At 40.4% G+C, this 72,089-nt stretch overlaps 1 long non-coding RNA gene and 3 pseudogenes across 1 annotated transcript; all 4 read right to left on the bottom strand.

The window, feature by feature from the left end:
- Positions 1 to 36,570: 36,570 nt before the first annotated feature.
- LOC149139132 (uncharacterized) lies at positions 36,571 to 63,573 on the bottom strand. The gene is made up of 2 exons (XR_016264952.1): positions 63,257 to 63,573; positions 36,571 to 36,653 (listed from the first exon to the last, which is right to left on the bottom strand). It is a non-coding gene; the product is annotated as an uncharacterized LOC149139132 (long non-coding RNA).
- LOC149139135 (coatomer subunit alpha-1 pseudogene) lies at positions 50,560 to 52,739 on the bottom strand (annotated as a pseudogene).
- Positions 52,744 to 54,469, bottom strand: LOC149139134 (coatomer subunit alpha-2 pseudogene; annotated as a pseudogene).
- On the bottom strand, positions 54,627 to 58,529 carry LOC149139133 (coatomer subunit alpha-1-like; annotated as a pseudogene).
- Positions 63,574 to 72,089: the final 8,516 nt, after the last annotated feature.

Below are 72,089 nucleotides of genomic sequence, written 5' to 3'. Positions count from 1 at the left end.
CGATAGACAGGAAGGGGGGGGGCCACCTAACATAGCCACCTAACATACACAGAGAGGGGGGGCTGCCTATATCCACCCGACATAGCCCCACCCTACCAGCCAGACATAGATATCTACCCTATAAACTATATCTAAAACTTTCACTCTTCACAACCATGGCCCTACACCTCCTCGAACTTACTTAACGCTACCGGAACATTCAAATGATCCTACCTGGGTGGGATGGACTGCCCCTACATCAAGTGGTTGTGTCACAACCTTTTGAGAAGTGGGAACTTTACTTTATTGGACCCATCTACCCTCCTGCTCGAAACTGTAGCACCCGATATATTATCACAACAACCCCAAGCGAATATGGGAATTGAAGTACATAAAGTGGGCGTTCAAATGCTTAAATGGCCCAAGCAAATAGGGGAAATGAAGTAATAAAAAGTGGGCGTTCAAATGCTTAAGCGGAAAAGAATATAGGAAATTTTCTAGTGATAGGGTGGCCTATAAAGTTCTCCTTCCTACGTTCACCTGGCCCTTAGAAGGTGGAAAATTGACTAACAAAAGTGGGCGTCTATTGCCAGATATAAAAAACCTTATTAATTGATCAATTGGATTACTGCACCGCTCATTTACAAGTAGCCGATGGTAAAAACATTCCCCTTGTGAGTGCTTCTAACTCCCACATGACGAGCGTGGGGGCAGGCATGTGAAAAGACTCCATTAATGGGGACTTTTCAGTTGCCTCCACCGTTATGTTATGTCTCATCGTCTTCCATACATACGATCTCATCTATTCCCATGGGAGCATCGTCACCTATCATGTCTACTCCTCATTCAATTTAGATTGTCGATCCAGATCTGGAGGATGTCCTTCCATCTAGGGAAGATAGGATTAGTTGTGAGTTTATGCCTTTGACTGCTGTAGAAATAACCTATAAAACTATCCAAATGGCTTCAGCAGAAGATCCTCCCACTCCTTCTATTCGTGAAGAATATGACCCTTTTACATCTCCCATTTGGTCCGCTGCACTTGATCCTTGTACGGATGCTATGGACATCGTATTGGCATCTGATGAAGCCATTCGTGAAGTTTTATCAGGGCCGGATCGTCTTTAGGATGATTTCCATCATAGGTCGTCGTTTCTTCCCGAACTTCCTCATTTGGATCTTGTGCCATCTTGCTTGGTGGCTTCTCATAGTGGCCCAAATCTGGTTTATATTGAAGACGTGGTTACGGAGGGTAATTTGGCTACTATTTCCTGTACAATCCCAATTGACATATCCACCACCCCTGGAGTGGTTGAACATGTGTTTATTAGGGCTGATTGTTCGCTCGAAGAGATTGAATACAAAGAAAGGGAAAAGCTTGCTAGAAGTTTCTTAGCTTATTGTGTGTGGGATATTCACGTCGATAATGCAATCTTTATGCTGTTAGTGGGTGAACGGGGCTTCTGTGAATTGTTTATGTTAACGACGGACGGATTCGTGCACTAAATGAAAGAAACGGAGGGGGCTAGCTAGTGCATGCAGTGATTGGCTTCTTTGTGGGAATGGCTTCCTCTTTCTCTACTCTCTACCCTACCTCCATCCTCATCCTCATCCTCATCCCTCTTTACCTCTTTCCCTAGCTATACCTCTATCTCTTCTCTTACTCTAGCTAGCTATACCGATACTCTATAGATCTCTAAATCGATGATATAGATACATTTTCTTTCCACGATCTAGGTCAGAGATAAATGGATGCTCGTTATTCAGGTGCTCTCAGTCAGCCAGCCGTTGAAAGCCATCCAGTCAAGTTACTACTTAGCGGGTAAGGCTACGGGGCAGGAAGGATAAAGAGTGAAAGCGGGCAGTTCGAAGGTGCTTGCTCCCACACCGCCTTGGGACCTGGTCATTTTGAAAGCGCGAAAGCTTTCAACTCTGGTATAACCTTTCATATGCATTACCTTGGCCTACCCAAGACCTTAGATCGGGGAATAAATCATCGACTGATCGACTAGCGGGAAAGCACCTTTTCAATAACGGACTATCATTCCATGCCATATTGTATACGTCATTCCCATCCACCACGATTCACTTCCCTGCAACTGAAAAAACCAACCTTCCTCTCAATTTACTTATTGGGTGGGGGGGCTTATGGTCGAGCACCTAAAGGTCCTCTCCTTAACAGTCGAGCCTGCTTACGCATCCTTATCAGTCGAGCCCCCTGTCGGGTCCTTGCACTAGGAAGCGCAAGCCCCTCCGGGACCTTTATTTCAGTTATCTAACCCGCTTTCAATAATGGCTGATAGGCCATTTGCGTGCGATCTATGGCTAGTTCAAGCCTTAAAAGGTAGGGAAGTATCGGTAGGCTCACAAACCTTAACTTTTATATTGCACGGGCTGGCTTCCCATAGAGCTTTTGGACGACGAGCTTCCAGACAACATTCACTGGACACTTGCTTGCTGCTTACAGATCTTGGTACCATTAGGATTATTCCGGCCGAGCCTTGCTCAGGAATTGATTTTTATCTTGTTCTGGATAACACTACTTCCGGGTATCACTAGAAACTTATTAGTAACAGTATCACTATGGAAAACCTCAACCCTTTTACCCTACCTCGGGTGGGGGTACACCACTTGGGAACTCATCGTACTTCTTAGGTCGGGTCAGTTATTTCATTACTTATTTACCATCCATCATTGTGGTTCCACTAAGCTATTTTAGCTAGTTCCCTAATGCAAAAGACATTTAGATCACCCGGTGGACCATATGCCTCAAACCCATGCCAACAACAGGGCCGGGGTCACTCACTATTCATATGGTGAGGGTTTATATATAAAAAAATTGCATTTAGGCGAGTTTCATCCTTTTTTCACTTTCAATGCCACAAAGCTCTTTTTTTGTTACTTCATCTTTCATATTTCGGATTCTCCCGAACATCTCAAATATGCTGATTGCTCAGCCTGTTTACTACCTGTTTACTCTTCTGAGTTATCCATGATCGATTGCTGGATGGCACGGATTAGAATCTAATTCCCCCATCTTGCAGTTAGACAGGTTGGATCGGATCATTGGAACTGCTTGGATTTAGTTATAGCCTTACTACTAAATTGGAAGAGCTTGGGCACGAAGACCATTGGTATTACCTTTTTAAGCCTACTTGCTTTAGAGACCGCTCAGTTGGTTGGTGGGTGGGATTCATTTTACTTATTGGGTGGGGGGGCTTATGGTCGAGCCTGCTTACGCATCCTTGGAACTGCCCGATTGCTTCGATCTAGAACCGATGAGATCTTATCGATTTAGACCTGTTTCTATCTTGATACCTGGATCTCTCTCTAGCCCGTATCTCTCTTGCTGACCGTCTATCGATCTTGCTCTACCCGATCTACGAAGAGCTTGCCAGAACGCTTCGCTCCACTAAATCGACCATCGATCCTGAATGCGAAGAAATTCTTTTTGGTTTTTTTACCTGCCTGAGATCTATTGCTGCCGCCTTCGACCTGCTGAGAACTTGCTGCATGCCTGAGATCGACCTTGTCTCCATACATTCGTTCTGCAATAAGACCTGCTGCTTCCAGCCATGCCCTCAAGCAAGAAGGAAGATGACCAGCCATCCCATTCAGCAAGCAATCATCCCAGCAGCAAGACTAGCGAGGCGAGCCATTCCCAACCCCACCCCTTTATGGATATATAGAGACATAGATACATATAGATAAGGGATATCTAGATATAAACCGGAAGGAAGTCTTACCTGCTTTGTGTCGGGTTAGTTTTTGGATAGCATGCCCACTTCGTGTTTAGCAGACTGACTGTGCCAGTGAGTTTCGGGTTTTGACTTTTTCTTCATTTAGGTAGGGGCTTGCCATCACAGAAATAGAGGAGGCAAGCATCTTAATTTGACTTTTCATAGGCGTTACAATATAAAAACCTTGAAACAACGAAGGTCTAACCTACGAAACACCAAACGCTTGCTAACTCGGCTACCCCCAATGCGCAGGCAAGGTAAGCATTCTCCACCCAGTAAGGTTATATAAATCACGAAAAGCGCGTTATTACATATATAATGAATTACCAGCAGCCCCCACTAAGTAATAAAAGGGCCCCAGGGACGTCCTAAGAGGGTTTGAACGCGAAACTATGAATATGGTTTTGGCATTTGAGGGCGTGAAACCCAATAGTGGATACGTGACTTCTTCTGGGGTGGGCTCCCACTTATTCTAAGGCATGTATCGCTTCTTCCGGGACAGGTTCCACTTATTCTAAGGCGTGTATCGCTTCTTCTGGGGTAGGTCCCACTTCGTATTAGGCGTAGTACGTATATGATTCTGGGTTAGACGTGGTACGTATATCCTTCTGGGGCGGATTCCACTTCCTCTGAGGCATGTTCCATATCTTTTGGCACGGGTTCTACTTCCTCTGAGGCATGTCCCATATCTTTTGGGGCGGGGGACTTTGATCCCGATAAGAAGGCATGGTTCGCTTCTCCTGATGAGGAGGCGTGGATGTTCTGATCCTGGCTCTGGTAACTCAGATTCCGAGGGTTCTGGTGGTTACCTTTTCCAAGCTGGGGTAGTTGTTCTAGGGGATCCGCTATAAAGGTAGCCCTCCCATCAACTTGACTGGGTTATAAGGAAGGAAGGATATGACATAGCATAATATCTTAAGTAATGAAGAATATCCAATCTTGTTTCGATCCATCCAACATGATTCGTGAAGAAGCGATCGTGATTCGTCTCTCCGCTAGAGTTGTAGTTGTGCACTTTCAAAGTCGAAATCATTCGTCCCGTTTCAAGGCTCATAAGGCGTATTTATTATATATGAGTATATGCAATTCTCTCACGTACATTTTAAGTAATTGACTGATCACCAGCCCATGACCTAAAGACTGCAGGTTCGAATCCTGCCCCCGCCTCCCTTAAAAGGAGAAGGTTTCTAGACAGCATACTGGTAAAAGGATTCTAGTTAAGATGATGGCTTGGCCCTCCAGCGGAATAAAGAGAATATATGCAAATTAGATATAAAAGGGTAAGCAGCAGCAGGGCCCTCCAATGTCCATTGTTCCTTATGCGAGACCCTAATTGGCAACGGTATTTCATAAGAAAGAGCTAAAGAACCTCCCCAACTCTTTACTTATATAAGAAATCTACGCCTCATATCTTATTCATCAGCTCACTCCTAAGCTCATATGAAACATACTCATCCACATACCAAGGACTGTCATCGATCTTCACTGTTTGCCCCAGATGTCATGACATATGTAGCAGATTGCATCGCCAAATTGACTGGGTATGGATAAGTAGGGTAACTGGCTACTCCTTGTCATTAGTCATGGTAATCCTGTACCATAGAGAGTGTGTTTGTGGTTTTCTATCCTGCTCAACCTGTTATATATATAGATAAGTGAGAGAGCTAATGTGGGGTAGAATTGCGTATGATCCCGATTCCTAGGTATTGGGGTATACCCGATATTGGGCTCTTTCGTTGGGCTGCGAGGACCTATGCATACCCATTGAATGTATAAACTACTACTACTATAGAGCTCCTACCTATTCCTTCCTGAATAGCTTCTACTTCCTAATCCCTACTTTCTAGTCCCCTATGATGTACACTTCTCTATTGATTATATAGATATGTTAGATTCTTCCCTCCACTTTCATGTGTGGTTTTGATCTAGCCTTGAGTAGATTGAATTAGACCTAGAAAGTCATTGAAATGCCAGGTCTTATGAGGGAAACTACTTTTTACCGGGTGTGCGCAAACCGATGGCAGGGTGGAGGCGAACCATTCGGGGTTAGGGCCGTGGGATTGAACGAGAAAGAAAGACATAAACTCCCACGGCGGGGGTTCGATTCGGTTTGCGCAATAACCCTAATATCTTAGATTGACTGTACCCTTCATTCGGCCTACTATACTCTAATCTACATGACTGATGTGCCATCCCCGCCTACCATGAGGTATGGGGCTCCAGTAGGACCGGTAGTAATCTTCTTGTTCATCCCTCCATCCGCTTCTCCATCCCCCACTTCTAAGAAAGAATAGCTAGAATTACGTATATAATATCTAGAGATCTTCCCCCTCTCCTTTACGCCATGCTTCTCTCCCCTCTTCGTCATGCTTCTTCCCCTCCGTCAAGCATCTCCGCTCCTCCGTCAAGCATATTCTGATTATCCGTCGTAGGTCGATCTAACCAGATTGCAGTCAATCGTTCGTGTTCAATCCTGGTTAGTGGCTTGTTTCCTTCTTAGCTTGTCTTTTTTGCTGGCATCTCTTATTGGTCAGTCAATATCTATATGGTCGGTGAATCTAGACGGTCAGTTCAGGGGGCTAGGGCTATAGATTGGGGCAAGGACCCCCGCACCGCACCGCACTACACCGAATAAATATTCAAAAAAGATAGGCCCGGTAGGGACTCGGCCGAGGTTACGAGGTCGAGGCCCGGTAGGGACTCACTATTCATATGGTGAGGAATTTCTTGCTTGCCCGCATCGGGAAAGGTGCCGTAAGGCCGCTCTATTGTGAAATAGAGGATGCGCAAGCAAGCTCGACCAACGGGCCGCCATCAAGGATGAAGGATGGCTCACCTGACAAAGGAAGGTGAGGAAGGCTCAGGCCTTCTATTTTGACTGACTGCTGTCTGGGGCCGGGCCAAAGGTGATTCGTTTCTCCCCCCGGCTGGTCCCTTTCATCGCTATTCCTACTGGACCAATTCGGGAACAGATTGAATCTTTAAACGACGGCGGGGAAACACTAACTCTCTGCCTTGGTGCCTCGCTCTCGCTCGGCCTTCGGTTCACATGGCAGATGTATATCGATTCACTCAAGACCAGGTAGGTCTCAGGTGGGTATTTTTCACTCTGGTCAGGTGCGACGAATCACTCCATTCTTTTTTTGCTAGACCAAACCATTGAAAACGAAGATAAAGTGGGTGGTACGCAAAAATGAAATAAGGAGTAGGGGCACCCCCTAAGCTTGTCGGGCATCTTACAAACGGCGTTCCCGGCAGCAGTGCACTAACATATCTCTCGGCGAACCAACTATTCTTCTTTGGCTTTGGCCATTGATACGAGATCGAAATGAATGCTCCCCAACTATTTGACAGGCCTCCACTGCGATTTCCAGATAAGCTCCTTAACCTTATATATGAAACTGCGATTAACTATGATCGAGTGAGATGGGAGTGGGAACACTGGAGACCAACCTGACCTTAGTAACGCTAGCCACCGCTTCTATTCAGGGAGCCAGCCATCTATCTAAAGAAACCTATCTTATTCCTTATTCTTGGTTACGCCTTGTCGATCTATAGCAAGCAGTACATTCAGAGCTACTTAAACACTTTCCTCTCCCCTTGGTCGAGCACTTCGTTCCTGGGTGATCCATTTCCGTGTCGTTTATGGTATGTTGAACGACGTTTACGATATTACAATAATGCAAAAAGTCTTATTATTATATTTCATAAACTAATATGATAATATTAATAATACTCACTAATAAACTAAGAACACATCGCAGCATTTCATAATTTATTGTAACAGATACAGACATGCAGATGCTTATGTGATTGCCGCATGAAGCTACAGACAGGTGACAGGAAAGGAGCTAAAAAAAGTATTGGCAGGTAAAGTTACAGCAGTACAGAGACAGAGTACAGATACAGCCACAGCAAGCAGATCTCAGAAGCAGGATGGAGGAAGAGTTGGGCTATCACAGTAAAGAGGGGGAAATCAGAGAAGAGCACTTCAGGCCTGGTAATCTAGATAAAGGGACTAATGGGCACAAAGGCAGTGTGGAGCATGCAGATTTGGAGGAGACTATGATAAGTCTCAGGAGGGAAGTCCTGAGTGTAAGAGCTTATAATGAAAGAATCTTGAAGGTCCCAGCAGAACCAGATAAATGAGCATATAGTGGAGAGCCTTAAGCAGATTCAGAGAGAGCAGAGATCAGCTTCCAGACATGATAGAGATGACAGATGGCATTCACACAGGGAGCAGCCGGAGCATTCCTTTATATTCTTTTACTTACTTGCTTTCTCTCTCTTTTACTGAGCTGATCAAAAGTCTAGGTGAAGCATAATCACTAGCATTATTGCTATTCGAAGGTAAGCCGTTAAGCCGTGTGGTAGCCATCACCAGCAGGGTGAGCCTGTCGAACTCTCGACAATAGGAGAGGTAAGATGCAAGAAGCGGTCATTCCAGATATGGGCATATGTCATTTCTGAACCAGAGAGATGCTCCTGAGAGAAGGTCCGGAGGGTCTTGCGCTTCCTAGTGCAAGGAGAGAGATTTATGACTGATCATTATATATGTCATTTCATACATGACCAGAGAGATGTGAGTGAGAGAAGGTCCGGATGGAAGAAGTTCACAATTCGATCTCTCAAAATAGCATAATGACATATATAATATATGCATGATCTGCTAAAGCGTAATTACCTATCTCATTCAGGCAGGGAGATCGTCATGAATTCGATCATGACCGTAATGACATATATAATATATGAATATTAAGGCTGCCGGCATTCGAAAGGCCCTATATTATTTAGGGGCGGAGCCACTCACTATTCCGATGGTGAGGACCGGAGGGCCCTATATTATTTAGGGGTCACTCACTATTCATATGGTGAGGGATTTCTCTCAGACTTACCCCCTACCCTGCCTTACCTGTTATCTACTCCTTACCCGCAACTGCCTAGATTCAGTTATATGCAACAGCCGAGTTATTCAGTGCAACAGCCCTCCTCTATAACCCTAACAGACTGGACTCCTATAGAACTGTTAAGGTGAAGCCCGGTCATAACTCCTTCCTCTGAGCAACTGCTGTATTCATTCACACAAGACACAAGACAAAAGATTCTTTCTTTATTTACACAATACAAGACAAAAGATTACTGTTGTGTTCTCGAGGGCTCAGCCAAAGGAAGAGGTGTTCTTTCTAACTCCTATAACCCGAATGATAGGGATGTCGGTCACTATAAAGAAAACATCCAACTGCTTTAATACGTTATTGTGTTACTAGCAATTATCGGTAGGAGGTAATTACAGGGCAGACCCAAACCTTCCTATTCTCATTTCACAACGTTTAGAACTATTGCTGTGGGGGCATGGAAAAGCTAGGATTGCTGCGATTTCTTTTACCCTAGACCCACCCGTGAGGCGAGAACGTAACCCTAGACCGTGTGGCGAGACGACACGTGATGCTAGTGAGGCGAGACCCACCCGAGATTATGCTTTGCTTGACAAGAGCAACGAACCAGAGACCTTAGATCTTCTCTCTTGATACCTGGTTGTCTCTCGATTGATACCCGGATCTTGATTGAGACACGGATCTCTCTTCTTGCGACCTGACGACGATGAAAGAACTTGACGGATTGCCTTTGACGCTAGACCGTGATGCTAGAACGTTTGGCTGGTCGAACTAAACCGAGGCTGGTTTCACCCGTTTGGCTAGAACGTGAGGTGGGAACGTGTGGATAGACGATATAACCCGAGGTGGCACCCATCACACCCATTTCCCACATCACACGATACGAGATATTGAGTTTCCCCCATCACATAATACGGGAGATATTTAGTTCCCCATGTTGTTGCCACGATATGAGATATTGAAGTCAAGTTGCACCATACGGGACGGGACCATATCGATCCAACACGGCATGGATTGGGCACGGAGCAATGGAAGAACTGGTCCAAACCAACGACTATGCTTCGCGCTACAAGAGCACCGACAACTATACACGGGACGCTTCGCTTATGTAACGTTATATGCGCCCTAGGAAGGCGAGCGAGGTAGGTAGGAGACTGAAGGAGGAAACCGATACACCCGATCTATTATCGATTGATCAATGCCTGATCGAGAAGATCTAGACCTGATCGAGAAGATCTAGACCTCCTAGCCCTTGCGACCCCACACGATCCACTAAGAACGTGGCTTAACGCTGAGATCAACAATAAGAGCAGCACCGATTGATTGAAATCGATCCTTCCACCCGATGATTGATTCTCAATTGAGAACTGCCCGATTGCTGCTGATCTCTATACCCGATCGATTCTCGACCTCCTCGACCTGGAGACCTACAAGAGCCAGAACACCAAGACCTAGGGACGTGAACCGAAAGACCGCAGTGGAAAAAACTATCTGCTGTGATCGATCTATCTTCCCGCCTGCCTGAGATCTTCGATATTGATACCTGCCTTCCTGATCTCTCGATTGATGATACCCGTCGATCTCTTCTTGCGAACTGGAGATGGATGATGAACTTGACACGGCTTGCTTTTAGGCTTGACGAACATGGATGGCTGCTTGCTGGTCGAATTCACCCCGGCCAGCTAGGAGTAGGAGAAGAAAACGAACCGGCAGAATGCAATTACTTACGTACGTGATTCCTGCTTGCCTGAGATCGAACTTTCCCCCCTCGACCTTGGCACCTCACGAATCAGCCCACCGTCCCATCGTTAATAAGTTCACCCGTCACCACCACAGCCAGCACACTGAATGAACACGGGGCGCTTCGCTTAGTGTAACGTTATAACCCCCCCCTTGGTGGGGGAGCGAGGTGGGAGGCTGAATGAAACCGATCCTTCGAACTGATCGATCGAACTTGCTACCTGTCCGTCTCGATTTTGCTGATCGTATCTCTAGCTATCTCTCCTGATCTCTGATCTATCTATCCCCGATCTATGATCTCTCTACCTCCTGATATATTCTCTCTTTACCATCCCACCAAAAACGACGGACCCACATGAGACCACCACCAAGACCTAGGGACGTGAACCTCAAGCCCTCAGTTCACCTCAAGTCCACAGTGAAACCTCGCTTACCCGAATGGCTTATCGATACCTTGCTTTCAAAGCACCTTACACAAACTCGTAGACCCAGGGACATACGCATTAGATACGTTAATATACAATTTTAGTTACATAGTGCCAATTATGATTACCAATTTGAGTAGAATCTGTCAAATCCGGTCTAAAGAAAAGAACAGGCGCGCTACTACTTAGTGCTTCCTGCCTAGATGTGTCTGTGTGGAGGCGTGCGTGAGCCACCGGACGAAGGAAGAATCTGTGTTGCGGGGTTGGTTCGATGGGTGGAAAGAAAGGTCCGATGGAGTTAGGGCGGGTGTCAAGGGTTGTATTATTTGAGCAAAGCAGTAAAGGTCAAAGCAGGAAGGAAGCAGCTCAAGGTCTTCGTCGGAAGGTGTTCAATAAGCAGTACTATCACACAAGCAGTACTCTAACGCTGAGCAAGCAGTTAAGGGATCGGAAGGTTGAAGCAGAAGTCGAAGTCAAAGGTAAAGAAAGGGCAGGTGGTGGGCTTAGATCGCTTGCTTTGGTGCTGGATCAAAGTAATCGACAGAATCTGCTACTGAACCACACGAACCACCTGCTTCTCTTGCTACCTTTGCTTCTCCTACGACTTAAGCTGGACAAGAGAGTGGGTTCATTAAGGGGTGGGAAATGCTGCAAATATGGATTCGGATGGGTCATATCATGCCATATACTTAGTTAGATATGGAGATGGGTATCCTACCTATACACGGACGGATATCTCTATATAAATCTATCTATATCTATTCTCAGCGACACGAAGGTTCGCCGCTTGTGCCCTCTGCTGCATCTCAGCATCACCGAATTGACATGGCGAATCGACCCGTACCGTGTTGGGCAGGGCGTGATTAAAAAACTTCTGGCTATTGGGACTGGACTGTTGTTGGTGAGCTGGTTGGTCTAGGTCCCTAGGTCTGGTTATCTCGTAAGTGAGCAAGAGACCTACCTTCGGCAAGCGGCACGTGGGGTCAATCATCAGGGAGTTTTCCTTAGAGCGTGTAAACCATACCTACCGTATCATGAGGGGTATGTCCTCTCTTCTCAGTCGGGTATGTCAGTCTGTCTCTGACTGTATGGCTACGACTGGCAATGAACTGGCTGCTATTGACAAGGACCCTCTGGCTGTGGCTCACTCACTCGCTCGGCTTCATACCGTACCGTGTTGGGTGATGTTGCATGTTGTGATGTTGACTCGGCGGGTATGTGGTGAACGGGTATCCATTGATGGTATCCTTCTCCTATCAGCCATTGATGATGGGGGACATCTTCTCGTGTCGTCTGTTGGCAACTGTAGTGCTGTAGGGGATATGCATCATATGTAACCAACATGTTCAATGTCTTTTGGTGGGAAATGGGAACATAATCAATCTGTTCATTGACTCGATGGGTGAACTAACTCCTTCCTCTTGGGTACCTCCTGTGATGTGTGTCCTTATCCTATCGGCCAGTGTTGCTGTGCTATCTCTATCTAATTAGTGGAAATATGGAATGAATCATATCATATATAATAGGAGATGCACTTGAGTTAGGGGAATCAATAAAGATAAGGATTACCTAATCACGTAGGTAAAGGAATCAGGGGGAAAAAGGAATTGAAAGAGACGAAAGAGAACGACCAGAAGAGAAGTGTGAAAATGGAGTGACGCACGAATGTGTGGGATCACGAAGTTGACTTATTGACCTGGCCTAACGACTAGGGCTGAGCATAATATGGGTTTAGAGGGACCTGGGGAAGGCACTGTGTGGGAAGGATCCAGAGGTAGGTGCTCCTTAGCACCCCTTACTCCATGGAAATCACTCTAGTGAAACAGGGTCCTCCTTTCCTTTCTTAATAAGGGCAGGCTCCGACAACAACCAATTTGATTCATACATATGGGAGCATTAGCCAATAGTCATTGTATCACTGCAGACTTCAAAAGTCCCATTCCTTAATCCAACTCATAGTAGTTTTTACATTCAATAGTTCAACTTCAGTCCAATGATAGAGGAGACTCCGCTGCTAATTGGGAAGAATCATATAGTTCTAATTAGCTGTTGTCAGAATCAATTAGATTTAGGTAATTGCTCAGAGAACCCCATATTACATACCTGGCCTTCAACACAGACCCGAGAAACTAGGAGGCCTACCTGTGAGCAGTCTGCAGTTGTGCATGTTTCCTAAGACTTTTTAGACTCGCATCTATGTGTTTAACCTTTCCATTGTAGTTTTCATAAGCTGTAGTTCTAACAACGACTTGCTACCGGCCTTACCCTTTTTGCCAGCAGAGGAAGCCTTCAACAACCTTCAACCTTCAATAGCCAGTCTCATCGCAAGTGTCACATTTTCAGAGGGTCTTTTGAGGGCACACATAGTTTGAGCTGCTGGGGCTGGTGCAACGAGCGGACAACAACATGTATTGGTAGTGAGGCGGTCAAAAAACATATGCTATATCCCATGCACTCAATTCTAAGATAAAGGCAAGAAAAGTTCAGTCCCCAAAAGAAAAAAAGATTAGAAAAAGTATCCATTATAAATAATATGAAGAATCTATGTAATAGCCTGAGTCTGAAGTGGTTCCTAGCTCAGCTATAGTAGTAGTTCCAGTAGCTCTGTCCCGTTGCAATAAAGAGAATAAATTAGCTGGCACTTTTTGCATTGGCCTTGGCCTTTGCTGAACTAAGCATCATGGCTCTTTCTTCTCTATGAAACTAATTGTCATTTTTTGTTACAATGATTTTGTAATATGAAATCTGAAAATTCGACTTGCTATGTGGGGTGCTGCCTATTTGATCTGGGACCATGGAGCCTCCTCCCTGACCTATTTAAAAAAACAAACTATGCTATCCTGTTGTTTCCGCTCTACTACTTGCTTTAGTCTCCCTTTCTTATTAGTTCCAAGAGCTATTCAGGGAGGGGAGATTGTTGAGCCAAGTTCCCACAAGCAAATGGAAGATATGAGGTTCAACAAAGTAGGCATAGTTCAAATACGTGAAAGCCTATTCTTCCTGTTGGTATCTATACATATGATACATATATACGTTATACTTGCATCAATGGCTAGAGTTAGTAGAGCTAGAGCTATTACCAAGTCTCTCCTCTATGAGTAGTGAGGCTAAAGCAAGTAAGTGGTGACACCATGCCCACCACCTAGTTCGACGTGTACTGTTTTCTCAATGCACTGTACCCAAGAAGAGGTTCTTAGTCTCCACCAGTTTCAATAGCACCCCCATCATTTCTTTAATTGAATCTACCATGTTTGTTTGGTTGGGATAGATTTCAAAACCTTTCATTTGGCATTCCTTTGTCACAACCTCATTTTTTTTATGGGTTCGATGAATGAATAATGTCGCCACTCATTGGGGAACTAAACTTGATGTTCTTCTTACTGAACTAGTCCATTTAAGGCAGTTTCTCCCTAGGGGGAAGTGGTTGACACGGGCTTAATGAAATTATTTCAGTTTATGGCTTCTGCTCCATTAAAACAAGAGAAATCCATACATTTTCTTCCTACCTGCTTCCGTCGATTTCATCCGTCGTACACTTACGTTCTTATTTCAGAATTTGAAAAAGAGAATAAGAAAGAGGCCAGTGAAAGGTAAGGCAGAGTGTTAGCATAGATGAAAAATTTGCCATTCCAGGACGTAGGGCTCGCCTGACATAAGGAGGGCGAGGACGTTTCCATGGCGATATCATAATGAATAATAGGTTGTAGTAATGGAAAATTGAAATGTATCTATGCCAGTATATTCCATTGAACATAATATTGTTTAGGTAGGAGAGTAGGAACTAACAAAACTCCCCAGTAGTTCTCCTCTTTCTTTCAAATATCAAAATGTGAATCCATTCCCAAGGTACGTTAGTGACTCGACTGATAACGATGCTTCAGCAGGCTCGACAGTTAAGGATGCGTAAGCAGGCTCGACTGTTAAGGAGAGGACCCTTTAGGGGGCTCGACTGATAAGGATGCGTAAGCAGGCTCGACTGTTAAGGAGAGGACCTTTAGGTACTCGACCCCAAGGACCTTTAGGTACTCGACTGTTAAGGACCCTTTAGGGTGCTCGACCATAAGGGAGAGGAGAGGGAGAGGATGCGTAAGCAGGCTCGACTGTCAAGGCCGCCATCACCTTTAGGTGCTCGACCATAAGGACCTTTAGGTGCTCGACTGTTAAGGATGTGTAAGCAGGCTCGACCATAGGGAGAGGACCTTTAGGTGCTCGACCATAGGGAGAGGACCTTTAGGTGCTCGACCATAGGGAGAGGACCTTTAGGTGCTCGACCATAAGGACCTTTAGGTGCTCGACTGATAAGGAGAGGGAGAGGAGAGGGAGAGGAGAGGGAGAGGAGAGGAGAGGACCGGCAATGGGGCTCGACTATTAAGGAGAGGACCTTTAGGTACTCGACCCGAAGGACCTTTAGGTGCTCGACTGTTAAGGACCCTTTAGGGGGCTTGATTGACAAGGAGAGGAGAGGGAGAGGATGCGTAAGCAGGCTCGATTGTTAAGGACCAGCAACGGGGCTCGACTGATAAGGATGCGTAAGCAGGCTCGACTGTTAACGATGCATAAGCAGGCTCAACTGTTAAGGAGAGGACCCTTTAGGGGGCTCGACTGTTAAGGAGAGGACCTTTAGGTACTCGACCCCAAGGACCTTTAGGTGCTCGACTGTTAAGGACCCTTTAGGGGGCTCGACTGATAAGGAGAGGAGAGGGAGAGGATGCGTAAGCAGGCTCGACTGTTAAGGCCACCATCACCTTTAGGTGCTCGACCATAAGGACCTTTAGGTGCTCGACTGTTAAGGATGCATAACCAGGCTCGACCATAGGGAGAGGACCTTTAGGTGCTTGACCATAAGGACCTTTAGGTGCTCGACTGATAAGGAGAGGGAGAGGAGAGGGAGAGGAGAGGAGAGGACCCTTTAGGGGGCTCAACTGATAAGGAGAGGAGAGGAGAGGATGTGGAGCACGCCCTTTTTTTTTACTTATTTGAGAGGCCAATAAGTAAATTGAACCTTTAGGGCCCTTACTTCTTAGGGGTCACTCACTATTCCGATGGTGACGGTGCGTAAGCACGCTCGACTAATAAGGACCCTTTAGGGGGCTCGACTGATAAGGATGCGTAAGCAGGCTCGACTGTTAAGGAGAGGACCCTTTAGGGGGCTCGACTGTTAAGGAGAGGAGAGGAGGGGTGCTCGACCAAAAGGTGCCATTAGGCCGCTTGACCATAAGGGAGAGGGAGAGGAGAGGAGAGGAACTTTAGTTGCTCGACTGATAAGGCCGCCATCACCGGCAGGGTGAGCCTGTCGAACTCTCGACTGTCAAGGCCGCCATCAGCTCGCCCCCCTCTCAAATAAGTAACTAAGGCCCGAAATCATCATTCAATCTATCAGGAATGACGTATATGAGAAAGCGTCATTCAATATCTCACATCGAATCTGGTATGACACATATCGATGCATTCATTCGTTATATACGTAATTACGCTTTAGCAGATCATGCATCTATGGGCATATGTCATTATGCAATCGAGATCTCGAACTAAATGACATATATAAACCTAATTGGTTCATTTCGACCAGTGATTCCAGTCATTCATTATATACGTAATTACGTCATTCGAGATATGTCATTATGCATTCATTCATTATATATGTCATTACGCATCAAAACCTCCGCCTCCGGGGGATTCGGGTGGGTGGGTAAATAGTGGTCGAGCCTGCTTACGCATCCTAAAATGGCAAGAATAGGACCTTTAGGTGCTCGACCAAAAGGACCTTTAGGTTCTCTACCATAAGGATGCGTAAGCAGGCTCGACTGTTAAGGCCGCCATCACCTTTAGGTGCTCGACTGTTAAGGAGAGGGCCGCCATCGAGAGGAGAGAAAGATGTGAAAACCTCCGCCAAAGCATATATTCTCTATGTTGCGGTAGTTTTCCAGATGGTGGTCCAACCAAAAGCTCTCTCTATTGGAAGCTGGGCAAGGCTGTATGGGGCATAGGTGAGGTAAGTCGTGAGGTTAAGCAGAGATAGGGATACTTTGATTGCTCCTCATTAATTCCGGAATTAATGAGGAGCAATCAATTCCTCGATTTCAGGGGAGTTTTCAAAGTATCGGGCGGGCTTCTGGTTGTGGTTTCCCATATTAATTAGGGTTTCTAAATAATTCCTGAGTAATTTCATTAGGCCGACCCAATGCAACTAGGCGTGCAGCCACCTTCTAATAATCAAACCCCAACCCCATGAAAAGCTTACATCTATAGGTAGGTAATTCCACAACATTTATTAGCACATCGGTTATCCATCCTATCTATCTTTTGTAGCAGTACCTGATCTTACCCGTATTCCTGCAGTGAAATGACCACCCCCGCGGTATGGAAACCGAACAAGTAGCTGTGGATACGCCGATACGAGAGTAAGTAATTAGTCCACCCACCAGTAAAACTTCTTTAACTCCAAATGAAAGGTTGGTGCAAAGGCCCAACTTTAATTGCAATTGGTCGAATTGGGGCAATAGAAGCCTTTAAGTGTTGCCCCTCCCCCTAGCTTTTGAGTCTCATTGCTTATGAGTTCGGTAGATCTCTCTAATGGTCAAGCCATAATAAATAGAAGAAGGCTAGCTTCCGAGTCACAAACGAAGTGGTGGTTCTCCTTGAACGGGTGTTCTCGGGGAATCTCGTTCATTATCCCTCCGGGAATAATGGGTTGGGCTAGAGCCAATGATTTATATAGAGTAGCCAATTATGGAGTACCTCGAGCCGCCCAAAGCCGAGCCAATGGAGCCAGTTATAACCCCTTACGCACCCACCCACCGCCTCAGATTCCCGCCTCCCACCCCATACTGCTGCCTATACATCTACCCCGACCCCATGTTTCACTCTCTAGTCACAGTAAAAATGGGGTCCTGCACACAGAAAAAACTGTAGGGTTAATAAAGGAAATAGCTAATAGTACAGGCTCTGCCCACTTGCAGATATAGAAGCGAGCGGGATCGAGTAAGGGGTCAACTGACTATTCCAATCAGGCACAAGGGAAGTAGAACCAAGTGGGATTGCCCTATCCACCAAATCTGGAGTAGAAGCAGGTTCATCATTAATCCTTCCCTGATTACAGGCCCGGTAGGGACTCACTATTCATATGGTGAGGAAAGCGCCCTCCGGGTCCTCTCCCGGTGGTCGAGCAACTAAAGTTCCTTATTTTCCAAACTATGAGCACTCGACTGCCCGAACTGAGAAGACGACTCCACTTTTTTATATACCCAATTTGACACTCAACTGGCTGGCTTACGTACGGCTATTTCTTCCAGGTATAGGTTTTCAACCTTGGCGTGGCACCACAGGCACATTCCCTCGCAAAGAGACTACAAGAAAAAATGCATTATTCACTCTCTAGGAAGGATTTGGCCCATCTATCTCTCTGTCTCTAATGGTTAGGGTCAAAGGCTATCCAACTCAATAGGTAAAGAAATAGGCTATACGAATAAGTAGGGGCATAGGTTGGGGGGTAGGGCGAAAGACGGGTTCGTGCGTAGAATGCTGACCTAAACCACTCAACTTGATGATCTATCAATGGCTGTTGTTGGTTCGTTTGCTGAAGTGAATAAGCTTCACAAACAAAGTGGATAAACTTTACGCGGGAGCTAGAGTTATGGTTACGCCCGGCTATCATTATTCTCCTGCCCACCGAACAAAGCAAGCAGTTTCATGCACACAATGAAGCTTGGTTCTAGATTCCAGCCCTCTTGGTGACGAATTAGAAAAACATGTGTCATAATGAAGGTTTGAAAAAGAAGGTGTTCCACAAGTTGACTCTGGAAGACTGGTAGTTAGGTAATCATAAAAAGGATAAGGATCATAAAAAGCCGGAAAGTAAGAGTCATCGAAGGAGTTGGATCAATTGAAGGCGAATCAACTTTGGTGTTCCACCTTAACCATTCTTCACTAAAGGCAGGTGGAGGTTAGGCAGATTCTTAGTTGGGTATTCTATTCCATCTCCGATCAAGGGAGGCAAAAGATGATACCCATCAAAGAGGTGATACGAAAATAATGTGCTCTAGCAGTGATATTGTAAGTAGATGGTGAGACAGATCCAGTTCTTCTACCCAACCCATTGAATGGGGGTAGATCCGGGCTTGTCCCACACCACCTATGAATTCTTCCTACGGTTCAACCCCACTTACTATTATTTCATTCTACTCGCTCCCTACCTGTTTAGGGATCTATATATATTGAAGGTGGGTAGGGTAATGAAGAGTGCTTGTAAGTCTGCTACTATCAAGCTATACTCCTCCACCTTCCCTTATCTATCTCATTCATCGATTCATCCCTTTTCCTCCATACCGGCTAATCCCTAATATGTAAATGCTATTAGGGGCCAGACTCCTATATCTATAGATGGATTTCCAACAGCGGTAAACTCTAGCTCGTCTCCTGTCCAAAAACAGGCAGGTGGTGCCGCTTAAATAATAATAAGGGGGATAAAGCACTTTCTTATCTGCGGTGCCCTTTCTATCTAATTGCCCAACTTATCGAATTAATAATAGTAGGGGCCGCATTCAATTTCTTCAGCTGGCCAAGTTTCTATATTTCACATAGCCGGCCCCCCTGTAAACCCTGAGTAAGAAGGGGTAGTTTCTTCTAGGCCAGGGTTAAGTGAGCGAAGGAAAACCCTGAGATAGAAAGAGGTACCTTATGGGGATAAGGTGAAACCAGGTCCTTAACTCTCGTATTATCTTAACTAGCTATGCTACGGATTGGTCCTGAATAAATACTGCTAGCTGGCCAGTATATGGTATGGTAAGGACAAGGGTTGGTTCAAAAAGGTCAAACCTGAGATTTTGAAAGGAAAAGGGTGAGCGCAGGGAAGGCCACGGTAATGAGGGTAATATAAAGGTCATCAGTCAAAGGTAAAATAATAAGCTCAGGTAAGGGTCTGGTAACCCTTTATATAGATCAAAGGGGTTGGGGCTGGGTCTACTTACGGAAAGGCATACCCAAGTCAGGTATAACGGGGTATGTCCCAAAGGTTTGCCCAGAAGAGCGCTCTCTTATAAGGGGGACCTTGATAGTACTGAAAGCAGCTCATTCATAATTGTATAAAAGCTTCGGGGAAATTGTACACATCTATAGTTTGGCTTCAGAGGAATTTCTTTTCTTATTTTGCTCGTTTATAGCTGAAATATATATATATATATATATATAATTTTCCCTCCTTGAGTCCCCCTTGTGAGAAATTGAAGGGAATTTTGAGAAAAACGGATGTTAGGGCTTTCTATTAGGGAAGGAGGGAAATCCCTAAACCCTCAATGATAAGCCCTGAAAGGTCAAACCTTAAGCATGGAGAAGCCTTTTTCCTTTCTTTGTTATAGGGTCCTGATAAACCCTTCGTTCGTTATAAGGTCTGGAAAGTATGATTTGAACCCACCTAAGGCCTAGATATGGTTCTGAAAAGGTAACTATCTCTTCTATCTATAGAAGGATCTTAGAAAGGAAGGTCCCAGAGGGGCTTGCACTTCCTAGTGCAAGGAAAGATCAGCATAGAAAAAGGGATGAAATTGGAAAGGAGCCAGTTTACCTAGCAGCAGCTTAAGTAGCGGATCCAGGTGCACATGCATCCAAGCATGTAGCAGAGGCAACAAAGGCAGGGACAAAGCCAAGTACAGATCTACCGCCATCAATAGCAAAGGTTGGGGTAAGTGAGGCGTGGTAAGTAAAGGTTGGTTAGCCAGATTGTAGATGGAACTTACATTCATAAAGTAGGCTCCAACTTCTAAAGGCTATCATGGAGAAAGCTATCGAGAAGCTCTCCCATTCACATTCCTAATGACATCTCCAACCGAGGATGCGCAAGCAGGCTCGACTATAAAGGAGAGCACTTTCGCTTGGTAACTCCGATAATTAGACATACTGTGAATTTCGAGCTCTTAAGACTCTGATCTAGACATAATTACATATGTAATACAACGAATCTCCGACCAAGGAAAGAGGGAATTCTGGAGTCTTTTATTATATACGTAATTACGCAATCGAAGAATTGATCAAAGAATTTCTCGGTGCGCAAGCAGGCTCGACTATAAAGGAGAGGACTTTCCCTCGGTAGCTCCGATCACTTTTAGACTTATCCAGAAAATCACATCTCCGACCGCAGTAAGGGAGTTCTATCTAGATAGGGCTGGATAAACAATCTCGGGCTGGACTCCTCCTTTCGGTTCAATCAGCGAGCATGCTTTCTCTCTAACCGGACCATCCAAACAAAATAGAAGTTCAGGATGGCCTAGCTAGCCCTTAATTTCACTATTATTATGGGGGGGCTATCCTCCCACCCGGAAAGAAAGTTAGGCGGGGATAGCATGCTTTCATTTTCTCAGCATCCTCCCGGCATACAATTGGATAGCCGACATCAACTACCGACGAGGGTGAAGGAGGGAAAGCCTATCCGCCTAAGCTGGATGTTTGGATGGAAGTAACGAGTTCCCCATACAACTATAAAAGAAGTGGTTCTTCTTCTTTTTCTGGTAAACCCGCTGCACCCCGGCAGATCTTCTCTCTCGCTACTCGATTAGCTGGCTGGAACGGAGTGGGTAGGCACCATTTCTTTATCTCGTTGGGCTGGTTGAAAGGCTGGTCGAAGAGGCGTGGACAGATTGATTTCTTGATTGATGAGCCATTAGGGAGGGAAGGTCATTAGAAGGTCATTGAGAGGGAAGGAAGGACGCTTATCGTTTTTACACAAAGGATGCATATTGATTCCATTGTAGGTATCTACTAGAAAACATAAGGTAAGTAATATCCCTTTATTCCCGGAACTCGGTCGGACCTAATCTATATCTATCCTTCGCAGCTACTCTCACTAGGGCTGCTCACCACTGGGAGACTATCACTGGGACTTCTAACCTCCTAAGCTACTCTCTCTCAATAGCTAACTGGATATAGGTTTTCACCCTATAAGTACTTACCGGAAGCTAATTGAACCATACTATAGCAGTAGTAGTGGATAGGCAGAAACACGGGACAAGGTTCATGCCGCATGGGGTAGCGGGTACCGGCTTTGAAAGAATCACCTTTTGTAGGGTAAGGCCCTTCCAACAATGAAAAGCCATCCATCAATAGTGCAAACAGGCCAAACATGCGCTGCTTACTAATTATTAACCACATTCAAGAAGGTGGACCCCTAAGCGAACAAGGAATTCTGGGCAAAGAAATCAACAGCCTTATCTAATACCATCCGCTGGATCTAGAGGCCATTCTGTATAAATAGATCGATATGGAGGAGCCTTGAGTGAGATATTATTTGGAGGTAAGGTGGTGAATCAATGGATTCAACAACAGACTCTAAATCGAATGCAATGGCTGCTCAAACTGCTCCTCGTTATCGATCTCGGTATGGAACTGGATGTGGAATGGGTCCAACTGAGACTGGCGCATTCACTGGCACTTGACCTGGAAATGGATACAGAACCTGACCAATGAGATCCAGAAAAGGAAAGGATGCTGAGCATTTTTGAACGGGAGGATCTTGAACTACTATGTCTTTTTGCGGGAGGAACCAAATGAGATGCAGAGGAGAATAAATCAGCTGATTCAGGTGCAGCAACAAAGAGAGCGGGTGAATGAAAAAATCCTTATATAAAAGAACAAAATGAAAGCCATATTTTATAAAAGGGCCAAGGATAGGGTAGGGTTTTTTATCCAGGTGATCCAATTTTAAAAATGGGATAAGAGGAGAGAATAATCGGGTAAACATGGGAAGTTTTACAATCTTTGGCTGGGGCCATTCGTTGTGAAAGCTGCGGAAAGTCATAATTCCTATTCTCTGACAAATTGACAGGGATAAATGTTGGGAGCACCCGTTAATGGGCGATTTTTTACACACTTCATGGTAGAATAACTCTCACATACCACGGGAAAGGGGCTTACCCCTGCAGAACAATTAGAAGTCTCATTTCAGGACTATCAACAAGGCAAGTTGAAAGCTCATTTCTCTACCCTACCGGAACTAAGTAAGTTAAGACTAAGGCTTTTTCTCACCCTACCCATTGTCATTCATGGACTACTCAGGAGGAATTGACCAGGGCTAGCCAAGAGGAAGTAGAAAATCCCCCCACCAAGTTTCCAACAAATGGGGAGACTGTAGACATCAGGAGATATGAGAAGTTGGTTGGATTGCTTGCTTTCTTGCACTTTCACTCCGGGAGTAAGGAGCTAGGGGTAGGTGTCTTCCAGTTTGGGGCACCGGAACTCACTCTAGTGAAACAGCAGGGACGGAGTCACTCACTATTCATATGGTTAGGGTCTCCTCTTTCTTTCCTCTTTCTTTTGGCATAGTTCCCTAGTCAAATTACCCAGTCATATTGATGATTCAACAAACATAGCCATAAAGAAAAGTAAGTTAGTGCCCGATGCCGGGGAGACCTAGTCAATTACTAGATCTCTATGTGTTGCATATCTACGCCCGGAGGGACTCATACGAGGTGTAGAGTGTGAGGAAGCCCCCTTAAGGGCTCGACCATAAGGGAGAGGTTGAAACTTGTCCATTAACTGTTCACCCATCATCCCAATACACCCACTGGCATCCATCTCGTTAAACAATTCACACGTCGCCAATAAACACAGCGAGTACACCGATGATTGAGATATTTATTGAGTGATTGATTGTGATTAATTGATTGATCGATTAAATGGATTTACGGCCAACAGATGGGGAAGTAGGTGGTGGATGAGCAACAGCCAACGGTTTGGGATTCTTAAGCTTTCTAGCTAGATGTATGTGTCGGGTGGGTGGTCGAATGGACGGAAGGAGGTGCTGCGACGACAGAAGGAGGTTGGCTTTTGGGCTGGCTTGACAAAACCGTAATGCTTAAACGTGATGCGAGCGAAAACGTGTAGTGGCTAGACGTTAAGCTTGATGAAATCCCCCGAGAGCTGGTTGAAACCAAGGCTTTACGAAATCACCCGAGAGCTAGTCCAACCCGTGATGCTTGAACATTCATTTGGATGGTCGAACCCGAGGGCCGGGAGAACCGAGGATGGATGAGGTTGGCGGGAGTAAAGGGCTTGCTGGCTAGATGGGGATGTGTGAGTGGCTGGGGCTGGGAGAAGGAAGAACCCCTGGCTGGCCTGCCAATTAAACGCACTACCTTGAATGGGATAATTTCTTCTAGCTAGATAGGTAGGATAGAGGGCCTGGTCGACAATGGGGTGCGACGAATAACGGGATTCGAACCCGTGTTTTCGAATTCACAATCTGACACTCTGACCTATTGGGTTATGCTCGCCCTTAGAAATGTCTATACCTCGCTATCAGATCTGAACCGATACCCTTCTGAATGCATCATGGAGAGAGAGTAAATTCGCATGATAGAGAGAGAAATGTGGATGCATCTATATATATGATATTATGAAATTTTGAAAGATCACTGTTGTTCATTTATTCCCCTAAATCCTGACGAAGGTAAGTGAAGTGATCACCCTTCGCTACGCTAACTCAGTGAAGTGATAACCTGACTTTCTGAAATGCCAATATTATATATGTAATTATGCAATTTCATTTACTTATTGGGTGGGGCGGTGGTTCTTCACGTTCCTCTCCTCTCCTCTCCTTAACAGTCGAGCCCCCTAAAGGGTCCTCTCCTCTCCCTTATGGTCGAGTACCTAAAGGTCCTTAATAGTCGAGCCTGCTTACGCATCCTTATCAGTCGAACCCCCTAAAGGGTCCTCTCCTCTCCCTTATGGTCGAGTACCTAAAGGTCCTTAACAGTCGAGCCTGCTTACACATCCTTATCAGTTGAGCCGATGGCGGCCTTATTAGTCGAGCGTGCTTACGCACCCTATCGGACCTCTCTTTTGGGGCCCCTCCCCCTTCTTTGGTCGGGAGAGTGGGTTCGTATGGGGTGCTTATTTGGTGAGGGGCCCCAAAATAGAGTTTCTCGTCTCCTCTCCTTATCAGTCGAGCCCCTGACGGACCTCCCACGTTGCCTCACCCTACTCTTATAGCATTTTCAGGACCGGAGGGACGGAGTCACTCACTATTCATATGGTGAGGGGCTCGACTGATAAGGAGAGGAACTTTAGTCGCTCGACCCCCGAGAGAGGAGAGGACCTTTAGGTGCTCGACCATAAGGATGTGTAAGCAGGCTCGACTGGCCGCCATCACCTTTAGGTGCTCGACTCATAAGGATGCGTAAGCAGGCTCGACCATAGCCCCCCCACCCAATAAGTAAATTGAACCTTTAGGTGCTCGACCATAAGGATGCGTAAGCAGGCTCGATTGTTAAGGACCCTTTAGGGGGCTCGACTGATAAGGACCTTTAGGTGCTCGACCATAAGGACCTTTAGGTGCTCGACCAAAAGCCCCCCCACCCAATAAGTAAATTGAAGAGGAAAGAGAAAGCTTCCGAAGCACATCTCTGTCTCTATTCCCGTCTGAAAGGCCATTTGCGTACGTTTTACGGCTACTTTAAACGCCCAAGCTGGCCCAGGGTTCCAACCGAGCCGGGGACCTAAGAAATAGCCTAAAATGGCCATTTTCACTTCATTTTCACCCAATTAGGAGGGGGCGGAGGTTTTCACATCTTTCCCTCCTATTATAGCATTTTAAGGATGCGTAAGCAGGCTCGACTGTTAAGGCCGCCATCACCTTTAGGTGCTCGACCATAGGGAGAGGATGCACAAGCAGGCTCGACTGATAAGGATGCATAAGCAGGCTCAACTGTTAAGGACCTTTAGGTACTCGACCATAAGGGAGAGGAGAGGACCCTTTAGGGGGCTCGACTGATAAGGATGCGTAAGCAGGCTCGACTGTTAAGGATCTTTAGGTACTCGACCATAAGAGAGAGGAGAGGACCCTTTAGGGTGCTCGACCATAAGGGAGAGGAGAGGAGAGGAGGCGGCGGTTTTCACATATTTCGATGGCGGCCTTAACAGTCGAGCCTGCTTACGCATTCTTAACAGTTCTTCTCGTTCCTCTCCTTAGAACAGGAAGGATCTAAAGTGTAAATTCTGGAATTAATGAGGAGCAATCAAAGTATCCCTATCTCTTCTTAACCTCACGACTTACCTCACTAGAATTTCAACTATGCTATCAAATGGAAGGGTGGAATGAGCCCTCGAAAGGGGAATTCTATTGGGGCAGGTAAAAACGCCCTGTGTGAAGTTAAGGTGGTGTGGTGGTGTGACTTACCACTTAACACGGTCGGAGGCGGTCGGTGGCCGGTTCCACGAGCGTGCCCAGACACGTCATGGGAAACAAGCAATGCGGTGCTGCTCCAGTTCTTACTCCTGTAGGTACAGTTTTCGCTCCTTCCCCGATGCTATCAAGGGCTAAACGCTCCTGTAACTGTTCTAGCTTAGCCTGTAGGTTTGCCATATTGTGCACCTGTTGTTTGTCGAGATCAAGACCCAGTTTCTATTGATGATCCATATCCAGATTCTGTTGATCCAGCAGTCAATCCAACAGCAGCAGCTTATCCAGTCCTAAAGTTTGGTTCGCACAGTATTATTCCTCAGCCTAGGTCTGTAAGGTCCTTTGATGGATAAGACCTCGGCTAACTATAACCGCATCCAGATTGTCTTATGGTCTATAGGATGGTTGCACTTATATGGTATAGGTTATGCTATTCATAAGGCTGGATGGGTGGGGTGAAAAAGAGAGATTCTATCGATCCATAATATAGTAAACAGAGCATGCCGATACAAGCTTGACACGAAGTGCTTCACGGGGCATTTGGGGGTGTTTCATTATTTTATTACCTTAACTCACCTACCCCAGCTTGAGTTTCATATAACCATATCAAGCAAGGTAGGTGGGACGGGAACCATAACCAACCCCTAAAGTCTGTATGCCGTTCAGCTTTCAAGCACTCGAGCCATTATGCCGTTCAGCCTTCTCTGTCTCGGTTGTTCTTGCCATCTGGTCACGAGCGAGCCTTCCATCTGTATGGCACTCGAGATCAGTACAAGCCTGTATGCCGTTCAGCCTTCTTTGTTACTATGGCAGCCATTCAGTATGCCCCTCCCGAGGTATGCGCCTTCTTGCCGTGACAAGCACTCATCAAGGATAATGACCCTCGTATCACGTATCTAATAGATGGTTATGGAGTTGGTGGGAGTGGAGTTTCGTCCTTGTATTCGATCGACCAATGTTGGATAGATACATCCTTTCTTCAGTCACGACAACCAACCATAGATCTCTTGATCGGTAACGGCAAGAATCACTGATCGGTCACGGCTTGCCCCCCCACCCAATAAGTAAAATGAAGGTGCGAAGCCGCCAGAGAAGAAATAGGAGGGGCAAGGACCCGGAGGGGCTTGCGCTTCCTAGTGCAAGGAATTATATAAATTACCATAATTTCATAGATAAATAAAAGAAGGTGCGAAGCCGCCAGAGAAGAAATAGGAGGGGCAAGGAATAGAAATGATTTTCCCATAATATCAAATGAAAGGAATGAAATAGAAATTAGATCTGCCTTCGTACAATGTTCAATGCATAGCTTCGCTTACGTACGCTCAGATGAGATGAATAGATCGATTAGGTTAGGAGTGAATATCCACCTTCCTTCCAGTCACTCTTCATCTCTGGTAGGGAGATCTAAAGGCTTACTCACCATCAGTAATATAGGTCAATACTATCATATAGGTTCGTATGGGGGTGTGTCCGGATAGATTTCCTTTTACTTTCTGTAGGGGCTTGCCTACACGAACACGAAAAAGCTTGCCTATAGGCTTACCTATAGGTCGTTGTATCATAGGTTTACCTGCTCTGGTGAAGGCAACCTATAGAACGAGTCACTTGATGAATGATGCATAATTACATATGAAAGAATGACCAGTATGTTTCTGTTACAACGGGCAACAGCAGCAGCATCAGTAGTTTAAGCACCAGCATAAGCAGCATATCTAGCAGCAGATCAAGATCGATACCCATAAGCACAGCTAGCAGCATATCCAGCACCAGTAGCATCATAGGCAGCATCTTATATAATAGATCCAGAAGCAGAGGAAGCAACAAGCACAGTAGCTAGATTAGTAGTATATGTCCCCAACCTAAACTAATCTAGTTGGGTACCTGAAGTAAAATGAGTGTAAAACCGGGTAGCTCCAAGTATAGGTGCTGTCGGCTGCCTGGGTAGCTCCTCGTTCATTCTGTGGGCTGTCCTAAAGTCGAATCGAAGGGCCTAAACTTAAGCGGTCTCTTGGAACTTAACCGGGCTCAAGTAGATGGATGCTCTGTCAAGGGACTGTCCATAAGCTGACTTCCGGATATAAACAAAGGCTATAATAGTCCTCCCTCGAGCTGCTTGCCTTCCATAAGAAAGTATCCCAGGGAAAGAATCCAATTCCTGGTGATGTTTAGCAGTTGTTCTGGATGGACCTAATGGGCCTACAATTCTAATGCTTCTGAGCTAGCAGAGATAAAGGAGTAGGGTGGGTGCCTATCCTTCACCCCCAGGGAAGAAGAGATCTCAAATTGTGGATAGCTTTCCTCACCTTCCTAAGTCAGGTGAGCCATCCTTCCTTATGACTAGAAGAACATAAGAGTATCGATCTTTTCCCCATTATATCTTATATTACCAGACACTCACACTCACACTAAATCAAGCCTGTCTTATGGTAAGGTCAGTTGTATTAATCATGAGCCCGTATAAGTCGTAGTATAAATAAGTCGTTGTCAGGGATATATATTCTGTATCCTTTCCTTATCACTTGCCCTGTCCTTATCTCTAGATGCATGGCTTTTGGCGGCTTTACCCGCCTCACCAAAAGGGCAGAGCCAGTTATGAGAGCCTTAACCAACTCCCTTCAAGTCAAGGGTTGAGTGCTTGCCTACTGAACTAGGTTCATCAAGTACTTATAGTGAGACAGGGAGACAGACTAGTCACTTATTAGGTCAAGTACTGAAACGTATATAAACTTTAGCCTTGAAATCAGATGTTGGTTTGGTTTTACTATTAGTTGTAAGGGGGCTTTCAATATACCTATGTGTAGCCTAGCTTTCAAATTTGGAATATTGAGCAACGAATGAATGCATAATTACATATATAATGAATGAAATGAACAGATCCTCACCATCGGAATGGTGAGCCCCTACCGGTCCTCCTCTTTCTTTGACTTCCTACAAACTACTCTAACTTATCTTTCCTCTTAAAGACTTATATGACTCTCTATTTCCTGATACTAAGATTCCTAAGGAGTGAAGTGACAGTAGCACCGAGAGACTTTGATTCCCCAAAAAACACAACTCACCTTCTACTGGTCCTCTTAGAACCCAAGAGACGAGGAGCAATCTAGGTTCCCTTCTCTCTTGCGAACCGGTTTTCTAATTGAAATGACCCCCCTACTGAAATAAGAGCTGAACCTAGACCACTACATCGACTAGCAAGCTAATTCAGGAGGTGTGCCCGTCAGAGGGAAACCACAAGAATTCACTCACAAACGTGATACGCACAGGATAATGTGAACACTATACAACAAAAACCTCCTTCTAATGTATCCAAAGCTCAGGCAGTAAACAAAGGTAACAAGCTTTGGGTGGCATCACAACAATCTTGTTATCACTACCCGGTATCGTCTCCCAATGGATGATGGCGGGAGAAGGTCAGCCAATCAAGGATCCCAGCTACCAATAGATCATATTGTTAACCAATGATTCTCGTAAACAGTCTCGTCGTCAACCGGGGAAGCCGAGGAGAATCGATCACCTAGGATTGGCTCACCAGTGTGGGTGTTCGAGGGAGGTGAAATGCTGCCTTGTCATATCTGATGGCGGGCCCTTGATGGTAGATACATGCCCACAGCGCAGTTCCATTAGTTCCTTTGGTATGGAAGTAGTTGTTAGCTGGATCTGGTATATTTTCTGTGCTTTCCGCGCCCGGTGGGGGAACCGAGTCAAGGTAGTAAGCTACTAGTTTGACAAGCTAATAGTTTATGGTCAACTGAAAGTGAAAGGCCAATAATCATTGGGGCTAGACCCCTAGTAGGTATACTTAGAAATTTCTGAAGGTTGACTTGGCGATTGCTGAAAGGTGGCTGACCAGCCGTGAAATGCCGGACTAATTGGCTATGGAATTATTGGCTAATTTCTAATTTCTTATTATATGATTCATTGAGATGAGAAAACGATGGTGCGAAGCCGCTTGTCCCTCCGGGGGCATGGAATAATTTGAGAATTTCCGATATCAATTCGAAAGTCAAGAGTGAATAAGGGACTTGGCCCCTAGAGTTGTAGGATGGTAGAGTATTTGAGGTAGGTGAAAGGGGTTCCTCGGCTACTTAAATAATAGAAATCTTTTGATATCTTTCTATTTATATGCCCTTTCCTTCTTCGCTTCCCTGGGCTGCTAAATGGTTTGGCTGGGCTGATGGAGGAAGGGAGGGCTTCAAGTAGGTGAATGAATCATACATCATGACTATTGCTTGGAACGCATGATTCTATTTCGTATTCGTGAATGTAGAGGAGTACAGGTATGTATTTCCTCCGTGTGTATAAAAGAGTAGTGGGACGAAAAAGAAGTAATAAATGAGCATTGAGGGGTGGAGCCTCCCTTGAAAGGGGGAAAACCCCATCCCATGCCTTCCGATGGTACGGGTTACCTTTGTATTTCGTTCCTCAGTAAGGTAGGAGTAATCCCCGCCAGATCTGGGTAGTGGAGACTAGCTCTGAATTCGAATAGTGGTAGAAGTGTCGCTCCCCTGTGGCTGGTTGTGAATGAAGGATATTATATAGGATGCGTAGTATGGGTAATGGTTTTTCTCGGTGTTTCGGTGTGGTGTGTGTCTTTTCTCGGCAGTGTGTAGTATTTGGGAAAGTAAAATAATAGAATCTGCTGGTTGTGGCGTAGCCTATATATATTCTAAAAGTTGGCATGCCTAGGTAACAACCGATTAGTAAGGGTGAGTGAGCTCCGTAAGTCAAATGGTATTCGTGAGCATAGACCGGACCAATGCATTAGTAAGGTCTTAACTGAGTAAGGTCTTAAAAACCAGGCCACTTCGCTGGGCAATCTAAGGACCTCCCTGGACCTTCCCACAACACCACCACTTATTCCACTGATCGGTTTAGGGTCGATCTCCTGTCGTTGTTAATATGGAAACTCGACTCGTTAATAATTCTCTAATCTCGATTTGGTTCATTGTAATCTAGTTTATCACCGCCAAATTGACCGAAGGGAATCCTATGTCGGCGAATCGACATCCTATGTCGGCGAATCGCACAATGGGCCTAAGGGTACTATCCCCCCCTTTCTCTCTGTCCAGATAGTGCCTATGAAGCCCCTTCCCTCCTGGATGCCGCCACCCTCCGACTATAGAGGTTATTATTGGTCGTTTGGAGGTCCGTTAGGGGAACTCCTCGTATATTTAAGCAAGGCTCTCTAGTCGTAGGTTCCATCAGTCGTGTATCCTATCAGTCGGGTCACAGTATACCACCAATTTCTCCCGGTGAGAAACGCTACCCGCCCGGGAGATATCCTCCTGTCCTATCTCCGAGTTTCCTCTTTGATGCGCATTCGGTACAGGATTGTTACTTACGTGCATGTGCCATCACATTTTCGACAGTTAGGGAAATAAGTAGTGTAGCCCGAAAGAGCTGGTAACTACAGACAGGGGATAGGGGAGCTGGGTAAATTCCAACAGGGACTGGAATTACGGGCTATGCCTCTCGAAATGGGAGGGATGCTATCTTTGCTCCAACCTTTTCTGCCTCTGTGGGATCTACTGATATTGGCTTTCGAACTGTTTATTTGACTTGATCAACATACTCTTAAACAGGTGAAACTGTTGCGATGCCGCAGGCCCCTAACACAGGATATGGGTATAGAAAAGGAAAGGATGCTACGGGCTATGGGCCTGTATCTCCAATGAGTGAGACTGCTGGATCGACTTCAATTGGTTCAAAGTAAACAGGTGCTTCAATTGGATAAATTGGATCAATAACTGGCTTTCGAACTAGCGGGGATGCTTATTGCTCTGTCCCAACCTATGCCTTCGCTTCTGCGGGTACCTCCACCTTTGCTTCCGGTCCTGGGATTGGATAAACTTGTAATGGTACAACCACTAACGGATCTATAATGAGCTATGCGGGCTATGCAATTAGTCCATAAATTGAGGCTGGTGGTTCAACCAGATCAACTGCTGCTTCTGTCCCTCCTTGTGCATTTGGATTTGCTACTGACCAGCGTTACAACGAGATCTGCTGCCTTAGCTACTGGGTCAGTTTGAACTATAACTGGCCCAGGAGGATATGAATCTACTTCTGGCACTGAACCCTTGCCTGGAACTGGATATGCATTATATATAATAGAATATATTGCCTTTGCTATTGATGGTTCCGAGTAAATGGGCTCTAGGTCCATTCAATAAAAGGAATCTCGGACTGGAACTGGACGAAGGAAAGTTGAGACTAGACACTATACTATATGTATCTTTGCCCTGCCCTTTAGCCAATATGTGTTTCTTCCCACCTCTGTCATGTGCTTCCCTCTGCCCCCTGCCTATGTGTATTCCGACCGATTGATGATGCCGATCGACAATGTGTTATGACCGTTGTGTGCCCCTGCCCTGTGTATTTCCCTTGTTGATTCATGTTCTTTTCGCCAATCGATGTGGAAAAAGATTTGATAACTTGAAATGCCACACAGCTCTGTTTTCGTTACTAAATTTTGTCTATTTTGATTCTCCCGCACACCTGGAATCCATCTTACCGGCCTCGGAGTGCCTCACCGCTTTAGAGCTCTGGGGCATCTATTTTCTTTAGATAGACATGAACACTCTTTAAACACATATTTCATTAAATTTGGAAGTATTCTATTACAAGGCCTTCAACAACATTCATTCTTTTGTAAATCTCCATATTAACTTAATTCAATATAAAAATAATTTTAGTAATTTCAAACCAAGTAGAGATCATGAATAGGTCAAACACGGAGTTTTTATTTACAATAGTATCAATACACAATAGGGATGTGAAATCAAACTCTTAGAAGCAATTGATTTAAGCTAAATCATATTAGTATGTCTAATATTCAATAAAAATATTATAGTTATGGATAACAAACTAGATTCCTCGATGTTTGAATTTTGTGCCTGATGACCCCCTTTCCCACAACCTACGAGGGATTTATTGATTGAATGATGGTGATGTGAGGATCTTAGTGAAAATGGAAAGGATGTGTGTCCCTTGCGTTGCATTGAAATTATTCTACAAAAAAATTAGTAAAATGTTTTTGTGCTCAATTTCCTACGGTCCCTTCATGCCTTTATGAAGCACTAATGGGGGGGTGATCATTCATCTTCATAGCATCCAGGGATCCATAATAAAAGTTAGGCATTGTTGATTTAGGTATTTTAAGAATGTTAGGCACCTTTGATCTATCTTCACTAAAAATCCAAGTACATCAAATGAGAGTTCTTAAATGGGTATTCAAGTCATTCCATTGTGATGGACAATGTAACAAATTGAAGCAAACACGAATTAGTGGTCTTTTTGTAAGTAGTGGAGGCAAGGGTTTTCAAAGATTAGTAAAGTTGATGGTAGTGTGGATATTGATATCTTCTTGTAAACATTGTCAAAACCAATAATAGTCTCAATGTATGTAAATAATAGTCTCAATTGTATGGAAAACCATGATTGACCATTACTTTCACTTAGAGGAGAAAATTATAAGAATTTTTAATGGGGAAGAAATATTTGGGAAACATAACTCATAAATTTTAGTTGAAATTTATATAAGTCCTCATGTTCTTTAATTATTAAATACTTAATGTAAATACAAATAAATTATCGTTAAGATATTGATTTTGAAGATTAAATATGTATTAAAAGGCATTCATCTATGACACTTGATTTTTTATATAATCTGAATAAACCACTTAAAGTTCATTATCAATTAATCCTAATTAGTTTTGTAAAAGATATATCTTTACTTACATTAAGAGCTTTATTTCAAAAATAAATTACATTTATAAACTTATATCTATACATATAAGTAAATGGAATTGAATAAATAGCTTCTAAGTCTTGTTGGATTCTATGAGATTATTTTAAGTACAAATAGTTTCTTTAAGAATTGAAATTTACAAAACGTTTATCTTGATGGGAAAATCATGTCATATGGTGCAAAAAGTTTAAAGACATTCATTTATGGCTCATCTATTGAATAAGCTTAAATAGTCTACTTAATGCTCATTGTGAATTCATTAACAATGTCACATTTATACATTCATATTAAACCACATGATAAATAAAAATCAATTAATGGTTTCTTGACTTATTCACTTATATGACATGATTACATATAGAGATAATTGATTTAAGAATGTGTGGTTAGAAAAAGTTGTCAATTCAAAATAGAATAAATTAGTTAGAACTCATCAAAGATTGATTTTAAATTATTAATTTTCTAAAAAATATATTTATACTTACATTAAGAACTTCATTTCAAAAACAAATTGCATGTATACATACATATATACTAAATAGAATTTAATACATACTTATCTTATTGTCTTCTGTCAGATTATTCAATTACAAATAATTTATTTAAGAATTGAAATTTACCAAAATGTTAGGGGTGGGAAAATCAAATGTCCTATGTTGCAAAGAGTTTAATTACATTTATTTATGGCATGTATCTTGAATGAACTTGAACAATCTACTTAACATTCATTACCAATTAATTATTCTGTGTTGTGTTAGGAAAACCATTTAATTTTACATGAAGTTTTATTTCAAAAAAAATGTCACATTTATACATTTATATAAAACCTCATGATAGAAAAATAAAAGTCGATAAATGCTTTTGTATAGATCACTTAAAATTCATTATCAATTACTTATAATTTGTTATATATATATATATATATATATATATATATATATATATATATATTAAGCGCTACATTTCAAAAATACATTACATTTATAAACTTCTATCAATGCATATAACCAAATAGAATTCTTCAAGTCCTAATGGGTTCTATGAAATTATTTAAACCACAAATAAACTATTTAAGAATTGAAAATGACAAAATGTTAATATGGATGGGAAAATCAATGTCTTATGGTGCAAAAAGTTTAGATACAACCATTTTTGACCCATCTCTTTAATGAGTCTAGATGGTCCACTTAACACATTGTTAATTAATTATTCCATGTTTTATGAAGAAGATAATTTTGTTTTACATAGAGTTTTGTTTTAAAACAATACAATATGAAATTAATACTCTTAATAAATTAAGTGATAGGATTATGGATTAAGAATTTCAATTTATTTAAAATACAAATTTATAAAAAATTAACTTTAAGTAATGAAATTAAATGTCTTAAAGTTCAAAGATATAATTCATCCATTGTTAATTAATTATTCCATGTTTTATTAAGAAGATAATTTTGTTTTACATAGAGTTTTGTTTTAAAACAATACAATATGAAATTAATACTCTTAATAAATTAAGTGATAGGATTATGGATTAAGAATTTCAATTTATTTAAAATACAAATTTACAAAAAATTAACTTTAAGTAATGAAATTAAATGTCTTAAAGTTCAAAGATATAATTCATCCATGATAGTGTCTAACCAAACCTTGATAATCCACTTAGCAAACATTATCATTAATTATATGTTTTTTTAAGAAATGCAAAATTATTTACAATAGATTTTTATCTCAAAAATTACAAATCATATTTATGCACTCATATTAGTGCATTTTATATGTAAACAATAAATAACCGACTTTGTGCCTTGTTGATTTTCATTGTTATATGATTGCAACTACAACCATTAATTGATTTAAGCATATAAATTTAGGAAAATTATGAATTGAGAAATCACATATCTTATGCTTCAAAAGGTTCAAATCATTCATCTATGACACATTTCCCATTAGCCTTAATAGTGAATAATGCATTGTGAATAGTAAATAGTGCACATAGCATTTATCAAGTAAATTATTATAAATTCTTGAGTAAGAATTACACCTTTGCTTGCAAGGAGTTCTATTTCAAGTCTTAAATTTCACATTTATATATGATTATTGATGCATATAAGTAAACAAAAATCATTAAAAATAACATGTCTCGATGGTTCATGTAAGATAATTTAAAAGGCAAGCAACAAAATCATTGCAAAAGAAATTATAAATAATAAGAAATATACATATTAATATAATTGGCAATTCCCATATATTTCAAAAAATATAAAATCATACAAATTGATACAACAAAAACTATGTCCAAAATGTATTGAAAATTTGGAATGTACTTTTCAACAAATTTATGAAGGAAATTATCTCCATCCACTACAATGAAGTACATGTTCTATTGAAAATTCGAATGTACTCATATTTTTCTTTGATACAATGAGGTGTCTTAAGAAAGGGGAATAAAATTTGCATAAGTCAAGTATCTTGCTCTTTTCCTGTATAGGCTTTTATCAAGATGTGGTTTGATCGATATCTAATGAATTGAAAAGTATGCTTTGTTGTATCATTAGCAATACATTTGATTCTTTATAATTATCTCCATATTGGGACCACACATCAGTCAACTTTTTCTCATAAAATTGTCTTGTTCTCCCTGCTTCGAATTTTGTTTGAAAAAACAATGAGACTTGTCCCATGCGGATTTAAAGTCCTCTATATCAATATTTGACTTTTCAAGTACTTTTCGGATGTACTTGTCAGTGACATTAATGTCCATATTGTGCCATCATAATCTTTTAAGCAACATTTTAATATTTCTGGCCCTTAAAAAATAAGACCTACCACCAAACTATCAATCTAGTTCTCTTTGAATATGAAAATTGTGTTCATCTTTGGTGTATGATTTGAAGAATACTCCTTCCATTTCAAATATCAACATCTTTTGACTTCTAGTAATGCCCATCTGCATCTGCACTACAACCACATGTATGATATTAAAATATCTACACTTCATTGCTTAAGGACATAAACACCTACCAAATTAAAAATAATGTTAATATTTATTATGAATTGTTTCCATTTATATGCAAAGGGAATTTTACGAGTTAATAGTAATCAAAAATACAAATACAATGGCCCCATTAAAATGAACAAACTAATGATATGTTTAATTTATATATACAACCTAGTACCTTTATTTAATTTGTATGAAATACAATTCTTCTAAGAAAGTGTTGACCCACCATTAAAATCATTGATTTTAATACTTATGAGGATTTCTTTAATTGCAATTGAAAAATATAATTACAACGGTCTAGTGCAAGTAAACAAACTAATTATATATTAACTTCCACATACAATATAATACAATTTTTAAATTTCAAACCTAATTAATTATATGCTAATTTCTAGAGTCTCTACCTTAGTTGCTTTTGGTGCTTCTTTTAGTACAAATTGTATGTTTATTGTTGGTGCTACGTAGAACCTAATATAGTTTTTCAACTTATATGGAATAAAAAAAGTTATAAGAATGCAATGGGTCACTCTTCACATTACTAATTTCTAAGAGGTATAATGATAACTTAAACCATGATTGAAACAAATAATTGTAATGATCTAATTCAAACAAATAGACCAGTTATCTATTAATTTTTACATATAATGTAATCCATTGTAAAAATTTCTATAGCATGGGAAATTTTGATATGAAAAAATTAAATGACCATTCAAATCAATAATTGTTATCAACACAATATCTCACCAAAAGTAAATAAAATAGAAATATTTTATTTTTAGTAATGACAAACCAAATCAACAATTATTTTATTAGTGTTGTGAAATAAAAGCAATAATTCATGATGTCATATATATAATAGCATGAAATAGACATCGCTCATCTTAAGCTACTTCTAAATGCAATTCGTGGCTATGTATTCGGTCTTGGTGGTGCTTATAACAACTGAGTTATGTTTCCTGCTCATCCATGATATCGAAGCAGAACCCAAAAAGAACCAGCACTGAGAAGTGCTCTAGTGATCCTCCACACTGGGTGCCCAGTTAGCATTCGAATAATCATGCAGCGTCATATTTCCAACAGTGTATCTCAATCCATGAGAGATTATGCCCCAAAGATATCTCAGAAGATTCTTGGCACCAATCCAGTGAGGCTCAACCAAATATGAGCTCACCATGCTAACTGCAAAACATATATCCGAACGGAAGTTCACCAAGAACATCAATGCAAATGAGTTTATGAAACTCAGAGCCATTTCCCAAATCTGGTCCGGCATCACCACCATATAACTTCTGAAAGTTAAGATCCTCGAGGTAGTCACGGGCTTGCAGTTTACCATTCCATATCTGGAATCCAACTCCCTCTTACTTCTGCAAATGAGAGGGTCTACACCTGTCAGAAATAGGTTGTTCTCAGAAGGCGCCGGTATGAGAGGTCTATCATCCACAACCTTCAAACATTGGTTTGGATCGCCTTCACTCTTAGTGAATCTCAGCTTCATCTGACAGCTATCAATCCTCTCATATCAACCCTGGGGTGATTTGCTTCAAGCCATAGAGGGCTTTCTTCCACCTACACACATGAGATTCCTGGTCATGAATCTCAAACCTCCTCGGGTTGTTCCAAACCTGTGGACCTGCTACATGAGGGAAATGGTCCCCTTGTGAGATTTTCCTTCGGTACATCTCAGACATGTACCCTCATGCTCCTTTTGAATTCAGGCATCCTTGTCATCATCTGACTCATAGACCTCTGGTGCTATGTGTCAGCTGACATGGTCCCCAATGGACTTTCTACAATTTGATAGAAATTGCCAACCCTGAACCCACGAGTAAAAGCATCCTTGAAAATTCTATTTTCAAACACATACCTTTCCATCGATGAATGCCACCCAGAAACCTTGGGCTTCCATTGCCAAAATGGACACCAGGTTCTTCTTGCGATCAGGTACATAAAAGAAATTATGTAAATGAATCGAGTTACACTCATTCAATTGAGGGGTAACACCCTTTCCGGGATAGGCGACATTAGCTCCAAGTATAATCCCATGAATGTTTCCATCTCTACCAAATTAGAGAGAGAGCAACCTTCTATCTGATGGAGTGCCTTGAAGCACTACAATCAATAAGCTAGATTCCCAAAGAATCTGAACGAGAGGGCCAATACAAGATAACACTTCTTTATCTTATCATAAACAACATTTGATTATTCATACCTGGCGTTCCTTGGTTTCTCTGAAGAGTCAGTTGTGTCTTGTCATTCCTTTGATCATTGAAGATGTCCCTGGAATGATTGTTATCATCATCAAGTGATGTGTCCCAGCCAGTCGAACACTCCTTTGCATAATGGTCGAACTTATTTCAACCAAAGCATCTACCTTTCCTTCCACCCTTAGATTCGGACTTCCCATTGAAGTGATCTTCAGGTAGGCCATCAGAAACTTCCATTGCGCCATTTTGATAATATTCTTTGCTTCGACTTCACCCTTGGTGAATTAGAAGAGGGATGAGGAATCCATTGATCATTTTGTCATTTCCCAACTGTCTTTGGTGGTTGCTCTTTCACTCTTGCTTGGGCTTTGTCTTCACCTCAGCTCTGATACCATGTTAAGTTTTGGGTATGTTCTATTCTAGAGCAATTTATTTCAATTTTCACAGTTAGCTCAATATGTTTTCCAAATTAGCAATCACATCAGCATTAAAGTAAACTACAGATAGAACATAAATATAAATCGCAGAAGACAAGCCAAGACAAGAGGACACAAGATGTGGCGCTGGCCAAGGACAAACCCCAATGTGGGGAAACCCTTGATCAATTCTTCTTATATGTTCTTCAATAGTTCAACAAAGAGAGAGAGAGAGACTGAGAGATAGTACATATACAACTGAAGTCAACACTTTGACTTATCTAAATGAGAGCATAGATCATCTCTAAGAAGATGATGCATGAGATCAGTTGAAGACATATTGATTCAACTAATTCTCCAAGGTGACTCCTTCACCTATCATCGTGTTGCATCTCGTCATCATGCTGCACCTCACCGTGTTGCACCATGCTGCACCCATCATCACAATGTTGGACCTCATGACTACTGCACTTAATGTTGTATTGTTGTCCCATGTGTCATAGTTGAACCATGTTGTCCATGTTTGTTGTCCCATTTCTTGCTTGTTGTCCCTTGCATGCTTGGTGCACTTGTTGCTAAGTACCATACAGTGGTCCCAATGTTAGTTTGATGTCCCTTACATGTTGATGTACCATTGCATGCTTGGTGTACTTGTTGCTAAATACCATACAGTTGTCCCAATATTAGTTTGTTGTCCCTTGCATGCTTCTGTACCATTGCATGCTTGGTGTACTTGCTACTAAGTACCATACAACTGTCCCAATGTTAGTTTGTTGTCCCTTGCATGCTATTGCACCAATGTGCTATACTTGCAGCACCATGAACTTGCTACATCATACTGTTGCACCTCACCATTGTGTTGCCCCTCATTATGATATGATACACTTCGTCACTATAACCATCATGCTGCAGCATTCATCATCATGTTGCTGCAATATATCATCATCATGCTGCTTCAATGTATCATCATCACTGTTTTGGGGCTTTTCTATTCGCTGCAATACTGGACTGGTTAGGGCATTCTAACAGCAGTCCTAACAGCCTTCAAAATGTGGCCAGAATAGCCCTCCACAACTGCATCTGCCTTTCTAAGAGAGGAGGAAAGCCTTGGCTGCAATGCTCGGCTGTTCCAACCCCTATTCCATCCTTCGACCTCCTCTTATCTATTGTGGCTTGCTACAGCAAGTTGTCCCTTAGTTGCGGCAGCCCTTCTAGGGGATATTCCTTCACCTAACCACCCCAAAACAATCCCCCTGCTCCTCAACCTCAAGATGTGGGTTTCAGCCTTCTTCAACAGCTCCTCGGCCTCCTGGAATATCCTCCTAACTCCTCATTGTTATCTTCTAGACTTTTTGCAGCTAGGGTAGATCCATACCACCCTTAGGACAACGTATAGGCTTCTTCATAGGCTACGTTAGGGCTTCTCCATAGGGCAGCGTTAGGGCTTCTCAATAGGGCAGCATTAGGGCTTCTCCATAGGGCAGTGTTATTCCTTAGCATCTCTCCTCCTACTAAAACCCAAAGACAAGTAGAGAGGAAGAGATCCCAAGTGTGTGTAGAAATGACTTGAAGGCCACCTCTATTTATACTAAAATGTTGGGCACAAGTAGGGTTTATTTGGTTGTTCGCTGACCTTGACGAATTGTCCCATAACACAAATAAATTCAGATCTCCATGAATACTTATCGGAATCGGATGATCTTTAGATAAATCCTACACCTCTCGATGAGAGATATCCAAAAAAAATATCAACTACCATTAATAAGATGACCCACATGGAGTTTGGCCCTAGTTTCCAATTTTAACAGCATAAAAACAAACACATAGAAACATTATAGGGTGAAATAAATCTAGCATGTGCTAGAATTACGTTCAGCAAAAATACAAACATGTTTCCAACGACAATATTGCAAAGAAAATTAAATGTATCACATGCTAGATTTATTTCTAGTACAGACAAAAGCACATTGCCAATAACAACATTAGAAGGGGAAAGAAATTTAAGCATAAGAATAAAAAATAAACAAAAAAAAAAAAAAACTCATATCAACATTGGTAGGTGAAAGAAATCTAACATGTGCTAGAAAGTAATAACAACATTAGAAGGGGAAAGAAATTTAAGCATAAGAAAAAAAAGAAAAACTCATATTAACATTGGTAGGTGAAAGAAATGCCAGATTTACTTCTAGCACAAACACAAATATGTTGTCAACAACAACATTACAGCAAGGTAAAAGAAACTCTAGCACATGCTATATTTGCTTCTAGCACAAACATAAGTAAACAACATTATTGTATGGCTAAAGAAACCTAATACATGTTGGATTTACTTCTAGCACAAACACAAGCATATTACCAATAACATCATTGTAAGGAAAAAGGAATCTAGCACCCACAAGATCTTCTTCTAGCACAAACAAAAACACATTGCGAATAAGAACATTGTAAGCTGAAAGAAATCTAATGTGTGTTATATTTCATTCTATCATAAACACAAGCACATAACAACATTGCAAGGTGTCAGAAATCTAGTATGTGTTAGATTTACTTCTATCACAAGCACAAGTATATTGTCAACAACAACACTGCAAGAAAAAAAGAAATCTATTACATGCTAAATTTCCTTCTAGCATAAACAGAAACACATTGCAAAATAAAAACAATGCAAGGCTTTTGATTTCCTTCTAGCATACACAGAAACACATTGCAAAATAAAAACAATGCAAGGCGTTTGATTTCCTTCTAGCACAAATAACTATATTGTCAAAAATAATATTGCATTGTGAAAAAAATATAACACGTACTAGATTTCCTTCTAGTACAATTTCACAAACATATTGCCAACAACAACATTACCAAACAAAACAAATCTAACACATGCTAAATTTCCTCCTATCAAAAACACAAGCACGTTGCAAATAAAAACAATGCAAGATGAAAGAAATATAATGCATAGTATATTTCCTTCTAATGCAAACATAATCACATAACAACATTGTAGGCTGAGGAAAATTTAGTCTGCGTTATATTTACTTCTAAAACAAGCATATAAATATTTCCAATGACAACATTACAAGACAAAACAAATCTAGCACAAGCTAGATTTCCTTTTAGCCCAAACAAAAACATGTTAGCAATAACAACATTGCAAGGTAAAAGAAAATCTATCTAACAGGTGTTAAATTTCCTGTTAGCGCAAACACAAGTACATAACAACAATGTAGAGTGAGAAATCTAGCAAGTGCTAGATTTATGTTTACCACAAATACAAGCACGTTGCCAACAACAACATTATAGAGTATAAGAAATATAGCTTGTGCTAAAAAAAAATTCCAACACAAACACAAGCACGTTTCAATTTGAAAGAAATCTAACGCACGTTATATTTCCTTCAAGCACATAACAACATTGTAGGACTAAAGAAGTCTAGTGCATGCTAGATTCATTTCTATCACAAACACAAGTAGATTGCAAGCTGAAGGAAACAAAACACATGCTAGATTCCTTCTAGCCATTGTTTTAAAAAACGACCGAGTCGACTCCGACTCGGCCAAGTCAGAGCGAGCCAATGCTCGTCGGGTCAGCTCGGCGGCCGAAACGGAATGGCTAGTTGGGTTGTTATCGAGCCAGTCATTGACTCGGTCAACTCAATAACAACTCGGTCGACTTGGTAATGACTCGGCTGGCTCGATAACAACTTGGTCGGCTAGCCTCTTTCACAAAAATCCTAAAGCACATTTGTCAAAATTTGTTCCGCCTCCTACATATCAATGGTTGGGTTTTTATTTATTGCATATTTATAGCCCTAAAGTAATCTATCGTTGTGAGAAAGTTTTGAAAATTACAAGGCTGAAGTATGGTTATCCTAGTGGCATGAATTAGAAAACTAAAACAATGCATTGAGCCATACAATGTTTTTAAAAAGGCAAACGTTCTGGCAATGGACTAATAAATACATATTTACCTCTAATTGCTCTGAAGCTTGACCAAAATTAAATCAAGGGTTTTGAGACTTCAGTAGGGGCAGAGAATTGGTATTATTGTTGTTGTAGTCCAGTGATTGTCCTTAGGCTGAGGCAGAAAAGAATCCTGGTAGTGGTGGCTAAGTATGAACTTTGTATTGGATAGTGCACTGGGTGCCATTTTGATATAATGGATATATTCATGAGCCTACTTTGATCATATGTTGTCTTCTCTCTATATTCTAAGGCTTTGTGTTTGGAAACATGAATGAAAATATTTAAAATTATGTTTTTTATAAAAAAATATATATTTACTGTATTTTTTACAACTACCGAGTCATTGAAATCAAACCGGTTGAGTCGATATCGAGTCAGAGTCGAAGTCGGAGCTAACCCTCAACCGTTTCTGAACTGGAGTCAGAGTTTTAAAACATTGCTTCTAGCACAAGCAACCATATTTCCAAAAACATTGCATTGTGAAATAAATCTAGTGCATGCAAAATTTCCTTCTAGCCCAAAGATAAGCACATCGCCAATAACAACATTGCATGGTGAAAAAAATCAATGTGTTTTAGATTTTTTTCTAGTATAAACACATGCAGACACAAACATTGTAAGGTGAAATAATTCTAGCTCGCGTTAGATTTACTTCTAGCACAAACACAACCATGTTGACAACAACAACATTACACGGCAAGGAAACCTAGCGCATGCTAGATTTCTTTCTAACACAAACACAAGCACATTACAGTATGAAAGAAATATAACCCATGCTAGATTTCCTTCTAGCACAAACACAAGAACATAACAACATTGTAGGGTTAAAGAAATATAACACACACTAAATTTACTTCTAGCACAAACTGAAACATATTGCCAATAACAATATTGCAATAAAAGAAATCTAGCGTGTGCTAAATTTCCTTCTAACACAATCACATGCAAAATTCCAATAACAACATTGCAAGGTCAAAGAATTCTAGCATATTTCCTTCTAGCACAAACAACCAAATTTCCAACCACAACATTGCATTGTGAGAGAAATCTAGTGCATGCTAAATTTCCTTATAGCTCAAACACAAGCACATAAAAACAATGTAAGGTGAAAAAAATCTAACATGTGTTATATTTACATTTAGCAAAAACACAAGCCTATTGCCAACAACAACATTATCAAGCAAAAGAAAGCTAACATATGCTAGATTTCATTCTATCATACACAAGTGTATTGCTAATAACAACATTGTAAGATGAAAGAAATCTAACGAATGTTAGATTTTCTTTAGCACAAATAAGCACATAACAACTTTAACCCTTAGTAGCTCCCACAAACATACTTTTATTTGCATATTTGTTTTTTGACACCTAACACCCCTCAAGTCATTTCATGGACTTTTTTGAGAAGCCAATGCACTTTTATCATAATTATTAAGTTATATGAAACCCACTTTGTATGCACATGGGGTCTTACCCCCCATACTCTTTTCATCTTATTTGGTCTGCAGTGCTAATGTGTTTATTAGTGTGCATGAAATATCATATTTGCAACACCAGAATTTTTAGCCTCAAAACATATAAAAGCATATGCACGTTGATACTCTGGTCCCAAAACATATACACATAAATACACATGGGCATGATACCCCCACTAGCCTAATCTTTGCATGTACATGTTATTTACAATTGAGGGGTTGGAATTGGGGTGTTAGAAAAATCATCCAACATAGACAAAATTTTAGAACCTAAAATACACTAGAGGATGTGTTCCACGGTTGGAACAAGGTAGTTATATTTATCTAATGCTTTACTGATATTTTTTATATCAATGAAAATATCGATTTCTCCATTCTTATTCCTAGCAGGTACCATATTGGATACCCATAGGGAATGATGAATGATAAAAAAAAATATTTTTCCTCTTATATTCATTTTCATTTGTTATTATATTGTTGAATACATATCTAGGAATGTTTGTTGAATAGGATTATATATTTCTTGAATGATATCACATCCTGAATGATTTTAGTGTCATGGGTTTTTGAATCAGTGTAATTCTACAAAAAAAAAGTCTCTATAATTCCTTAAGGAAATGAAAAAATGTAGCCCTCTCAATAGGCACGTATCCAATACCTAGATTAATATTTTGTGGGTATTATTTGTTACAGAGATTTGAACCACATATTTAAGAAATAAGTTCTCACTCTTTGGTTTTGCATCTAGAGGCAATGTATTAATTTGTTGATCGCAATGTCAATTTTCATCAATGGTTGATCCCCTAAAAGTATCTCCCTATGTGAGGAATTCTAAAATAGGGGCATCATCAGCAAAAAATATCTAGTTTGTAATATTGTTTGGTATAGAAGGTCTGGAAAATTGTTCATTAGAAAACATGTCCATAGAAAAGTTTCCCAATGGTATAAATATAGGAGTTGTGTTTGAAAGTTAATTTGCATTTTCATTTTGACTTTAATGTACATAATTAATATTGAATGTTTCAAAATTAGAAATAATAAACCATGCCTCATCTCTATAATTCCTAAGGTGATTAAAATACAATGAATTGAATTTCCTAAATGTTTGATAACTATTTGTAAATCCTTATTAGTTGGAGCTATTTAACATCCAAATCTATCACTTTTTTAAGGCATTGTATCAAAGCCTCATACTTAGTGACATTATTTGTGCATGAGAAATACAAGCGACAAGACATCAAATATTTGTATCCTTTAAGATCTCTACGAGTGCATCTAGACCTTGCTCATGAACTCAACTTAGAGCCATCAAAAAATAAAAACCATACATTTTAATTTACATCTAAATTTAGTAATTTTAAAAATAACTTTGTACATGTTCTTACATAATTACGTTGATAGGCGTTCTCTTTGTTGGCTTGGGGTGGGCAAACATTGTTCACCCCTGGCCAATGGGAAAGATTAAATTTCGCCCTTCTAACCAATGGAAATTTTCCATTTGTCCAAATTGCTTTTGGCATGTTTTCTCATACCTGCATGTTTCTACAGCACTTTATGGCATCCTCCGCCCTGTTTTGAAACCTTCTACTCCTCTCTAGCAAGTTGTACCTGTTAATTTTAGGTATGTTCTATGCTGAGAGCAAATTTACTTCAATTTTCCATATTAGCTCAATATCAATTCCAGATTAGCAATCACATTTAGCATGATAGTAAAATGCAGATATAACATAAACATAAATCGCAGAAAACAAGCCAAGACAAGAGGACACAAGATGTGGCGCCATCCAGGGACAAACCCCAATGTGGGGAAACCCTTGATCAATTCTTCTTATGTTCTTCAATAGTTCAGCGGAGATCTTCACTAAGAAGATAACACATGAGGTAGCTGATTTAAACTCAAGTGAAGGCATACTGCTTCAATTGATTCTCCAAGGTGATTCCATCACCATGCTGCACCCATCACAGTGTTGCACCCATCACTGAGTTGTTCTGATCACTGTGTTGCTCCCATCACTGAGTTGCACCCATCACTATGTTGCACTCATCATACTACATGCAATCATCATTGCGTTGCACCCATCATGTCGCACTTCATCATCACTATGTTGCACTATGTTGTACCATTCATCATCATTATGTTGCACCATTCATCATCATTATGCTGCACCATTCATCATCACTATGTTGCACCCATCATGCTGCACTTCATCATCACTATGCTGCACCATTCATGTTGCATGATGTTGTACCATTCATGTTGCACTTTCATCAATATTGTCATGGAACAGCCTTACCTGCTTGCTATGGCTTGCAGCCTAGCAAAGCAGCTAGCTACCAAGTCCTTAAATGGCAACGATACCCTCATACTTCTAATATAGAGACAGTTGCCCCCAACTTACCTATGCCTTAGAACAATTGTAATTAACATTGTCGCTGCTAGGCTTCCTTTGCAATGTTAGCTGTATTTGTGACAACGAATTAAGTCTTCTTCAGGCCTGAGATTAGGGCCTCTTCTAGGCCTCCTTCCTGCGGCTTAGGGCAGCGTATGAGTAGCATATAGAAGGCTAAGTATATGCATCCTCCTTGACTGCGGCCATAGTGTTTAGGGCACTCAAGGACAACGTTAGGGTGACTGTGTATTCCCTACAATTAGGTCAGCTTATAGATCTCAATTCAGTGGATAGAGTCTCCATTATGACAGCAAACATTAGGAGTTGTTCAGACATCAGATTAAGGCTCTCTTTTACTGCATTTTGAGGGTCTCTTGTAACAACAAATTGTGACCAGCGGCTAGGGAATTTAGGCTTATCCTTAAGTTGAGTGTAAGCCTCTTTTATGAGGGCTTACACTTCACTGCCCTCCTTGACATCGTTATGTGTGCAGCTAGGGCTCAAGGCTTTAGGGCAGCGTTAAAAGCCTATCTTCATAATTGTGTTAGGCCTTCATCTCCATGCCAGCGTTAGGAGCTAGGGAATCTTCTCTTAGGGCAGCATATTCTCTTAGGAACTCTTCCTTCCACTAAAACCCAAACAAGTGGGGAGGAAGAGATCACAAGAGGTGTGAGTGTGTGTCTCAAATGACTTGCAAACCTCTTCTATTTATAGTAAAACGTTGAAGATAGATGGGGTAATTTGGTTGTTCGCCGACCTTGACGAATTTTCACATAACACAATTAAATTCATATCTCCATGAATACATGTTGGAATCAGATGATTTTTAGATCAATCCTACACCTCTCTACGAGAGGAATCTAGGAAAAATATAAGCTGCCATGAATAAGTAGACCCACATGTAGTTTGGCCCTAGTTGCCAATTTTAACAGTACCCTTCTCCTTGTCGTTGGTCAGTCTAGCACCATTCGCCATACCATACCTTCGGCATTGAATTATTGCACTGGGCATAGGGTATTAGTTGCAGGTGCCACAGAAAACAACGGAAAATGGATTGTAACCTAATTCTTATCCAAAGGATTCAATATCAGGGTTGGTGTTTGCAATGTGGGCAGTGTGCCAAGAACAGGGTGTTGCTTAACTGAGTGAAGTAATGGGCAATGTTGAAGCTGCCATCTATGCAATGAGGTTACGCTCTTTTTTGGATTTTCTAGCTCCTTTTTTATGCATGCCAGAGTTTACAGCTCTATCATGTTTGCAGCTTTTACCTAACGAAGCGTGGATGTGTAAGAATTGCACAACATTGAAAGACCTAAGTTCCTCTTCTCCCCATTGATTACCTCTGTCTTCACTATTCTAGAGCTCTGACGCAGGCACCAAGCATAAGGTTAAGATTTTTTTCATCATAAGCCTTGGATTCCCAATTTCCCATTACTCTTTTTCAGAATTGCGATTGATAGGTTTAGCAATCTCAGTTTTTGGGTATCTGGGTACTCAACAAACTATTGATTTACTGTGTGAAAAGGAAGTGGGTCTAATCAAGCACGTCTTCTGCAGGATAGAATTTGGGAGGGTTTTCATCGGATTTGGGCACCTGCGGTTGTTTGGCATGCTGGGGAAAATTGCCTCGTTCTTTTCCTTGAGGGCCCAAATACCTCTTTTGTGATACATTTTCGATTGTTTGGCATGCTGGGAAAAACTGCCCCCGTTCTTTTCCTTGAGGGCCCAAATAACCCTTTTGTGATACATTTTCGATCTGGAAAAACAACCTACTCCACATTTTCGATCTGGAAAAACAACCTACTCCCCTTATCAGTTCTTTGTTTCTTGAAACCCTCTGCTTCCCATGGTAATCTCTCCTTCTGCTGCTGCAGCAATCTCTTCCTCTGATATCAGCTACAGAAAATGGCTTACTATGAAATGCTACAATTTTACTACTAGTGTTCGGGATTTAAAAAAGGTTTGGTGCACCTAGTTTGGTAATAAAAACATGTGTAGAAAGTAGTGCTTTTTCTTTATACGCCAAGTTTGGTCCCTTGGATCCTAATATAACATGCATTGAGTTTCAAACAACCTTGCCTCCAAAGAAAAAAGAAGACCAAAGAGTCTTAGATGTTGAAGCCCTAAAGGCCTTATAATTTGTTCCTGAGATGAAGCAGTGTTTGGCTGCGAGGTTTATTTTGAGATTAGGAATGAGGCCACATGGTGTAAGTTTCCTAGGCAACGTGAATACAATATACCCCACTACTAAATTTTCAGCATATAGACAGGTAAATATACAAATAATGCAAATCTAAATTGTGTCATAGCTTTCCTTCCTGCTGTGAGTCAATTGCATTAAAAGATGCCTTGGTTTCAGCAAATAAATGACACCTTTTCAAGTGCGTGTAGCACAAACAGCTGGCTATAGAATTTCCAAGCCTTTCTAGTGTAAAAGTGATGGTTATGTTCTGAACTTAGAATATGCGTGTAAAAAAAGATAGAAACCCAAATCTAAAGCCCTATGGCCAACATACAAGTATAGACATGAATACTGTTATGTAGATGCAAACCAATTCTTTTAAGCATTTTGTAAAATAGTTTTCATTCAAACACATAACAACTTCAGAGTTATAAATTTTGAGTCATAATTAAGAGAGGATTGTTATTTCCAGGCATTAAGAAAAATTCACAATTGTTTACTTTGCATCTATAGTCATCATCAAAAGAATAAACCAACTTTGTTGTGCATGTACAAGAAAATTCATTCAGAAATTTCATAAAAATTTAAGTCTCTTGTCCAGCCAATTAGGGCCAGTTTGTACTGGTTAGGTACCAGTCTAGTCAGCAGGCTGGTTCAAAACCATGCCCAGTCCAATGGGGCGATTTGACCAGTTCTGATTCTGACAGGACCTACATATGAAAAAGCATTCAAACAATTGCATTGCTTTCTGATGTTGAATAATGAGACCCTAGTGCCTGTTTCTACTCAGACAAACCACTAGAACAATTGCATGATAAAGATAGGATAAACACCCAGGGGGTTCTATAAAAAATTCTCCAGACCTAAAGCTAAATTACTGGCACTTTTCATTGTCTGAGACTGAGAAAGGGAAGCAAAAACACAGACTGAAATTTCAAATTGTAAACAATGAAAAAACATGGAAAGTTTTACTTCCTGAGAAAGGGAGCAAAAAACACAGACTGAAATTTCAAATTGTAAACAATGAAAAAACATGGAAAGTTTTACTTCTACTGTCACTTCAGTGATCAATAAACAGCCTCCTCCGGTCTCTTAAAAAGACCCTCAAGTCTGTCCAAGACTTGTTAGTGATTGTCCTGCCATATCTCTCAACGTGGCTCTCAAAGATAGAGAGTGCAATATTAATATGGAAATATGCATGGGTAATGAAATTTCTTGAAATAAAGATGCACATTCAACACCCAGAAGCATCGGAACCCATGGAAAGCTCACATATAGGGCAGATATTTCCTTGTATGACTGGAACAAAGCATGTTCTACAATATGGACAGGACACATCCTTCTGATTGACCATGGTATATAGGTGTAAAATTTGCTGCACCACCAACAAAAGGATTTCTGAAGTCAAAATCATAATTCAATTTTTTGGCATCCTGCAGCTGCCTTTCGCATGCCTGCAGAACTTGTTGTACCTTTGTTGAATGGTTTGCAAGGGTTCACTTTCCAATAGTCATCAAGCAAAGTTAGCTGTTGTACTAAAGCTCCATCCCTTATAACAAACACCCATGGTATTCAGCAAAGCCAACCTCAAATGGAATTTTTGAAGGTTGCTATGACTAAAATAAACTGCAAGCTCTTTCTGTTGAGCAGTATCATCCTTAACTTCCTTTCTCTTGTGCTGCAGCTAAAGACCCAGAACACAACTGCAAGCTCACATATAGCACATAGATTTCCCTTTATGATTGGAATAAAGTGTGGTGTACAATGTGGACAGGACACATACTTCTTACCATGGTATAGAGGTGTAAAAGTTGCTCCAAAAACAACAAAAGGATTTTTGAAGTCATAATTCAGTGTTTTTAGCACCCTGCAACTGCCTCCCACATGCCTACAGAACTTGTGGGCCTTTGTTGCATGGTTTGCAGCGAGCTCATTTGCCAGCAGTTATCAAGCCAAGTTAGTGGCCCTGTGGAGTTCCGTGCAGGGGGGGTGACGGCGTGAACTTGCTACAGCGAGGTGGCTGAGGACTAAAGGAGTAGGCCAAGGCTTTGAAGTCTGCTACAGGAGGACTGAGAAAGCAGACCATGGCCTGCAGGATGTAGCTGAAGAACTGCTTAATGGGAAGATTGCTGATTGAGTGTACAGGGGGCATGCCAGGAGGGCTGCCAAGTCACTAGGAGCAGTCCAAGGTGTCCAAGGAGTTGGTTGTTGGAGCTGCTAAAGGAACAACAATTGTTGCATGTTGGGACTTCAGTTTATACAGAGCTAACAGCTGTAAGTATTGTCTCGTATTTGGCATTTTGTGCAGGGATTGTAAAGGGCCATTATCCCTAGTGAATAGAAAAGAAATTATCACTAGTGTTTTATTTCCAACTGGAATGATGATATGGTGAACACTGAAGACCTTCTTGTTGTAGTTAAATGTACTGAAAAACCAAGCTTTTATGTTTTCGAAAACTTGAATTTCCCTAGCAAACACCTATGGTGTTCAGCAAAGCCAACCTCAAATGGACTTTTTGAATGTTGCAATGAGTAAAATAGGCTGCAAGCTCTTGTTGTTCGACAGTATGATCTTTAACTTCCTCTTGACCCCCATTTGAACACCCATAAAACATTCTTTAGCAATTCCAATCAATTTCTTCAGCTTCTCAACCTCCTAAATGGAATCTACATCAATAACTGGAATTGCGTGCAAGATTGTAAGAAATAACCTTAATGCTTCACTAAACTTCCCATCTGCTGTGGCTTTGTAAGCTAACTTCCCATCTGTTGTGGCTTTGTAAGCTAGTCTAAGTTTCTCATCTAATTGAAAAAGCTTAAATACCAAAGCTCATGGACCTCTGACATTTGAGCTAGCAGTCTCACTCCAGCCTCCCTCTATTGCTAAGAAGACCACAGTGCAGAAACAAATGTAGGGAGGTATGTATGGCTGCCCATGTAAAGATCCAAAAACAAAGGTTTTAACTTTTAATGGAGTGAAATTCTTAATACCAAGTTGTTGACTTGAGAGCTGCATCACCATATTAATGTTACTAGCAGCTGCATTCTCACCTGCAAGAAAAGATTTTCTGTATCCATATTTGAATTACTGGCATACGTGGTGATGGCGTAACTAATGACATTATGAGTTGTACCTGCAACATTTGCAGCGTAGACATCTGTAGGGAGCTTCAAATCTTCTACATCCCATCCTACCTCATCATCATTGTCTCCTCTCCAACACTACAACCTCACCATTTTGTTTTTCAACTCCAGAAGTGTCAAGGTCTTAACCCCTATTGGCTGCAGCTCCTTCATCCTCTTCTTCATGGACTGCACCCCCTGCATTATCCAACCCACCAGAAGTGTCAAGGTCTTAACCCCTATTGGCTGCAGCTCCTTCATCCTCTTCTTCATGGACTGCAACCCCTGCATTATGCTACCCACCCCCAAAAAGGCCTTTGGTAACCCTCAATAACAGCCATTCACGATTGCGACAAATTGATGGAGGCACAATAAGTGATGATTTCTTTCCAGATGGCAGAGTGGGCAGATTGCCACCTAACTATTAAGTACAAGCATATCAGCAATCTCTGTAAGCCCATGAACTGCTGCACTCACATATGGGCATTGTGAAACTGACCCATAACATCATTTTATATTTATGCAATCCCCAACATCTTCAAAAACTTATCAATATTGTCCATGACAAGATACAAAATGAAAGCCTTTCAAAATTCTTTAATCTTTGGTAAGCATATTCAACAATGGCAGCATTTCCTTACCAAAGGGCCTCAGTTCCAAGTGTATACCAGTGACCTTAACATCTCTCTGTTTTGCAGAAGCAACATCAATTTGAATAGTTTCACCCTACACTGCTAAGTTAAATCATGCCTTCTCATCTTTGAAAAAGTGAAGAGCCGCTTCTGGGAAGCCCTTCAGATGCAGCTAAGCAATCACTGCCTGTCCACAAATCAGTTCCTAATCATGCTCATAACATTGTCATACTTCCTTTTTATCAGTGCCAGCTTGAATATATACTCATGCATCAATCTGTATGACATGGTTATTTCCAACTCATTCATGCAATTGACAGAATTCTCAGACACCTTCATTATACATACTTGAACATCAAGTGTTCCAATAAGGCCACAGTTTCTGTTTGGAAGACAACAAAGCACAATTGTCACCCCGAGCACCACTCTTAAGTTTTAACACAAATAATCTTATGTAGAGAACAATGTACAAGCTCCTTGCTTCCAATGATGATTGCATGCTTGCTCAGCAAGGCTACATTTTCCATGTCATCTGACTAAATGTATTTAGCAAATGGAGTATGGAGGTCCCCAGGTACAATCCTCTGTTGCAAACCAAGGTTGCTGTCTTTTCTTCCTGCATTGTGTCACTCTTCTGTCCCAACACTATCTTCTGGCCCAAGAAGAAGGTTTTATGTTCCTGCACAGAAAATTGTATCCACAGTTACTGGACAACTAGACTTCTTGATCACCTTATTTCTGCGATTTTTATCACTTGGTTATGACTCATGTCAGTGACTGCCGATTGATTGCAAGCAAAAAAGGCAGCAGGTCCTCCAAGTCGTTGTCTTTTCTTCTTGCATTGCGTCACTTCTCCCAAGTCCCAACACTATCCTCTGGCCCAAGAATAAGTTCATATCACCCACCATCAACATCTAAACGTATTAGGAAAATGTTCTCCATGGGGCTAAACAACAATGATCATCATCCTTGATCCAATTCATGGATCCAGCCCTACTTATCTGTATAAGTTGAGAGTATTTTTGAGTTGCAAATTGATGAGCAAACAAAAAATGGTCATTGTTGCAGTATAGGGTGCCCTCATAAACAACAAAAGTAGATCTTTCTCTTTCTAACTTGAAAACAATCATCCCACGGTCATGCCCAACAGCAAGAAGATTCATATCAAGATGTGCTACAAGGATCTAGAAGCAATCATGGTCTCTACGAAATGTTTGGACACCTCTACAATACTTGGATACATCTCAAACTCAGATACTTTTATCTTCTAAATGTTAACAATAATGTCGTGGCGTGGATGGAACATCACACGAGACATATAGTTCACATGCCCTCTTAAAAGTTAAAATATCCAACTTCCCAAGCTTGGTACCCGAGAACAAAAAACATACTAACTTTTCACAAATGAATTATCTACAAATTTTTCACGTGCCCTCCTAAAGTATTCAACTTCCCAGGCCTTGATCTCTGAGAACAAAACTAACTTTTCACAAATGAATTACATGCAAACTGAGATGCTGCTCAATAAAGAGGAGTAACAGAAGAAAAAGATAAAAGAAAAAGAAAAAAAGTTAATATATCTCTAATGAAATAGATATAACTTCACCAAGCAATTGAATCTGCATGCCATTCAATCTGCTTGGTGACCATCTGCTCCTGACACAATCAATGGCAAGCTGGGATGAAAAGCAGCAGCCCAGTTCACTCCATGGTCATGACATTCCAAAACATATTTGACAACAGCATCACCCTCTCCAAAAATATATGTGTTCATTTGTGTTAACCTTAATATCATCAGCAGACGGTTTTCCTCCTCGGAGCACAAATATCCCATACACAATCAGTCTGATCCAAGGGGCTTCAAATGACCAAATCTTCCTTAGGATGAAAAGAAACACACATTACACAAAAAATGTCGCCAGTAAGGTCAGATACAAGTTCAAGATTGCCAGTTCCATATCGTTATTGTTTGTTCGTCATTGGCACTGACAATCTAAGGATACTCATTGTGGAACTTAACTCTCCGGATATAGGCAGCGGTGCATATTGTAGTTCCATATATTGATCTTAAAGACATTCCCTGTAACATTAACAAGTAAATTGGAGTTATAACAACTTTTCATAATTGTATTTTTGACTGTTATGTCAGATGACTTGCAGTTAATATCATTTACAATCGAAGGCACTACTCTTTAGATGTCCTAAATATACATGCACAATGTCTACATAAGAAGCTACATGGCTGGGAAGCTTCGCTAAACCTACCAATTCTAAAATAACTTTGTTCCTTGGATGGGAGAGGGTGGGATTTTTTCTTGCAGCTCTCCTTTGGCTAAGTGGCTGCACTATGAGAGGCATTTCTAAGCCTGCCAAAATCACCAAGGACTTGTCATCTGGCCCAATCCCCGCCCATTCAGAAGGTTTTAAACTAGGTATACCAGTTTGATTACCTTGCGACCTTTTTCCTTGCGTGTAATTTCTCACCCCACCCTCCATCCAGTAGTGAGACTGAGATATTCCTCATAGCTCCAAACAACAATTGACTCTATTCCTCATAGCTCATGAAGAAGAGCTCCAAACAACAATTGATTCACAAACAGGGAAAGATAACATTTTCTTCCCAACCACCCAAGCTAGACCCAATTGACACCACTACAAAACTTGCCACTAGACGTGTGTAATTTCCAGACATTTTACAATACAGAGCAAGTAAAGGTAATCTCCTAGTTGATCCATGAAAATTTTGTCAAAATACATGAGGGACTCACACAACACCAATGTGTTCAAGACCCTCTCCATGTCACCAAGGTGTTAGACACCCACCATTCCAGGATATAAAAATGTATCCATTGAAACCCATATCAATCGTCCAATTGATGGAACTACTGAAAAATGAACCTTGGTGATCAGTTTCAAAGTGCTGCTCAATCTCTGAAATACATAAAAAAAGAGGTTCACATGGACCACAAAACATGCAATAAATATCCAAGCCAGTTGGCTTACCTACAGACACAAACACGGTTAAGCCTTGTGAAAATGTACTCCTCTAACCGACCCATCATGCTCATCAAATCTATCAATGTTCCCATCTGATAATGCCATTGTTAGTGTCAGTCTTTGCAGTCTTCCACCAATGATCAAATATGCTCTTATAAAGTGGTCTTGGGGTGTCGAAATCAATTTTTTGTCATTTCAATGAGTCTTCATGTAAAATTTGGTCACTAGGTATTAGGTATAGGATTGTTTTCACTCCTTCCAAAATTTTCCCAGTACTGGTCCATGTCACCATTCAGCTGAGTGTGCCATCATTCAAAGAGTTGTCATCATTATTTCAGGTTCCAATGGGTCATTTTACACCTTGTTTGTGCTTCAGTTGTGCTTAAGTAAAGCTCATTTCCCTCTCTTAGGGTTTTGAAGGTAATTTTTCTTGGATGTTCAAATCATCAACAAAACTTGTATCCTAATGTTCATACACCTTCCCCTATCCTTAATATACCTTCTTAAATACCTCCCATCACTTATATCCCTCAAATTCATCATTTCCCACAAAGCCTAGCGTATTGCTATAATTTAAGACTTTTCTAGGTTAGGCCTGTGTTTTGCCCTTTTAGACCCCTTCCCCTCACTCAATCTTTGAAATTCTACTTTCCCCTGCTTCCTAACATCCCTTCCTACTTCCCAAAATTCTCAAGAAATTAGAAGCCCTCATCCCCTTCATTTCCCTTCATTTCTACAAATCCCTGTGCCACACATCGGGATAGGTTTTATTCAAATGATGTTTCTGAGCAAGAAAAGATGAATTTGAAAAAAGTGAGAGAGGTTTTTTCCCATAATAGACTCAAGAAGAAAAAAATCCTTCAGTTTTTACACAGGTCTCATGGTTTGGGAGAAATGTCCAAAACATCATTTGCCTCGGGAGAGTTGCTGCACTTCTGGAGTGACTTTGGGAAAATCAAGATTTCTCCTAGTTGGAGTGACCAAATGACTTTCTTGATGAGTCAAATGATAACTAGACACCGATATCTTTCCATTGAGCTATCATGATCTTAATTTGGACTTGAGGAAGACCTCCAAAAGTTCACTGAAACATCACTGTGCATTTTGGCAGCCTCATTCTGCACATTTTGACCAGTCTTGGGAGATTGAGCTTTTGACAGGGCAAATGAGCTCCAAATTAAAACAATTCAAGATTTTCTAGAAAGTAGACTCGACGAGCTTTCCAACGAGCTATCCCAAACCCAATTTGGACATCGAGAAGGCACTCAAAAGTTGATTTGAAGTCAGCGCAGTGCGTTTCCTTAAGGCGTTGCGCGTTTGTCCAGGAGAGGCACTGCACGTTTCCTTAAGGCGCTGCGCACTTGACAAGCAGCCCAATTTTTCACTGTTTCTTTGGTTTTTCGCTTTTCACCTATGGGATTTTAATCTTTTCGCTAATGTAATGTAAAATCATGATGTAATTAAAGTGTATTTATGTTACCTAGGGTAGATACATTAGATGAAAAGCTTAAATCAGATGAATGAATCAGTATGCTTCATACTAGGAATGTTTCAGTTTCAGGCTTTCAGCATCCTAGTGTTCAACTGTCTGCTCAACTTTTTGTGCCACTGACTCCTCCTCTCATGGAATTCGACCCCTGAGGCTAGGATTAGTTGTTTGGGGGTCTATATCATGTATTTTCTCAGTCAGTGTGTGGGTTGGACTCACTTGGATGCTCAGAGCTTGATTGTACATCATTGTAAGCAGTTTGGCAAGGAGATTAATAAGATTTGCAACTATTTTTATGGGATCTCTGTGGTATGGAGTTTTAGCATAGATTCTTCTTTTGTAATCATTTTTTTATATGCTTTATGTATGCCATCATTCATTTCATTGCTTCTTATTGAATGTTATCAAGTTTGATGGGTAGAATCCATTGTAACAATGCTCTGCCTTGGGAAATCATTCAATATTTCATGTTTTCTACTGTTTGAGAAGGATCCATGATTGTCACATGCCCTCCTCAGCTCCTCATCAGTGTTAAACACCTCACACCATTAAGCCTAAAGTGCTAAAGCCTATGCCTACCTTGCCCCATAGAACACCCTACATTAATGACCTAATTTCCCAGACCTAAACTGCCCAGCTCCATCTGATCCAGCAAAACACCAACAAATTCAATCAAAACCTTTCGTGCTACTATACCTAACCTAAAATCCTTTACCTGATCCAGTCATCTTGACTGAGATCCTTACGGAGAGAGCCCTCTCCCGGCCTAGTAGGGCTAGCTACTAGGCTAAGCTTGGTTTGTGGTTACCCTAGAATTGCCTCCCTTCAGCCTGAGGTCAATCTAGGTGATAACAACCATAACTGAATAACCCCATCGTGACGATTGGCCAGGATCCATGGCCTTTTCATATAAAAGCTCAACCCCTTTACCCAGTTACTCTGGCACTCGAATTTGGTCAACATTGCAAATGATCTTCCAGCCTATATACCATAAAAGGGGTTGACGCAACATACAGAACCAGTACAAACCCTAGACCAAACCCTACATGAAATGTCATGAACAATCCAAACCATTTGCCCCATATTTATGTGGTATTGTAGTGATGCGTTATTATTTCTCCTTAAGATTCTTATTTATAACAAACATTTTGAGGCATTCCCCTCCTTTATGGGGAGAAATTGCTTAATGCGAATTTTATAGATGGCCTTGCTCTCACTACAAAGCTCATTCAGTCGTTCAGTGGAGGGAATGACACAATGTCTTGATATCGTCACTACATCAATAAGCATCATGGTTAATCAAGAAAAGATAGAGGCCTTTATTATTTGGGTAGGAAGACTTTCTAGATTGGCTTGTCAATTAGGGGATTATTGTTTCTTAAGAGAACTTAAGGTTGCCGTTGGGTTCCCTCACTTGCCTTGATAGTTCCTCTTCATGGAAACTTGAGGTAAGTGAATTCAAAGAAACTCTTCAAGTTATGATCATTTATGTGTCATTTATGTTGACAATGCATATGCTGGTAATGCAATCGGCGTTGGTAAGGAAAATTCTGTAGCTCTCTCAATAAAGGAAATCATTTTCCTTTTCTACAAGGAAATCCTTTTACTAGTGAGGGAAGGATATTACTTTCCTCTAACTCAAGGAATCACCTTGCTAGTATAAAATGAAAGTCCTTTTCTTACAGAAGATTAGAGAAGTATAAATCTCAAAAATAATTAAAAAGTAATTTGAAGAACGAACTTGAGAATTGGTTGAAACATGTTCTTGAGAGGAGATCCTAGAAAGAAGCAAAGTATAGTTAATCATTAAAAAAGAATGACTTATGGAGACAAAAATGATAACTACCAGTACTACAAAAAATACTTTTGGGGGGGCCATACCCTACCTCCAAAAGTGGGAATTAGAAGCGGTTTTAGCATTAGTTGCAGTTTTTTAAACCCTCACTCACCCCACCCCCCGAATTAATAAGAAGGACAGGCAAGGATGGGGCGATCAATCGACTGGTTATACAGTCGCCCAAGGATACACGTGCCTAGATGCAATACCAAATGCGCCCATAGATCCGGCCCCGTGGAAGACAGTATGGGGCAATTCCACGCTGCCAAAAATTGATATCTTTTGCTGGATATTATGCCACAGGAAAATATTAACCGAAGATAAACTTCAGAGGCGCGGTTTCTACGGACCATCCAGGTGCTCGTTGTGCCATGACTCTGAGGAAAGCGCCACGCATCTGATCCTTAATTGCAAATTCTCAATTCAGGTCTGGAGAGAACTGATGGATTATTGGAACCCCAAATTCGAGCTTCCAGCGACCATATTAGACCTGTTTGCCACCTGGAAAACCTGCTATCCCGGACCCCCTCCCAAAAATAAAGGGATCAAAGGGCCTAGGCGTCACTGCTAAAAATTTGTTGCTGGCAGCTATGGCTTGAGCACAACAACAGAATATTCAGGAATCTACATCACAACGCCAAGACGGTGGCGGCCAAGGTAAAGGCCCAATTAAAAGAATGTTGGGGTGGTCATAAAGATGACTCCAACCTCACCCAGTTAGACAGAGATTGGGGGTCCTCCTTGAACCTGAATTTTCAACAAAATATCAGAAGCATGGCTCCTCCAGAGGAATGGCAAATAAGGGGAAAAGGTAGAGAGGACTTCCAAAACTGGATTCTCAAACAGAGGATGCACTCCCTCTTCTTTGACGGTGCAGCAAAAGGTAACCCGGGCAGCGCTGGAGCAGGGGGAGTAATTAAAAGCATAGATGGTGCAGAGATCCTCCATTTTGCCTGGGGATTAGGAATCAACTCCAGCATCCAAGCTGAAGCATTTGCCCTCTTCCAAGGACTCAAACAGCTTCAGAACCTGGAAATCAAGGAGGCCAATATCCTGGGGGACTCTAAAGTGATCATCAAACTTATGGTGACTAGCTCTATTCCACGAGATTTAAGATTAGCAAGGCTGATCCAAAGAATCAGAGGAATGGCAAAGATGTTCCAAAATCTGAAATTCTATCACGTGCTGAGAGACAACAACAAAGAGGCAGATCTTGAAGCCAATAAAGCTGCTCAGCTATCGGCCGGGACATTGAATAAAGACGGGGAAGAAGCATGGGTTCCAATCCCTTAAAGCATTTCAGAAGATGTTTTTTTGCTTAATTCTAAAGCTGTTTGTATGTATATTTAAACTGGGGCAAATAGGAAATAAAAGCACAATTGCTGATTCCAAATGGAAGCGGACAGCAAGGCTAAAAGAATTTCAGAAGGAAGAATCCAACTGGATAGTGCCCAAACCTATTGTATTCAGAAGACTGGTATTTAGACCAACTCATTAATACAATTCATAACCGTTCTTGTTAAAAAAAATGTTCATAATGATAAACTTTGTGACCTATTTAGTTGAATGTCTAAGATATTGCTCAAGCAACCTACTCCCAACAACTAATTTTACTTTGTTGATCATAACGTGATTATTTCTCATTAATTATCACTTCCCAGTTTTCTTTGGCGATTGAACAAATACAAATGAAATACAAGATCATAGCAATCTCAATTTTGGATTTGAACATTTAGAACTCACTCTTTTTGTTTGTTTCTCACCAATTATTCCAAGCAATTAGATTTCTATGCTTAAGTTTTAAATATCCCATAGCTTCCATGAGAGAAAATAGATTTATGTACTGAATTTGCCTATGGATTTTGAAAATTGAAGTTGCCTCCTCTTATTAGGCAACCTAGTCATATGCTTTGTTGACCTCCAAGACAGTAATAATTCCATTAACTACTGATCACATAAATTTTGTTTCTAACCCCATCATCTACCGCATTCTCGATGATTTTGAAAAAGTGATTCTCAAAAGAATCCCCGAGAGGCCCTCAAAATAGAACCAAAAGATCCTCCGTGCACAAAGATCAAGTTGACCTACATGAAGGGGCAAGTCAGACTAAAGAGAGCAATTTGTACCCCTCACAAGCCTATAAATAAGAAGGAACTCAACCTCATTGTGACTCACCAAAAGAAAGTTCAATCTTCTCAAGATAGAAGCTGGTAAAAGGACAAAAAGGAAGGCGAAGAACTAGATCTAAGTTTTTGGGCCTCTCTCTCTCGTGTTAGGGTTTCTACATTTGATGGGAAAAAGAATTTGTTGGGGAAGTCGAAGTTGCAGAAGAATTTGTTGGGCAAGTCAAAGTTGTAGAAGAGTTTGCTGGGCATATCGAAATTGCAGAAGAATGTGTTGGGCAGGTCGAAGTTCTAGAAAAATTTGGTGGGCAAGTCGAAATTGCAGAAGTTGCTGGAATCAACTTCTTGTCATTTTCCCTATTTCATGCAGTTTCATAAAAAGTCTACCCCGAGTTTTTGGCACTTTCTGGACTGTTACCCTACCCATTTATAGAAATTCATTGCTTAACATTTCCTAATTCTGATTTCCTTCAATTCTTTGATTATTTTGATTTTGACTTATTTGGGGTATAGTGATGGGACTTTTAACTTTCACATTAACAGTAAACCCTTAAAAATAATCCAAATCCTGTTACAATCATTCATGCTAGTTTATCATTTGGTTTCTCATTATTTTGTTGCTAAGATGGAACACTTGAAGAAAGAAACTAACAATCAATTCCTTGGCGAGGAGCATACAATGATCTCTTTGATTTCAGTGGGAACAAGTGTCAAATAATACACAAACTCCTCAACATTTTTGCTATAAGATAAGTGTTGACGAATGTACAGGAATGTATCAAAATAACTAAACAGCACCGTTAAAACTTCAAATTCATTTACAACCCTTTGGAAACAAAATGTTGTTCAGAAATGCATCTGGATAACTAGCAACAGAAGGTAAAACATAATGTATTTTTGATAGCCCTCTGGATAACCAAAAGCTAAAACCTACTACGTTTTTGGCAACCCTTCAAAGTTTGGACCATACTGATCCTACCAGCCATTCATGTCTTGATAACACTCTTAAGCCACTTTGGAAATGAAACAGAAGAAACCCCTGCTAAAACTGAAAATACAAACTTAATAAAAAATTCGCAAACGCTAGTTATGGTCGTTTTATACTCGAAGGAAATTTTAGGATTATTTCAAATAGTGTCATTTGAATTAGTAAAATGAGATAGGTTTCCTATAAGAAACCATCCATTTTGCATGATGTTATGTAATTTTCGTCTTAATTCCCGCAAATTTTATTATTCTCTTAAAATAGCTCCCAAGGTTCTTTAAGAAAATCATTACCCTTGAAGTCGTTCCCCGAGGTTCTTTAAGAAAATTATTTACCCTTGCAAACCCCCAAGTTCAGGGGCCGGTTGCCAAGTTATTCAATCTAATTAAAGTACCACTACAAAATGGCAGTTAAGCGACCCTATCTACTCAACGTGGAAACTTATTCTTCGTCATGAGGTTGCATACAGAACTACATTGTCATTGTCGAAGCTTAAAATAAACCAAAGAACTGCAAACCCTAAATTTATCAGACCCTGATGATTTTAATGAGACCTCCGAAAAAAACCCATGGAAAACCACAGTCTATTCCTTAATGGTCTTTTTACTTAAAAAATAAAATTGAAAACCCAATACATTGTTCGATGACTAAAATGTATAGCCAGAAATGGTTGACTTAAGACAACTTCATTAAAATTATTGGGTATGAAACCTCAAACTAAGAAGAAAACATGAAGATATGAACCTCGCGTCTAGAGAAATATTTTGGAGCAGAAGGATAGTGGGCAGAGTGGAGTGCATGTCTCTGAACCTATCTCGCTCCCTGTATTGATCGCACTCCCTGCAATCCTCGTAACATCTTCTATGAGGAGGGCTTCGGCTCCCCCTGGGGATGTCGCTTCTGCTGCGTCTCCGGTTTCCTCCCATTTCGCCCCCTGCGGAACTGTTTGATACGAATCAAATGTGAGAGAATCTATGAACAAGTATTTAGACAGATAGCTTTGCTCTGTCGCTTGTTGTGGCTATCTAGCGGATGTAAGCAAGTACTGTAACAGTCCTCGGCTTCCCAAATGGAGAGAGGGCAAAGGAATGAACGTGTGTGGGATAATGGGTTATCTCAATTCTTTAACTCATATTAAAATATTAAATTGATATAAATTAAGATTATACATAAATCATTTATAGATTAGGTAATTATTTATTATTAAATTGGGATTTTAGATAAATTATTTATTGATGTTAATTTATAGTGATTTTTAATATATTTTTGTTAAATAGAATTATTTGAATTATTATAGTATCAAGATTCTTTTTTTTATTTATTTTTCTATTATTATATTTTAATTCGCTTTAAACATGTTTAAATAATGCTTTCATCATTATGTGGGGAGGTTATCTACTTGCATATTCAAAGAGTTGTTTTTACCTTTATATGTGGAGGTTATCTATTTGCATATTCAAAAAGTTTTGATGTAGCTTTTGCCTTAAAAAATGACTATTGTGACTCTATGGTGAGAAAGTAATCTATAAATAGAGTTAAGAATTATTTAGAATAAATAGGAGATTCTTTCCCATTATCTATGACTAATCTTTGAGATATTGGGTATACATTCCCTAATTATCACATAAACAAGAGTTTAATCTTGCATTTAGTGTTTTATCTCCATGGAGGTTTGCTAAACGAAGGGAATACGTCCTCCTATGTGACGTTGATTATCTCTCCCTCTTAAAGGATTGCTAAACATTAAGAATTGAATCTTCATTACTTTAAAGATGCAGTCTTGTTGAATATACCAAAAACATAGTAGGATTCTTTCATTGTGGACAAACTCAAGTACATGTTAGAGGGAAGTATTCCTCTATGGATGGTTAACAAGTTGATCAATAACTACAATCAAATGCTTCAATCTATATATTTAATGATCTCTAGTCATCATCTAAAGAGTTCAAGAATCAAATAAATTCCAACCTAACTTCTAAGTATATAGTATGCTTGTACTTTAGAGGTTCTATTATTGTAAAATTTGACAATTATGGAAGTTGTGGCAAGGTCTTGGAGGAGGGACTGTCATTTTGGAGCAAAGCTAGCCTCTTTTTAAAGGATAGTTTCTAAAATTGAATCCATCTTCAATGTTTGTCTCTTCAACCCCACTCTAGATTTGAATTTTGAATATCCCCCCACTTATTTTGGGATGAGACAATCTTTCAAAAGCCAACATAAATATGTTGGGGATGTATAACAAGATACAAACCAGTCAAGGAAGGTTATACACACATGTGCTAAAATTTGCATTGAATTTGACTTGAGCAAAGGTATAGCAATGCATATTTAATTAAATATTTGTGATTTTAACAACCCATCCATTTGATTACAATAATGATACTTTATGTGTATCTATGTGCAAAGAGAATATACTCGAAAAACACCTTCCCAACAACAAAATGATTATAAGAAAAATTGAAAAATAACAGCGAATGGGTGGTAGGATTGAATGAAGAATCAAAGATCATGAAAGAAGAGGTGTCCAAGTTTAGTCCCAATAAAATATTCTATGACACCCTCCAAGGAGTGTGTTATTAAGAGTGACACAAACATGATCATGGATTACATGCCAAAATCTTATGGGAAAAACAGGAAGCAACATGAATGAGATATTATAGATTTCAAAGAGAGCATTTTATTCAATCCAATAGAAGCAAGGCAGTTGGTGCTACTTGAGCCTCCCTAAGCTCTAAATAAATTGGTTGAAAGCAAGAAATCTAAAAGAGAAATGCAAAGAAAGGAATATTAAGTTGTTAATATGTTGAGAAGTATTTTTAATCATTGGAATTTAGTCTTCAAATCAAAGGGGCCATATAAGAGTTCTACCATTTTCTATTGCACATGTTTAGAGATATTGAATTCTACATGAATTGAAATTTTTTGAGATTTGTGTCCAAGAGACCTTCAAATAAAATAAAATGATCTAGTTGCTTTGTAATATGAGCATTTCTTTGTATATCATTAGGCAAGTTGGCAGATGCTTTGTAGGGAGGATATCACAAAGGCCAATGTCATCAAAAAGGTCTATAAAGAACTTCGAGAGAGGGTCTTCCTGACCATATGGATCCCAAACTTAAAAACCCCCCAAAGAGAAATTTAAATATCCCTTGACAGTAATGTAACCTGTTACCGCTCAAACTAGTGGGGGTCCTAAAAGGGGATCCTTGAAGGGTTACTACTAGCCTAAGGGCAACAATGGATCGATAGCCCATTGTCACCTTGGCTAAGGCTCCCTTCTCTCTACAAATTTTCATTGATGGGAGGAGACCCATTATGATAAGGATCACGAAATGGATGGACCAATGATAGGGTGAGGGGTGATCCTAGAAACCTATTCACAAGAGAGGCTCAAATATGTGGCTTGCTTCTCTTGGAAGACAAGATGTAAGGCTCTTTATGAAGGGCTTGGGGAAAATTTATAGGGTTAGGTTTTAAGTATCTGCCTTATAAAGGAGATCCTTAAGCCCTATAATTATTGTCGAAACTTGGGTTCCACGTGATCTTTGAAGAATTAACCTTGATAGTGCATGGGACCACATGGGACCAAGTGGACACAAGGTTCAGTCAAGGGGATAGGATTTAGCAACCAATGATATGCTTGACCTAATTAGGGAGGGGAAAGGGATTAATGAATGAATTTTCAATGAAAGACAATGCAAGGATACCAACGATGTTTCTAGTCTAAGGGAAACCAAGGGAAAGAATTGGTCTTCGAGCTATGGCTTGCGATATCTCAAGATCCCACCATCAAAACCTCGTGAAGGTAGAGGAGCATTAGTCATCATGGTTGATCACATGACTTAGAGGCTTCAAATGTACCTGAATCACTTCGTACCTTATATGAGTCATCTACAAACTTGTGAGCACACTTTTCAGATTTATGCATAAACCATGTGAGGGACATTGGTTTGCTGCAAAAAGAGTCATGAGATACTTAAAGGGGACTCAAGATTATGGGCTTAAGTACACCAAGGTGGATGACTTCTATCTTGTTGCACATTCTAATTCATACTTCAATGGGGACAAGGAAAACATAGTATCAACTTCAGGATATCTCATGAGTCTTGGATCAACAATGGTTTCATGCACGGGGCTTCACTCAATGAACCTCTCACATATCACGTGTGCTTGTGGCATACTAAACGATACCCCTAATTTGATTACATATTGAAAAACACATCTATAAATCACATTATATAACCCCATTATGAATGAACGTGGTATGGTATTGCTCCCCAAATGAAGCCCTCGTGGTCTCCTAGAGGTCACACAAACAATCAGTTTCGATAGATTCAACAACAAAAGCAGAATATGTGGCATTCGCAGAAGCGACAAAGGAAATTGCGTAGCTCAGGAAAATAATTGAAGGCTTGCAAGAGAAACAAGTGAACTCAACTCCTTTACGTTTAGATAATACTTCTGCAATCAAGTTGGCTAAGAACCCAAGATTTTGATCGAACCAAGCACATCAATATCAAATATCATTTGATTCAATATCACGTAGAGGCCAAAACTATTCATCCAATACATTGTTCTACGACTAAGCAAATTGTAGACATCTTCACCAAAGCTCTAGGAAGAGAAAAATTCGAAAATTTCAAAATGATGCTTGGGCTAACAAAAACTCCTTGGGGACATTTAGATGATCATTGCTACGAGGCCCCAATCCTCTACCAGAGTCTAAAAAAGGGATGTTCGGTGAGTCTAAGAAGGGGGAAACAAAAAGGCGAGCAGAGCATCATAAACTGTAACAAGGAGGAAGGCTAAAGAGGAGGAGGGTAGTAGGGAAACAAAAGTAATAGGGAGAGAAGGGGGAATAGAGGGGAGGGAAGGGACGAAGGAGAACATCAAGGAGGAATAGAGGGGAGGGAAGGGACGAAGGAGAACATCAAGGAGGAAAGAGAAAAGGAGAGTCTTTGGAAAAAAATTAGGTTGTCCCTAAGATCCAAGGGGGAGGAAGTGATTCATGGAAGGACACTAAAGCACAAAAACACAGTAAGAGATAGGCAAGGAACTAGAAAAAGGAGGTTGTTGCTTGGGGAGGGAGGGCCCTACTATGAGGTTGGTGGAGCTTATCTAATAGTGTCTAGCAAACTCGATTAAAGTTGAAGATCAGGAGCACTCTTCCGTGCATGACACAAGGGAGAAAAATAGGCTTTAGATTATGATATTCAAGGAGACGCTTGAATGTGTGGAGTTTTGAGAGTTTTACCATTGATGCTAAAGAAAGGGCCATTGCTGAATTGGAGGTAAACCTTAATATGTTGCATGTCTCATGAGTCTTATTGAGAAATGTTCAAGCCTTCTTAAAAGACTGCCACCAAGGAATTCACTATCCCCTGAAGTATGAATAGTGTAAACATGTGCGTAGATCAATAAATAATAAACATATGTATGTCTATGTGTTGATTGTATGCATATGGTATCACAATCTCAAAGATGTGTATGGTGAACTCTTATCTAGTGGGTATTTGATCCGACCTAGTGAAGGCAAAGGAGCATTAGTCATCATGGTTGATCACATGACTTAGAGGCTTCAAGTGTCCTTGAAACACTTTGTATCTTACACGAGTCATCTACATTCTTTGCATAGAAGATGACAATTGAGGTAGTGAACACATTATCTGATGATGGTTGGATGTCATTGTCGAAACATGGTTTGGGGGATGTCACTATTTGTATAAAGTCTTTGTCAAATTACTTAAACCATATATCATCGTTAAATAGCCTATGTTCAATAGACATGAGCATCTTGAGTGTAAAATCTTCCCTGCTTTTACAAGAGGTTTATATGGTAGACATCTTGAAGGAATGATTTTGAAGTATTTTGATAAAGTTTTTTTTTTTTTTTTTTTTTTAGTTAAAGGCTTCAACCTAAGAGGATTGATGTCCTCATATTGACCAGGTTGGTGCCTGGATTGGCCTAAGAGGCTTTTTGTCCTCATTCAAGGTTGGCGCCTCGAAGAATTAAAGAACTTATATTACAAGTTGGAGCTCATATTTATAAATGAGAATCAAAGTCCTCACTATATTTAATAAAATTATTATTTTTGTTCTACTTCTTATGTTCTGGCTTAACCTTTTAACTAACATAATATAACAATTGTAAGAAGTATCAATTCACCCCCCCAATATTTCCAACAAGGGTTGAGACATATTTGGACATACCAAAGCCCATGATTATGTTGTTTATCTGATAGATAAGTATTTTCCACCTGCGTGTCCGCTGAGACCCTTCTATGGCACTGTAATTCTATAATGGTTAGTAATGGCAACAAAACTACATGTACAAACTACTTGCAATATGTTTCAACATATATTTTTCTAAGTTGATATTCAGATCTGTCATTAGGTAATGGAGAGATTTTGCACTGATTTTTCAAACTAGTTATCATTCATAATTTCAAACCCTCATCATATAGCCTATATCAACAAGCTCATCTGCTCTCCAAGGTCACCCTCAAATAATTAGGAGGTTGAGAATAAGGGAGTGTTCTCCAAATAGATTTGTTGACCTCAGAGTGCAATGTACCAATTGTGCTTTCCACATACTCTCGAGGTGGGACATTCCTTTGACCAATCTAACAAACTCTTCAAAATAGAAACATGTGCCAAGATGGTAGCTCTCATTTAATAAATCCATATCTATTTATAATGAGGTCATGATAAGCTCATTAGATTCTACTTATAATGGTTGTTCCAACTTACACCTCAAGCCTTGAAAATGTTTTTTCTAAATTCAACTTCGCTGTTAATCCTTTCAACATTGCCTCAATTATGGTGGATGTTTAAGGGTTTAAAACAGGTCTAGATTGGTGCATTTCTATTCTCAAACCACTTGATTCATCTTCCAACTTATGCTGAATCCAATGATAATTATTAGCATAAATGATTCCCTCCAACAAAATCCCATAAAAGCACTTAACGTTGGGCTAGTGCTTTCATTCCCTCAAAAAATCGTAACAATTTTAAAAATACATCTCAATTTTTTAATTTATATATTTTACTAAAAATATATTTATATTATTAAGATAATCTTTTTTAAAATATATATAATTAATATATATTGAATTAATAAATTTTGATTAACACATTAAATTAAACAAAATAAAATAATTAATAAATATTAAATCAATATATCCTAATTAACACATTAAAATTTTGTAATTATTACATAAATAAAAATTTAATTTATATATTTTACTAAAAATATATTTATATTATTAAGATAATTTTTTTTAAAATATATATAATTAATATATATTGAATCAATAAATTTTGATTAACACATTAAATTAAACAAAATAAAATAATTAATAAATATTAAATCAATATATCCTAATTAACACATTAAAATTTTGTAATTATTACATAAATAAAAAATCGATGGGGAACTTTTCAAACAATTTGGTGGGAAATTTTCAAATTTTTCAAATTTCAAGCGCTTCGAACAATTTGGTGTTGAAGCATTTTGGGACACTTTTCAGCAAACAGATAAACCGTTCGGGGAGTGTCGTGGAGCATTAACAGGTGTGGTGCTTCTGGCAATAACCCTTCCACACCATAAGACATGTTTACAAGCTATGCAGTTACAGCAATTCCTTCTGCGAGGCCCGATCTTCCATGGATTTTGCAAGGCCCGATCTTCCATGGTTTTTGCCTAAAACAGGTATTTTTTTCTTCATCTCAAAAATTAGCTCTTTGAATAAATTATCATCTCCAGTATGTGAAAACGGAAAACATTTCTCCGGTCTCTCCTTGAGAAGGATTACGCTTTTTCCCTGCAGAAAAGATAGGTGGTAGAACTGCAGGGCATTGCAATCGACAAATTTTCCTTTAAGTTAGATTGAATACACAAGCAATTGCTCCCAGTAATGGGAAATGTAATGCTCGAGACAATAACAAGGGTCAAACTAATTGACCCGAAGTTTAACCTTCAAAACTAGGACACCAGACAACCTGAACTTTAACCCTACTTTCGGAACAGGACACCACGCAGAAGGCACACCGGTCTAGATATGCTCTTTAGTAGTCCATGCCACCCATACCGTCTCTCATACCTGGGATTTCCCTCTTATCCTTCAGAATCACAACAATGATGCACTCTGTTGTGGTTAACAATGAAGGCACACTTGCAGCGTCAACTAAAACAGCTCTGATCACTTTCAGGGGATCAATAATCCCTGCCTTCACCTTATCAATGTCTTCACCTTAGTCAGCATCGTAGCTAAAGTCAAGATTATATTGCTCAGTAATTTCCCAACAACCACTGCACCTTCCACACCAGCATTTGCAACAATCGTACATGAAAACATCTTCAATCGTATATGCAGTTTGACCTTCCTGAGGCAGAGTTCGTCTTTTTTTCCTGAGGCAGGATTTGGACCCTTTTCTGAAGTAATTTGGGCCTTCACTTCCTTATTTTTATGTGATGCCAATTCATGCAGATATGTAGACTGAATTATAACATCCTTGACAATATCTTAGAGATCGTTTTCTTTCAAAAACAATGTTACCTTGGCTTTTGATGACACCTATCTGGAGGCACCATCTAATTTTTCCTCAAATCTGAGACTTGATGCTGCCATCTCTGAGATCTATTTTACAAACTTTTCAGATATGAAAATAAAACAACAAAAATATACCCGCAAGAGTGGTTAGTCCTTCAAGCAACAATAATGAAACCCTCTAACTGTTGGTCTTTGATTCTGGTAGTTGATCTATTGTTGTAAACCCTTGAGGATCTCAATTAGAGATGATCCTCTTATACCATGTAAAATTTTTATTATTCAAGAGGACAACTGTCCTGTGTTTCTTTCTCAAATAACTCAGATCTTGAATTACTTTAATAACTGAATAAAATTCTGAACATGCAACAGTCACACATATAACTGGAAAACCTAAACAGTGGACTCATAATAGCTTTTCAAGTACACACATAATTCTGTCCTTCAAATCAGCTTATCATTAATGATCAAAACTTACAAGGACACGTCAAAACTGAGGTTTTCAGCTTCCTGGACACTCAGATCTGCTCTATCTCCTTGCTGGATACTCAAACCCACACTTTACTGAATTGCTGTACAACACTGTTCAATATGGATTCTGATCTGACCTTGGCTACTCTCATGTGCTTTGAATCTGCTCAGCTGATCTTTCTCTGATCTTGTCTTTTTGATGTCCAAAAATGTTTGCATACAACTTCTCTCATCTTGTTCTATTTATGCTTTCAGACTCTAATTGAGAAAATTAATCTCCCCTATCTTAGCAACTAATCTCTTTAATCTGAGCAACCACCTTTTCTCAACAATTATGTGTACAGCTAAGATTAGATCAAATACAAATCACTAATATTCCAAAAATATCTAGAATATTTCATTTAGATTTTGAAGAGTTAGGAGATCTAGTGAAATTGATCTTTCACTTTTATTTACTAAGTGAAATTACAAGATGGTATTATTTCACAGTTTTACTAGGTGGTCACCAAAAGTTGTCTTGAACCACTTCTCACACATTCACACCTTACATGTGTAAG

This window comes from Pinus tabuliformis, chromosome X, assembly GCF_031772625.1.
Source record: "Pinus tabuliformis cultivar Carrire ecotype Pingquan chromosome X, CPIR1, whole genome shotgun sequence".
Taxonomy (NCBI): domain Eukaryota; kingdom Viridiplantae; phylum Streptophyta; class Pinopsida; order Pinales; family Pinaceae; genus Pinus; species Pinus tabuliformis.
The sequence above is the reverse complement of the archived record's forward strand: the minus strand, read 5'-3'. Positions and strand labels throughout refer to the sequence as shown.